The sequence below is a fragment of the Gossypium hirsutum genome, chromosome A03, assembly GCF_007990345.1.
Source record: "Gossypium hirsutum isolate 1008001.06 chromosome A03, Gossypium_hirsutum_v2.1, whole genome shotgun sequence".
Classification (NCBI taxonomy): domain Eukaryota; kingdom Viridiplantae; phylum Streptophyta; class Magnoliopsida; order Malvales; family Malvaceae; genus Gossypium; species Gossypium hirsutum.
The window spans coordinates 59386496-59458584 of NC_053426.1; the positions used below are offsets into that span (position 1 = coordinate 59386496).

The window sequence follows — 72089 nt, forward strand, 5'->3', positions numbered from 1 at the left end:
TGATAGTGTGGGCGACTTCGACTTCAAGATCCCGAGTCCGATAGCTGGAGAACCAAAAATCTATAAAACAGAGGAGCATTAACGATAAGCTTTGCTTATAATTGCAGATTCCAGCTGCAAAGATAACAATTAGCTAACGATATCATAATAGCAATTACATATCAACTGCTCAACATAAAACCTATACATACAATAAACTACTTGCGAGCCTTCGTTATCAACTGAGCGACATTTATTGTAAGGCTCGATTAAATCAACAATACTAACATATCCCAATATTGGGATGTTTTTCGAGTATTAGCTGGAATTTACAGCAAGCTCATTCATTTCCAATCAGTACCTTCGGATTTAACCGGATATAGCTCCTCGTTCAAGTGCCTCGGACTAGCCCGGTTTTATAACTCACACATGCCTTCGGAATACCGGATTTAACAACTCGCACGAATGCCTTCGGGACTTAACCCGGATTTAATAACTCGCACGAATGCCTTCGGGACTTAACCCGGATTTAGTATCTCGCACAAAGGCCTTCGGATCTTAGTCCGGATATATTCACTTAGCACAAAGCCTTCGGGACTTAGCCCGGACAGCATTCAATTATCTGCACATTCACATTTCATTTTCATTTGCGAAACTCAAACGCAAGACACATATCGTCCTTGCACATTCGGCTCAATAGCCACACATAGAGCATGATTTAATCCATTGTAATTTAAGCTCTCTTACTCAGAACTTACCTCGGGTGTTGTCGAACGATTCCGCTAGCTATTCAACCACTTTTTCCTTCCCTTTATCGGATTTATTTCCCCTTTGCTCTTGAGCTTAATCAAACAATAAATTGATTTCATCATTTAGGCATCAAAAATGAACACAAGGCACTTAGCCCATATTTATACATTAGACATTAAAGTCTCATACATGCAGAATCATGCATCAACACAACATATTAGCTATTTCTTTCCCCTTGGCCGAATATGCATGTCTATTTTTGGGGTCGATTTCAACACTAATACACACATATACACACTAGTAAAGCATCCTCCCCCTTTTCATCAATTTAACACATGCATTGCTCATTAACATGCAAAGTTACATTCGGCCTTAGCACATCTTGCTAGCCGATTCTTCTCCATTTAGCAACCAATGCACATATGTGCTCACACAAAAAAAATGCTAAAAGGAGGTTCAAGAATCATCAAGCCATCATCACATGCATCATTAACAAGCTTCATATTTTGCATGCATGGCATTAACACAACCTCCGCTAGGCCGAATCTTAACTCATCCTCTTGCCTCATCACCACAACATCAAACATCAACCAAGAAGGATGCATCCATGGTCAAGTGCCATTTCCATCACATAGCAAGATTTAGACCATGGGCTAGGTAGAACTCAAGCTAACAACTAAAACATGCATGCATCTCATGGAACATCATCAAACATACCTTAGCCTAGCTACATGCATGGCCGAATCTCTTCACCTTTCTTCTTCTTTCCTCCTTAAATTTTTGGCAGATGAACCAAGGATGAGATTTTTTTCTTTGTTTTTCTTTCTATTTAGGCTAAATGAAGGTGAGAAGGATGAACACAATTTTTTTCTTTTCTTCTCTTTAGCTCCGCAATGGGGGCAACCACATTTTTTTTCTTTGTTTCCATTTCTTTATTACCCATACTCCTTATTTTATTCTTCCATTAACAAAACATGTTTCATGACATGTTTTGCCCATCATTCCTTGTCATGGCCGGCCACTACTCATTAGGGGGGGGAAATTTGACATGCAAGTCCCCCCTTTGTCCACATGCACTAATAGGTCCTCACACATTGACCTATCACATTTTTGAATTTTCTCACATAAGTCCTATTAACTAAATTCACATGAAATCAACCAAATTGAAGCTTGAAATTTTCACACATTCATTATTACATATTCTAGACAATAAGTATCACATTCAAACATTTTAGTGACTCGGTTTAGCGGTCCCGAAACCACTTCCCGACTAGGGTCAACTTTGGGCTGTCACAACTCTCCCCCACTTAAGAATTTTCGTCCCCGAAAATCTTACCGGTAAATAGGTTTGGGTGTCGTTCTTTCATCGAGCTCTCGGTCTCCCAAGTTGCTTCCTCGATCCCGTGTTTGAGCCATAACACCTTTACTAGCGGAACTCTTTTGTTTCGCAACTCCTTCACTTCACGAGCTAGGATACGCATCGGTTCTTCTTCATAGCTCATGTCGACTTGAATTTCAACCTCTGATGGGCTAATTATATGCGATGGATCAGATCGATAGCGTCGAAGCATCGAAACATGAAAGACGTCATGAATCTTTTCAAGCTCCGGGGGCAAAATCAATCTATACGCAACCGGACCAACTCGTTCGGAGATTTCGTACGGCCCAATGAATCTTGGGCTCAACTTGCCCTTACGGCCGAACCTGAGTATCTTTTTCCAAGGTGAAACCTTAAGGAACACTTTGTCTCCCACCTGATACTCGATGTCTTTTCGTTTCAATATGCGTACGACTTCTGACGATCCGTGGCTACCTTAGACTTTCACGGATTACCTTTACTTTCTGTTCAGCATCTTTAATCAAATCAACTCCGAAAATTTTACTTTCACCGAGCTCGGTCCAAAACAATGGTGTACGGCATTTACGACCGTACAAAGCCTCGTAAGGTGCCATCTTAATACTTGATTGAAAACTATTGTTGTAAGCGAATTCAATCAAAGGTAAATACCGTTCCCATGAACTACCGAACTCGAGGATGCAACATCTCAACATATCCTCAAGTATCTGAATTATCCGCTCGGATTGACCATCGGTTTGGGGGTGAAAAGCAGTGCTAAAATGCAGCTTGGTACCCAGAGCTTCTTGCAATTTCTTCCAAATCGTGAGGTGAATCTCGGATCTCTATCCGACACGATAGAAACAGGTACCCTGTGTAATCTCACAATTTGATAAACGTACAATTCAGCTAGTTTCTCCAATGAAAAATCCGTACGTACGGGGATGAAATGAGCCGACTTAGTCAGTCTATCAACAATAACCCATATCACATCCTTCTTACTTGCTGACAAGGGCAGTCCGGACACAAAGTCCATTGTGACTCGATCCCATTTCCACTCGGGTATCATGATCGGCTGGAGTAATCCTGAAGGCACTTGATGTTCCGCTTTCACTTGTTGACATATCAAACATCTCGAAACAAAGTCGGAGATGTCCCGTTTCATACCATGCCACCAAAATTGACGTTTCAAATCGTTGTACATTTTCGTACTCCCCGGGTGAATTGACATTCGGCTACAATGGGCTTCGTTCAGAATCATCGAAATGAGTTCCGAATTCCTTGGAACACACAAACGATTTCTGAACCTCAAACAATCATCATCATCAATTTGAAACTCCGATTCCTCGTTCGGAAAACACTTAGCCCGTTTTACAACCAATTCATCATCGACTTTCTGAGCTTCACGAATTTGGTGAGTCAATAATGGTTTAGCTTTTAATTCAGCTACTAACACACTGTCTGGTAGAACAGACAAATGCACGTTCATCGCTCGTAAAGCAAACAATGACTTCCGGCTTAAGGCGTCCGCAACCACGTTAGCCTTTCCCGGGTGGTAATCAATGACAAGCTCGTAATCTTTCAACAACTCAAGCCAACGTCTTTGTCGCAGATTCAAGTCTCGTTGAGTCATCAAATATTTGAGACTTTTGTGATCCGAAATACATGGCACTTCTCACCAAACAGATAATGTCGCCATATTTTTAAAGCAAACACGATGGCAGCTAGTTCGAGATCATGGGTCGGATAATTCCTCTCGTGTGGCTTCAATTATCTCGACGCATAGGCCACGACTCGACCTTCTTGCATCAATACACAACCCAACCCAAGTAGGGATGCGTCACTATAGATGACAACTCTTTACCTGATTCGGGTTGCACCAAAATTGGAGCTTCAGTCAAAAGAGTTTTCAGTTGGTCGAAACTTTTCTGACAGTTCTCCGTCCACTCGAACTTAACATCCTTTTGAAGTAGCTTCGTCATTGGTGTGGCTATCATCGAGAAACCTTTCACAAATCGTCGGTAATAACCGGCGAGCCCCAAAAAGCTCTGAACTTCAGTAACATTTCTCGGAGGTTTCCAGTCAAGTATGGCTGAAATTTTGTTCGGGTCAACTCGAATACCCAACGCGGATACCACAGGACCCAAGAAGCTAACCTCTCTTAACCAGAACTCACACTTACTGAACTTAGCATATAACTGCTTATCCCGCAAAATTTGCAGCACTAGCCTCAGATGCTCAGCATGTTCGGTCTCGTCTCTTGAATAGACCAAAATGTCATCAATGAACACCACTACGAACCGATCCAAATACGGTCTGAAGATCCGATTCATCAAATCCATAAATACTGCAGGGGCATTAGTGAGCCCAAACGGCATTACTAAGAATTCGTAGTGACCATATCTCGTTCTGAAGGCAGTTTTGGGAATATCTGAATCTCGGATTCGCAACTGATAATAGCCCGATCTCAAATCTATTTTTGAGAACACTGAGGCTCCCTTCAGTTGGTCGAACAAATCATCGATGCGCGGCAACGGATATTTGTTCTTTATCGTCACTTTATTCAGCTGACGATAGTCAATGCACAACCTCATGGTTCCGTCCTTATTTTTCACGAACAATACTGGTGCACCCCAAGGTGAGAAACTTGATCGAGCGAAACCTCTATCCGTCAGTTCTTGCAACTGAGCTTTCAACTCCTTTAACTCGGTTGGTGCCATACGATACGGAGCTATCGAAATCGGCGTAGTCCCTGGTACAAGCTCAATACCAAACTCTACCTCCCGAACAGGTGGTAAACCCGGTAATTCTTCCGGAAAAACATCCGGGTATTCACAAACCACCGGCACAGATTCGGGTTTCTTTTCTAATTCTTTGTCACCAAGTACATACGCAAGGTATGCTTCGCACTCTTTTCTTACATATTTCTGTGCCAACATTGCTGATATTACAGCTGGCATCCCCTCCAAGTCCGCAGACTCAATTCGGACTACTTCGTTATTTGCGCACCTCAAATCAATAGTCTTGCTCTTGCAATTCACAATCGCATCATGCGCGGTCAACCAATCCAACCCAAGGATAACATCAAATTCATCAAACGGCAAAAGCATCAAGTCCGCCGGAAAACAGGAACCTCAAATTTCCAAGGGACATTTCTTACACACTTTGTCGACAAGCACGTAACGACCCAAGGGATTTGACACCCGAATTACGAACTCAGTAAACTCAATAGGTAAAGTCTTACTGGATGCTAAGGTTTCACATATGTAAGAATGAGTAGAACCGGGGTCAATCAAAGCAATTACATTAGTATCAATGAGAGTGAATGTACCGGTAATAACATCAGGCGAAGAAGCATCCTCGCGGGCACGTATAGCATAAGCTCTAGCAGGCGCACGGGCTTCGGATCTGGTTATATCATCTCTAGATCCTCTCTGACCACCACTAGCATTGCCCATATTTCCAGATGGTCTACCTCGAGCAGTGGTAGCACCCGGTCTCCCACTCTGACTTGCATTCTGTCCCGACAACCTCGGGCAATCTTTAATGAAGTGGTCAACTGATCCGCATTTGTAACAGGAGCGGTCAGGAAATCTACAACTCCCCGAATGCCATTTACCGCAATATCGGCATTTCGTCCTGTCTCGACGTTCATTCCCAACACTGGCGATCGAAGTGCCTCGTGTACCCACAGGGGGTCGATCACGATCTCGTCCAAAAAGGCCCGAAGTGCCTCTAAACTGGCCCGCATCATCTCGAAATCTCTTCGATGTCTGTTGAAGAGACCTTCCCGAGGATCTTTTACGAAACTCTCCAGTTCCCTCATCAACTCTTTGCTTTTCTTTTCTAAGCTCTTCGGCTTTACAAGCTCGTTCAACAAGTACCACGAACTCTCGTATTTCAAGAACGCCAACGAACATTTTTATATCTTCATTTAGCCCATCCTCGAAGCGTTTACACATAATAGCTTCGGACGAAACACATTCCCGAGCGTATTTGCTAAGTCTAACAAATTTTCGCTCGTAATCAGTAACCGACATGGAGCCTTGCTTAAGCTCAAGAAATTCCTTCCGTTTTTGATCAACAAATCTCTGACTGATATACTTTTTCCGAAACTCAGTTTGGAAAAACTCCCAAGTTACTTGCCCTCGGGGCACAATAGAAGTCAGAGTACTCCACCAATAGTAGGCAGAATCACGTAGCAAGGAGATAGCACACTTTAGGCATTCATCGGGTGTACAAGATAGCTCATCGAGTACCCGGATAGTGTTGTCCAGCCAAAATTCAGCTTGCTCGGCATCATCGCTATCCATAGCCTTAAATTCAGTAGCCCCATGTTTTCGGATTCTGTCAACTGGGGGCTTATTTGACCTTATTTGGTCCGTTACCGGTGGTATTGTAGGTGCGGGGGTAGTATTTGTCGGGAATGGAGGTTGTGGAACAGCCATGTTAGTTCGAATGTATTGGTTAAACCAATCATTCATCACGCTATAGAATGCTTGTCTAGCTTCATCATTCTGATTACTAGCATTAGTTTGAGAGTTTGCCGGCACTGTCCCTTGTGCGGGAGCAGGCGCTACACTCTCAAGATCATCAGCTACCTCTCGGTCACGATCGGGATCCATTACTATAAATAAACACATTTACAATTGTCAGAAATCACCACACTATCAAGTAATCGCATAAAATGGCATGTATAGCTAGACCCAAAACATTACGGTAGTCCTAGAATCGACTAAACCGTAGCTCTGATACCAATAAAATGTAACACCCAGAACCCGAGACCGACACCGGAGTCGGACACGAGATGTTAACAAACTTTGAAAATTTTTCCAGACACTGCCCAGTCTGAGTACTAGTCGCTTCAAAAATCATATCTTGAGTTTCACAACTCGAAAATCAGTTTTGTGATTTTTCCCTGAAACTAGACTCATGTCCCCACCTATGTATTTTTTTCTAGAATTTTTGGTCGGACCAATTAGTACAGTTTATTAGTCAAAGTCTCCCATGTTACAGGGGTCGACTACACTGACCTTTTCCCATTACGACTGGGATATCTCTCTGCACAGAGCTTCAATACTGATGCCGTTTGTTTCTATGGAAACTAGACTCAGAGAGGAATCCATACATATATGGTATGACCCCTAATTATCTCTGGTCAATTTATAGTGAATTTCCAAAGGCGGAACAGGGAATCCAGAAACTGTTCTGGCCCTGTTCCACAAGAACCCGAATATCTCTTACTGTACTGTTCCTATGATTGTTTCGTTACTTCCATATGAAAGTAGATTCATCAAGGTTCGATTACATAATTTATTCACTATTTAATTCCACTCCTACGAATTCTTGTGATTTTTCCAATCCACACCACTGCTGCTATCAGCTTCTGTTTTCAAAGTAAACCTTACCTAATTTGGGGTTTCATGGACCAACTAGGGCCTTGTCATACATAAGCCCACATATGATCATACTTAGCCATTCTAGTGGCTGATCATTTGCTCAACACTTCCATTCCAACTATAGTTACATCATGAAACCATCTATACATTCATAAATACGAATGGTCTAATGCCATACTCCACTTCTACAAGCCATTTTCGCATGGCTGTACACTTATACATTTCATAAAGTACTCGAAAGACAACAATGGGTAGTCCTATACATGCCATATCAAAATTCAACCAAAATAGTACCCAAAAGAGCCTTTGATAGTGTGGGCGACTTCGACTTCAAGATCCCGAGTCCGATAGCTGGAGAACCAAAAATCTATAAAACAGAGGAGCAATGTAACGAGTAAGCAATTTATGCTTAGTAAGTTTGAGCAAGGAATTCCAGCATGCACAAAGAATAGCACACATTTAGCTAAACGGAATATTTCATAATACGCAATTTACCGATATCAAACTTGCTTCACAACATTAACAACCCTTATGTACATACACAATAAACTAACTTGGCCGAAGGCCGGTAGCTCGTTTATCAACTGAGCGAACATTTATTTGTAAGGGCTCGATTAAATTCAACACATACGTAACATATCCCAATATTGGGATGTTTTTCGAGTATTAGCTGGAATTTTACAGCAAGCTCATTCATTTCCAAATCACGTACCTTCGGAATTTAACCGGATATAGCTCCTCGTTCAAGTGCCTTCGGGACATAGCCCGGTTTTAGTAACTCACACAATGCCTTCGGGACATAACCCGGATTTAACAACTCGCATGAATGCCTTCGGGACTTAACCTGGATTTAATAACTCGCACGAATGCCTTCGGGACTTAACCCGGATTTAGTATCTCGCACAAAGGCCTTCGGATCTTAGTCCGGATATATTCACTTAGCACAAAGCCTTCGGGACTTAGCCCGGACAGCATTCAATTAATCATGCACATTCACATTTCATTTTCATTTGCGAAACTCAAACACAAGACACATATCGTCCTTGCACATTCGGCTCAATAGCCACACATAGAGCATGATTTAATCACATTGTAATTTAAGCTCTCTTACTCAAGAACTTACCTCGGGTGTTGTCGAACGATTCCGCTAGCTATTCAACCACTTTTTCCTTCCCTTTATCGGATTTATTTCCCCTTTGCTCTTGAGCTTAATCAAACAAATAAATTGATTTCATCATTTAGGCATCAAAAAGATGAACACAAGGCACTTAGCCCATATTTATACATTAGACATTAAAGTCTCATACATGCAGAAATCATGCATCAACACAACATATTAGCTAATTTCTTTCCCCTTGGCCGAATATGCATGTCTATTTTTGGGGTCGATTTCAACACTTAATACACACATATACACACTAGTAAAGCATCCTCCCCCTTTTCATCAATTTAACACATGCATTGCTCATTAACATGCAAAGTTACATTCGGCCTTAGCACACATCTTGCTAGCCGATTCTTCTCCATTTAGCAACCAATGCACATATGTGCTCACACAAAAAAAAATGCTAAAAAGGAGGTTCAAGAATCATCAAGCCATCATCACATGCATCATTAACAAGCTTCATATTTTGCATGCAATGGCATTAACACAACCTCCACCTAGGCCGAATCTTAACTCATCCTCTTGCCTCATCACCACAACATCAAACATCAACCAAGAAGGATGCATCCATGGTCAAGTGCCATTTCCATCACATAGCAAGATTTAGACCATGGGCTAGGTAGAACTCAAGCTAACAACTAAAACATGCATGCATCTCATGGAACATCATCAAACATACCTTAGCCTAGCTACATGCATGGCCGAATCTCTTCACCTTTCTTCTTCTTTCCTCCTTAAAATTTTTGGCCAAGGATGAACCAAAGGATGAGAGATTTTTTTCTTTGTTTTTCTTTCTAATTTAGGCTAAATGAAGGTGAGAAAGGATGAACACAAATTTTTTTCTCTTTTCTTCTCTTTAGCTCACGGCAATGGGGGGGCAACCACACATTTTTTTTTCTTTTGTTTCCATTTATTTATTACCCATACTCCTTATTTTATTCTTCCATTAACAAAACATGTTTCATGACATGTTTTGCCCATCATTCCTTGTCATGGCCGGCCACTACTCATTAGGGGGGAAATTTGACATGCAAGTCCCCCCTTTGTCCACATGCACTAATAGGTCCTCACACATTGACCTATCACATTTTTGAATTTTCTCACATAAGTCCTATTAACTAAATTCACATGAAATCAACCAAATTGAAGCTTGAAATTTTCACACATTCATTATTACATATTCTAGACAATAAGTATCACATTCAAACATTTTAGTGACTCGGTTTAGCGGTCCCGAAACCACTTCCCGACTAGGGTCAACTTTGGGCTGTCACACTACAGATAGAGGAGCTAGACGAATGGCGAGAACACAAACCGAGAACACATGATAAACCGAAACTACACCAAAACAGGCCCGATACCTCTCCTAATCAGCTTAAGGTAGGCGATAAAGTCTTACTAGATGCCGTCGATCCTCACATTGTCACTAACACACTGAATGAGGAAATCCCTCTTACGGTACTCAATATTTTTCCATTCGGTACGGTGGAGGTGAGTTATCCCAAGTTCGGCACTTTTAAGGTAAACAACACCCGATTAAAACCTTATTTTAAGATTGGCAGCAGGAACGAGGAGTATGAACTCCTCAAACCACCATGATAAATCAACGGAGAGGTAAGTCGAGCTTAGACTATAAATAAGCGCTTCTCGGGAGGCAACCCAAGCACTAACATATTTTGATTTCTTTATTTTTAATTAATTTCTAACACTTCGAATCATTAATTTTATCTTTAAATTGCAAAGTTTTTCAGCACACACGGCGAGGCACACGGGCATGCCTGAAGCCGTGGCCAAACAAGGGAAGAGACACGACTGTGCGAGACGGCCGTGATGAAGAAGGACATGATTTCCCCAAAACACGGGGTGCGATAAATCCCCACGGCCGTGCGACATGGCTGTGGGTGAACTTGATAGGAAGAACACGGGCGTGGGATAGAAAACAACAAGCGTGCCAGGGACAAGGCTCGATTCTGTTTCTTTGACACGGGCGTGCAACACGCCCGTGCCATTCAGCCGTGTACAACAATACATAGGCATGGTACCATAACACATGGGCGCGGGAGAAGCGAACAACGTGAGGCACGGCCATGCGACATAGTCATGTGCCACACACGTCCAAGACACACGGGCGTGTGATAGTCGCCGGGCATGACCACATTTGAAAAATTCGAAAACACGGGCTACCCTCACAGCATATGAGCGTGGCCCTAGGCCGTATGCCCCTCCCTATATAAACAAACCACTGTTCATCTTCTTCCTCCTTTCAAAACCCTAGCCGAAATCCATCCTCCCCCAACCCCTACTCCGTATTCCTGCCACCATTCCCTAGAGTCTCACTTCCCCAACCCCCAAACCACCCTCAAAGTCACTCCACTTGCATTAATCCCCATTTTCCCCTCCCTATACCCACTATTTTTCCATCACACAATTTCCTTTCCTCGTCACACGCCCGTGCTCGCCATCACACGCCCATGCACCACCTTACAACAGCCCTTGGTTCACTTTCTTAACCTTGTTTTTTCCAATTTGTGTTGTTACATTAGTATTTTTCATGCTTTACATAGATATTGTTACTGTAACAAATATGTTTTAGACAAGTTAAGAATTTGCTTTAGAATTTTCTATATTTGACTTATTTAAAACACTAAATAGCATATACTAGTTTTAGGCCTATTGCTTAACTATTGCTATCTCTTGGATTCTATCAATGCTCATATATTTTCAGGTATATTATGTCATCATCGAGAGGAAACAAGGCCACGGTCCCATCCTTAAAGAGATGTAGGGGACCGGGTTCTTCCTTGATACGAGCTACAGCCAAAGTTCGGCACCCGTTCCTTGAATTCTCACAAGCTTCGCAGGAGGAGCTATTTCAAATACTACGCGCACAAACCATCACTACAGGTCGTTGCATCGACTGGGCTGCCGTAGAGCAAGTCAAGCTCGCTGATGCCATCCGTGCCCTCCTGTCTATAGACCCATAGGAACGATTTTTTCCTATTACCGAGCCCACTTATTTAGAGCTAACCTTAAAGTTATGCTCTACTTTTCAGTTACAGGTGGTGATGACGAACAATGACGACCCAGGCACTATTCACTTCCGGTTAGGCGGTCTAGTTTGTTCGATAAGTGTCCCAGAGTTTGGAGCTGCTCTGGGACTTTACACCGATGAGTTTATGGAGGAGGAGGACATGAATGCACTCCCACGCAATATCCACATCTCCCCCTCCTTGTGCTGGAAGGCTTTGGCACCACTCTCTTCCACCTACGACCCTAGTCGCTCGAAGGCCTCAGCTCTCCCCCCTTCCCTCCGCTATCTCCATGCCATATTGGCTCACACATTGACCGGGAGGACAGAGAGCACCTGCATCGTCAACACCCACGACGCCTACTATCTATGGTGCATGGCAAATGTACACGTGACTGGCTCGGCATATTTCATTGCTTTTGCCATTCGCCATCAGACCGAGCGGCATAGGAAGGGAGTGATCTCCATCGGCCCCTACGTGACGCGCCTTGCCAGACACTTCGCCCTCCTCAACACCGCGGCTCAGTCATCAGCGCTTACCCTGATAGGTCAGATGTCCCAACAGGGCATCACGACTATGTTACACATGCGGATAATCGAGCGCCAACGTGGGACTGATCCTCCTCAGTACTGTCTCTCGCATGCCATTGACGAGGAGGATCTTGAGGACATTCCTAGTGATGTTCCCCCACAGCACGAGGAGCCTTCGATCGCGCCACCTAGGGAACGACTAGTTCCTGCGGCTGCTTTAGTGGCACATCTTTTCGACCGACTCGTCCACTTCGAGCAGTACTGCACTGCGCAATTCGAGATGATCCACGAGCGAGATCAGCAACGGGACCGACAGATGGAGAATATGCAGACCATGATGCAGCAGCTATGCCAGCACTTCCACATTGCCACTCCAGCACCATCACCTAAGGGCCCCACCGACGAGATCATTAAATCCTCCTATTTTATTTTTATTTTTATTTAATCTTATTTTTATTTTATTTTATTTATTTTATTCTTATTTTTCTTTTGATTTTTATTTTTCAATTTTCATATTTTGAAAGACATATCTATATTAGTAAATTTTTATTTTCCATTTTCTGGTATTTCTAACATGTAATTCCACTACATTCTCTTCCACACCAACTCTTAATAAGCTCTTCATGATTCTACAGACTTCCAAGCAAAGCTGCTAGGAATATTTTATGCAATGAGGAAACAAATAAGGAACAATACCTAACAAGTGCCTGCTCAACGACCCAATTTCTTCATCTAGCCAAGAACAGTGGCCGCTACCATTTTCCTTAAACACTCCATCCTCAGAATCAAGCTCCGCATCCTTCCAACAAGGAGTTTCACCTCTTTCCCTCTTATGATTTTCTTTATGTTGAAGAGTCTATCTTTGTACATTGAGGGCAATGTACATCTTCAGTGTGGGGGGGGTGAACATGAAACCTAACAGCCAAATTACGTAATGATATCTCTTCTTTTATGCAGATGGATTTAGAAACACTCTACGATGCATGGGAGAGATACAATGACCTTTTGAGAAGGTGCCCTCACCATGGGTTACCACTCTGGCTACAGGTTCAAACGTTTCATAATGGCTTGAATCCTTCGACTTGACAAATGATTGACGCAGCTGCTAGTGGAACTATCAATAACAAGACACCTGAGGATGCATATGAATTTATAGAAGAGATGTCACTGAATAATTATCAATGGCAATTCATGAGGACAAAACCAACGAAAACAGCCGGTGTATTTAACGTTGTCTTGGTCACCATGCTTTCTAATCAGGTAGAACTTTTGAACAGAAAAATTAACGGTTTTCTCGATTCTTCACAAGTTTACCCAGTAATGCATACGAAGCAAGTGGAGGTGGATCAAGCAATTTAGAATTCCCACCCTATGGCCACAACATGGAGAATGAGCAGTTAAATTACATGGGTAATAATCCTCGATCTCAAAACAATCCTTATAGTAATACTTACAATGCAGGTTGGAGGAACCACCCAAATTTTTTATGGGGAGGCCAAGGAAATCAGAGACCACAACCACCTCCAGACTTCCAACAACCACCCTACCAACAAGAGAAAAAATTGAACCTTGAAGAGATGCTAACAAAATTCATCTTGATATCAGAAACTCATTTTTAGAATACTGAGACAGCATTTAAAAATCAACAAGCGTCGATCCAAGGGCTCAAAACTCAGATAGGTCAGCTCATTAAATTGATATCTGAACGACCACAAGGTAGCCTGCCAAGTAACACTGAACCTAACCGAAGGGAGCAAATCAATGCAATTACCATTCAAGATGAGGTTAGTTGCAGTTGAACCAGAACCAAGGCAAGAAACTGTGCTAAATAAAGGTAAAGGTGAGGTGGACCACAATGACCAGAAACCGGTAAGTAAAGAATACAAACCTCGTGTGCCATACCCAAACGCGACAAGGAAAGACTGCACAGAAGAACAATTCGGTAAATTCCTAAAATTATTAAAGAAGTTACATACTAACTTACTATTTATTAAAGCTCTTTTGCAGATGCCAAACGCAGTAAAATTCTTAAAGGAGCTTTTAACAAACAAGCAGAAGTTGGATGAGGCGTCACATGTGCAGCTAAATACGGTTTGCTCAACCATACTACAGAATAAGCTGGCTAACAAATTAAAAGATCTAGGGAGTTTTACGTTTCCCTGTTTAATTGGTAGCCTTGATGTTAATAATGGTTTGGCTGATTTAGGGGCTAGTATCAATGTCATGCCTGACAAAATGTTTAAGCAACTAGGTCTTGGGAAACCCAAACAAACTAGGATGAATATTCAATTAGCCGATAAAACAATCAGATTTCCTAGGGGGATTATTGAAGGTGTACTTGTTAAAATTGACAAATTTATATTCACAGTTGATTTCGTTGTTCTAGACATAGAAGAGGATAGTAACATTTCCTTAATTTTGGGGAGGCCCTTTTTAGCAACTGCTAGAACAATAATTGATGTTGGCACAGGTGAACTCACACTTCGTGTGGGAGACGAAACAATCACCCTTCAAGCTCGTAATTCGAATAACACATCAAAAATTGAAGGTAGTTGTATAAATCATACTATTAAAACTAACCATGTGGTTCAACCTACCTTACAGGAAATAGGTTCGAAGAACATATATGAGCTATGTTCAAGCAACATCAAAGGACCTATCTATAAAGAACGAAGGCTACAAATTGAGGAGCTAGATAAATGGCAGACATAGAAACTGAGAAAACCCGATAAACTAAAACCGAGCCAGGACGAGCTCAATACCTCACCAAATCAACTTAAGGTTGGAGACAAAGTACTAGTAGATGCAGCAAATCCTTGCATTGCCACTTCTGAACCTAATGAAGAAATTCCTCTCACGGTACTCAATATTTTCCCATATGGTATAGTCGAGGTAATTCATCCCAAATTTGGAACTTTTAAGGTAAACAATACTCATTTTAAACCTTATATTGATAAACTTGATAGCAGGGATGAAGAGTGTAAACTCCTCGAGCCACCATGATCACACACTAGAGAGGTAAGTCGATCTTAGACTATAAATAAGCACTTCTCGGGAGGCAACTCGAGCACTAACAGTATTGATTTCTTTAAATTCTATTTTTCCATATCTAACCTACTAACTGAGTCTTGGAACACAAGGTTTTCCCATCCACACGGCCAGGCACACGGGCGTGCATTAAGCCGTGCTCACACCAAAGGAGGATACACGGCCGTGCGATACGACCGTGTGAAAATAGAGCAAAATTTTTCCCAAACATGGGATGCAATAAGTTGCCAAAACAACACGGGCATGAGACACGCCCTTGCCTTGAAACCGTAGTTGAAATTGAGAATTTAACACGGGCGTACCACACACCCATGCCATTCACCAGTGGTCAACACTCTCAAACTAACACGGGCGTTGACCTATATACACAGGCGTGGGAGAAGCGAATGAAGCAAAACACGGCCATGCGATATGGTCGTGTGCACCAACACGCCCAAAGAACACGGGCGTGGGCCGAATGCCAAATGCTCCCAAATTTAAAATCACGAAACACACGGGCAAAAATAAGGGCACACGGGCTTGCCCCACAGCCGAGTGCCCCAAAATCTATATAAACCCCTCACTATTCATCATCCCCTCCCTAAAAATCCCTAACCCTAGCCGCTGCAACTCCGTACGCCCTACCTGCCACGCCCATGCGCCGCCTACAACACTGTTTTTGATGACCCAAGCTTCTCCCATTTGCATTTGTTTACTCTTTTCTCTCTATTTTCTTTAAATATTTTGACTATTTCATGATTTTTCTGATCCATTTGACTATCTTAAGTGAATATTCATAGTAGAATAATAGAAATACTCATACTTGTCATTAAAGAATATTGCCAGTTTTCATACTACATTCATCCATTTTTCATGTTTCCATGGATTTTATGCTTACCCACATGCATTCATGCATTAGTTATTACCATAGCATTATTCTCATAGTCCTATTTTAATAACTTGATATATTTGCTTTAGTTATTTTTAGTCTTGTTTTCTTCATCTAGTTCGTGAGTTTCATGAAATATTCCTATTGAGTTTTGTTTTTTTTTCATGTTATTTTTGGGGCGTATTGGTTCAACGTTGATTTTTTTCACTGCAGACATACCATGTCATCTTCACGAGGGAAGAAAACTGCCATCCCCACCTTAAAAAAGAGGAAAGGAGCAGCGTCATCCTCGGTTCCTACCGCCGAGATTAGGCACCTATTCCTCCAGGTTCCCTTGGGACCCCAGGAGGAATTATATTAGATATTAGGGCCCCGACCCCTAGGTGTAGGCCACTGCATTGACTGGGCCGTACTTGAATAGATTCAATTGGCTGACACGGTCCGAGCCCTCCTAATGACTGACCTGTGGGGGCTCTTCTTTGAGATCGTTGAGTCGACGTATGTCGAGTTCACATTGGAACTCTACTCAATGTTCGATCTTCAGACCGTCATGACCAACTTCGATGATCCTGGAATGGTCCAGTTCCGTCTAGGCGGTCTAGTCTGCCAATTGGGCGTCCCTAAGGCATCGGCTCTCCCTCTATCCTTGAGGTACCTACAGGCCATCTTGGCTCATACTTTGACAGGGACACGAGAGAGCACCGACATCGTCAACACTCACGACTCTTACTTTCTATGGTGCATGGCGAATGGACACGTTGTCGACCTTGCCTACTTCATCTCCCTCCCCATCCGCCATCAGACGGAGTGACATAGGAGAGGAGTCATCTTGATCAGGCCCTATTTAACTCGATTGGCTCAGCACTTCAGGCTTCTCAACACAGCGACACAATCATCCTCCCTCACTCCCATCGTGTAATACCCCTAACCCGTATCCATCGCCGGATTAGAGTTATAAATCATTACTAATCATATTACAAATCATACAATTATGCATTATATATTATAGCTCGACCCTAATATCACATCAATGGTATAATCAGTCCATATATCAAAACCTAAAAATTTTATCATTCATCACATAGTACAAATAAAATATACCTCAAAGTACATCAGCATAGCTTATACCTATACCAAACATATGACTCATCGATATCTTTATTGTTGAGTATTAAACATGTTCTTAAATAAGCCATGCACTTACATAAGTTACATATTAATGGAAAATAAATTTCATTATTAGCTTCTTTATTCCTAAGTGCAGCACCATACTATAAATTTATATGTGATTCATGTTTTGGTACATTAATAAAATTTAATGAATCCATTCGAACATATATATATATACATGCATAAATAAAAACTCCTAGCATAAGCTCATAATATAACTAATTGAAACTTATTTCACAGTTTAGCAAACTACTGCCTATACAATTTAAATTCAATATAACATAGCCGAATATACCTTAAGGTTTAATTCTAGTGCGCATTCACCCTAGGCACCAAAGCCACACTTTATTAATTAATTTCATACCAATTAAATGAAAAAAACAATCATGGAATATTTTTCCTTATTTAATGCCATGCAAAACCAAATTATATATTTAATTCACACATTTATCCAAGGTTTCTATTATCGAATTATCAAACCAATTTCATAAATCTTTATTACTAAAAACATATTAGATTAACACTAAATATAATAAACAACATCCACATGCATACTTTATCTTAGTATTATACACATCCAAGCTAATCACCTTCATACCACATCCAAGATTTATAATTAAATTCAATACTTAAAATGCATAACATAATTACTTCCAGCCCATGGCATATAGCAGAATAGTTGAAACAGGCTCCAACCATAGCCTAGCCAAACCAAACTCAAGCATAACACTTAAGCCATTTTTGCATGGCTAAATTATACACGACCCAAAAATCTAATATTTCAAAATAAAATCCAGCCTATACATGCCATAGTTCAAGTTTGACTAATTAAGTGCCAAAACAGTAGATAGTGTGATGGACTTTGCTGATGATCCCCGAGCTTGTAACTTAAATCGAAAATCTATAAAACAAAAACAAATATACACATAATAAGCTATTATAGCTTAGTAAGCCATAAGCAAATAAACAATCTAATAATATAACTATGTCATAATAAATTTAGCCGAAATATACTAATATGAGTATGCTTAGTCTCAACCTACCAAATTCTTTCATGATATTTCATTTTTATACAAAATTCTCACCTTGGCCGAAAGACTGTATAACCAACATAAGTAATTCATAATTTATTTACAAAGCCAAGATATCATTAATCAATCGAATACACATATACTTATAATTACTACTCTAGCATCATAATATGTCATCACGTACACATTAACCAAATGGTCGAATTCACTTAGTTACATCAATAAGCATATCACATATCATTTCGAAGACAAACACAGTACATATATATTTCCTTATCAACTTCGATTACTATCATATGATTTCATCTTCCACATTTATTTAATAAGTCATTTGTATCAACCATTAATTACTTACTTACCTTACTTTGACCTAGTAACAAATTAATCCATACATGTACATAGCTTGTTTTACATATTCAAATATAGCTTATCATTGCCCGATGAACCATTTGGAATCGGATAGGACACTCGGATAATCACATAAATCATACAATGCTAACGTCCCAGACGTGGTCTTACATGTAGCGACATATCGATGCAACTGTCCTAGACAGGGTCTTACTCGTAAACACATATCGGAACCACAAATCAATGCCATGGTCTTACTCGCACACATATATTGGAATCCTATGTCATGACATATGTATCCTAACTATTCCTAAGGTTCATATGGGGCTTTCGAACGTCGTAACCCGCTCGAATCGAACTCGGAAGTGTAGTAGTCAACTTTTAATCATTTTCGGCCATAGCATATTTAAATTCTAACATTTCATAACAGCATAAATATAACATTTAATTACCAAATAAACATGTCTATTTGCTTATAAACTTACCTCGGACAACGAAAAACCGGTACGGATCGACTAGTCGACAACTTTCGATTTTTCCCCGGTCCAAATCCGATTTCTTTAGTTCTTGATCTAAACATATTCAAATTAAGCTCATTCAAACATATTTTCATTCAATTTAATCCAAAAACACATAAATGGGCAAATTACCATTTTACCCCTGACATTTACAATTTTTACAATTTAATCCCTATTGCACAAAACACAAAATACACAAATTTTCAAAGTACCCATGTTAGGCCGAATTTTACCCATTACCGTGCAAGTCCATATATTTCATTAATTTCACATTTTAGTCCCTCAAATTATTATTTTTGCAATTAAGTCCTAATTACTCAAAATCATCAAAAACTCCAATATAAAACATGTTAATCTAAAACATATCTTTCATTTTTCATCATCAAACAACAAAAAATCACAAGCTGTCGACAATGGCACAACTCAAAATATTCATCAAAATAAAAAATTCATGCATGGGTTTTGTAGTACTCAAAGCAACGATCTCAAAAACGTAGAAATTATCAAAAATCGAACAAAAAACGAACCTTGATTGAGCTAAATAGATGGCCGAACCCTAGATTGTTGTTTTTCCCTTTTGTTTTGGCAATTAGGAAATAAAAATGATTAATATGGCTTTCTTTGTATGTTATAATATGACATATTATAACATTTTATTTCATTTCCTATTTTAACCTTATTTATTAAATTACAAAACCATTTTAACTATGGCCATTACCGTCCAACTAACATGAAAGTGGGCTATTTACCACATAAAGGTTCTCACTTAAAAAGCCATTAACAAGTAGGTCCCTTTTAGAAATAACCACCAAATTTTCATTTTACAAGATTAGGTCCTTTTATTTAGTCGAGTACCTAAACAACAAAATTAAATCACGAAAATTTCACAGATATAAATTCACACAAAATAAAAACAGAAAATAATTTTTAAAAATTTTTCTGACTCGGACTCATGGTCCCGAAACCACCATTCCGATTAGGGTCAAAATCGAGCTGTTACAGCTCTTCGCCCTTAGGGATTTTCATCTCCAAAAATCTTACCGGTGAATAGGTTCGGAACGTTCTCTCATTGAATCCTCTGGCTCCCAAGTTGCTTCCTTGACTCCATGCTTATGCCACAATACTTTAACTAACAAAATCTTCTTATTCTACAATTCTTTAATCTCATGAGCCAAAATGCGAATTGGTTCTTCTTCGTAGGTCATATCGGGCTAAATTTAGATCTCAGATGGACTAATCACATGTGAAGGATCAGATCGATACCTCCAAAGCATTGAAACATAGAATACATTGTGAATCTTTTCTAACTCAGGTGGCAACAATAGTCTTTAAGCAATTGGCCCAATACGCTCTATAACCTCATACAGCCCAATAAACCTCGAACTCAAATTGCCTTTACGACCGAATCTGAGTATTTTTTCCCACGGTGAGACTTTAAAGAAAACTTTATCTCCGATCTGAAACTCTATCTCTTTACGTTTCAAGTCCGCATAAGAACTCTAATGATCCGATGTTGCTTTCAAACTTTCACGGATCACTTTCACTTTCTGTTCAGTTTCTCTGATCAAGTCAACCCCATGTATCTTATTTTCACTGAGCTCAGTCCAGTACAATAGTGAATGGCATTTACAACCATATAAAGCCTCATAAGGTTCCATTTTGATACTCGATTGATAGCTGTTATTATACGCAAATTCAATCAGAGGTAGATATCGCTCCCACATACCTTCAAACTCGAGAATGCAACATCTATACATATCCTCAAGTATCTGAATGATTCACTCAGACTGGCCACCTATTTGCGGATGGAAAGCAGTACTGAATTGCAACTTTGTACCTAGTGCATCTCGTAGTTTCTTCTAAAACATCAATGTGAACCTCGAATCTCTATCCGAAACAATAGATATAGGCACACCATGTAATCTTACAATCTGAGAAACATACAATTCAGCTAGCTTATCAAGTGAGTAGTCTATAAGTATCGGAACAAAATGAGCTGATTTATTCAATCTATCAACAATAACCCAGATTGTATCTTTCTTGCCCGATGTCAACTGTAAACCAGATACAAAATCCATCGTGACTATATCCCATTTCCACTCAGGTATCATGATAGGCTGAAGTAGTTCTGAAGGCACCTGATGTTCAGCTTTTACTTGTTTACAGACTAAATATCTTGCAACAAAGTTAGAAATGTCTCATTTCATACCATGCCACTAGTAAAGCTATTTCAGATCATTATACATCTTTGTACTACCTGGGTGAACAGATAACCGACTACTATGTGCTTCATTCAAAATCATTTGAATCATCTCTGAATTCCTCGAAACGCATATCCAATCTCTGAATCTTAAACAGTTATCAACATCAACTCTGAACCTTAAATCAGCATCCGTCTCACACTGAGCTCGTTTTGCAATCAATTCATTATCAACCTTCTGGGTATCACATATTTGTTGAACGAATAACGGTCTAGCTTTCAATTCAGCTACTATCGAACCATCATCAGACATGGCCATATATGTATTCATTGCACGCAAAGCAAACAGTGACTTTCGGCTTTAAGCATCAGCAACAACGTTAGCCTTTCCTGGTGATAGTCAATCACAAGCTCGTAGTCTTTTAGCAAGTCTAACCATCGACGTTGTCTCAAATTTAAATCTTACTGAGTCATCAAGTATTTCAAGCTTTTGTGATCAGAATAAACATGACATTCCTCACCAAACAGATAGTGACGCCAAATTTTCAATGCAAAAACAATGGCTGTCAGTTCCAGGTCGTGTGTCGGATAATTCTTTTCATGTGGCTTCAACTGTCTCAAGGCATAAGCTATCACTCTGCCTTCCTGCATCAGAATACAACCCAAACCATTTAATGATGCATCACTATAAATAAAAAATTCTTTACCCGATTCTGGCTGAACTAACACTGGAGCTTCAGTCAACAGGGCTTTCAACTGATCAAAGCTTTTCTGGAACTTCTCTAACCACTCGAACTTAACATCTTTCTGCAATAGCTTTGTCATCGGGGCGGCAATCATAGAGAAAATTTCACGAACCGTTTATAATAACCAGCAAGTCCCAGAAAGCTTCGGACTTCAGAAACATTCTTCGGAGGTTTCCAATCCAGTATAGCTGAAATTTTGCTCGAGTCAACCCGAATACGTTATGCTGATACCACATGGCCCAGAAAACTGACTTCACTTAACCAGAACTCACATTTACTGAATTTTGCATACAACTACTTATCTCGTAAGGTCTGCAACACAAGTCTCAAATGTTCGGCATGTTCAGCTTCATCACGAGTGTGACAGCCCAAAATTGACCCTAGTCGGGAAGTGGTTTCGGGACCGCTAAATCGAGTCGTAAAAATAATTAACCGTCATAATTGATGCTCATTATATGTACATGTGCATGTGTGAAAATTTCGTGTTTGAATTTTGTTAATTGTAAGTGAATTTCATCAAATAGGACTTACGTGAGAAAATTTTAAAATGTGATAGGTCAATGCGTAAGGACCTATTAGTGCATGCGGAAAAAGGGGGGACTTGCATGTCAAATTCCCCCCCTAATGAGTAGTGGCCGGCCATGACAAGCATGGTAGACCAAGTGTGATGGGCAAAAACATGTCATAGACATGTTGTGTTAGTGCATCATGAGTGGAAACATGTCACAAACATGTTATGTTAGTGAGGTATGTTAGGAAAAATAAAATAAGGAGCATGGGCATAAAATAATGAAAGGGAATATGATGGAAACAAAAAAAAAATGTGTGTGGTTGTCTTCCCCCCCATTGCCGTGAGTTAAAGAAAAGAAAGGAGAAAATTTTGTTCATCCTTTTTCATCTTCATTTAGCCGAAACTAGAAAGAAAAACAAAAAAAAAGTGCTCATCCTTTGGTTCATCTTTGGCCAAAAATTTTAAGGAGGAAGGAAGAAGAAAGGTTGAAGAGGTTCGGCCATGCATGTGACTAGGCTAAGGTATGTTTGGTGATGTTCCATGAGATGCATGCATGTTTTAGTTGTTAGCTTGAGTTCTACCTAGCCCATGGTCTAAATCTTGCTATGTGATGGAAATGACACTCGGCCATGGATGCATCATTCTTGGTTGATGTTTGATGTTGTGGTGATGAGGCATGAAGATGAGTTAAGTTTCGGCTAAGGTGGATTTGTGTTGATGTCATTTGCATGCTAAGTGTAAAGCTTCGTAATGATGCATGTGATGGTGGATTGATGATTCTTGAATCTTCTTTTTAGCATTTTTGAGTGAGCACATATGTGCATTGGTTGCTAAATGGAGAAGAATCGGCTAGCAAGTTGTGTGCTAAGGCCGAGTATAATTTTTGTATATTAATGAGTAATGCATGTGTTAAATTGATGGAAAGGGAGAGGATGCTTTACTAGTGTATATATGTGTGTATTAGCCAAGTTTTGAACTTGAAACAAAAAGGGTGTTTAGTCAATACAAGTGACCATACTTGTAGAATGTATTAAGTGTTGAAATCGGCCCCAAAATAGACATGCATATTCGGCCAAAGGGGAAAAATTAGCTAAAATGTTGAGTTTGATTCATTATTCCGTACATATGTGACTTTAATGTCTAATGTATAAATATGGGCTAAGTGCCTTGTGTTCCTCTTTTCGATGATCAAATGATTAAATCAATTTATTTGTTTAATTAAGCTCAAGAGCAAAGGGGAAATAAATCCGATAAAGGGAAGGAAAAAGTGGTCGAATAGCTATCGGAATCGTTCGACAACACCCGAGGTAAGTTCTTGAGTAAAAGAGCTTAAATTATGATTTGCTTAGATCATGTTTTAAGCAAACCAAAATCATGCTCTTTGTGTGGCTATTGAGCCGAAATTGCAAGTATGATAAATGTCTTGTGTTTGAGTTTTACTAACGAAAACGAAATACGAATGTGCCATGATTTATTGTTAAATGTGCATGGTTATTTGAATGATGTCCAGGCTAAGTCCCGAAGGCTTTGTGCTAAGTGACCATATCCGGACTAAGATCCGAAGGCATTTGTGCGAGATACTAATTCCGGGCTAAGCCTGAAGGCATTTGTGCGAGTTACTAAATTCGGGTTAAGTCCCGAAGGCAATTGTGCGAGTTACTATAACCGGGCTATGTCCCGAAGGCATTTGAACGAGTAGCTATATCCGGTTAAATTCCGAAGGTACGTGATTTGGGAATGAATGATGTTGCTGTAAAAATTTCAGTAAATACTCTAGAAACATCCCAACATTGAGGTATGTTTCGTATGTGCTTGAATTTAGTTGAGCCCTTACAAATAAGTATTCGCTCAGTTGATAAACGAGCTACTGGCCTTTGGCTAAGTTGATCTTTTGTGTATGTACATAAGGGTTGGTAATGTGAAGCAAGTATGATATCGAAAATTTGTGCATATGAAATTATTCGTTTAGCTATATGAATGTTATACTTTTGCTGTGCTGGAATTCCTTGCTCAAAACTTACTAAGCATAAATTGCTTACTCCGTTTCTTTGATCCTCTATTTTATAGATTTTGGTTCTCCAGCTATCGGACTCGGGATCTTGAAGTCAAAGTCGCCCACACTATCAAAGCCCCCCCTTTTGGTACAATTTTGGTTGAACTTCGAAATGGCATGTATAGGACTACCCGTTTGTTGTGGGTCATGGACCCTTTGGACTTGTATAATTTTGGATAGCCATGCGAAAATGGCTTATATATGTTTGAGTGTAGTGTTATAATCATTTGGTATGGATATGGTTATTGAGAGGTGTGGATAGGCTTGACAAGGATTGGCCATGGGAATGGTTAATCACTATCATAAATTGTGCTACTTATGCAAAAAGGGCTAGTTGAATCATGAAAACTATGAAATAGGTAAAGTCTACCTTAAAGGCAGATGCTGATAGCAGCATTGATGTAGATTTGGAAATTCACTAAAAATAGTAGGAATGGAATTAAATAGTGAATAAATTATGTAAACGAACCTTGATGAATATATTTTCATAGGAAAGTAACGAAACAATCATACGGACAGTATGTTAGGAGATATTCAGGTTCTTGTGAGACAGGGCCAGAACGGTTTCTGGATTTCCTGTTCCGACTTTGGAAATTCATTATAAATTAACCAGAGACAATTAGGAGTCAATCCATATATGTATAAATTCCTCTCTGAGTCTATTTTCTATAGAAATAAATGGCATCAGTATTGAAGCCCTGTACAGGGAGATATCCAAGTCGTAATGCGCAAAGGTCAGGGTAGTCGATCCCTGTAACATGGGAGACTTTGACTAATAAACTGTACTAATTGGCCCATCCAAAAATTCTAGAAAAAAATATGTAGATGGTTATATGAGTCTAGTTTCAGGGAAAATTTACGGAACTGGATTCCGAGTTTCTGAACTCAAGATATGATTTTTAAAGCGACTATTATGCAGATTGGCAGTGTCTGGAAATTTTTTTAAAGTCTGTTAACACCTCGTGTTCGACTCCGGTGACGGTCTCGGGTTCGGGGTGTTACATTTGATTGGTATCAGAGCTACGGTTTAGTCGATTCTAGGACTACCGTAATGCGTTGGGTCTAGCTATACATGCCATTTTATGTGATTATTTGATAGTGTGGTGATTTCTGACATTTGCAAATGTGTTTATTTATAGTAATGGATCCCGATCCCGACCGAGAGGTAGCTGATGATCTTGAGAGTGTAGCGCCTACTCCCGCACAAGGGACAGCGCCGGTGAACTCTCAACCTAATGCTAGTAACCCAAATGATGAAGCTAGACAAGCTTTCTATAGCGTGATGGATGATTGGTTCAACCAATACATTCGAACTAATACGGCTGTTCCACAACCTCCCTTCCCGACTAATACAACCCCCGCACCTACAATACCTCCGGTAACTGACCAAATAAGGTCAAATAAGCCCCCAGTTGACAGAATCCGAAAACATGGGGCTACCGAATTTAAAGCTACGGATAGCGACGATGCCGAACAAGCTGAATTTTGGTTGGACAACACCATCCGGGTACTCGATGAGCTATCTTGTACACCCGATGAATGCTTAAAGTGTACTATCTCCTTGCTACGTGATTCTGCCTACTATTGGTGGAGTACTTTGACTTCTGTTGTGCCCCGAGAGCAAGTAACTTGGGAGTTTTTCCAAACTGAGTTTCGGAAAAAGTATATCAGTCAGAGATTTGTTGATCAAAAACGGAAGGAATTTCTTGAGCTTAAGCAAGGTTCCATGTCGGTTACTGATTACGAGCGAAAATTTGTTAGACTTAGCAAATACGCTCGGGAATGTGTTTCGTCTGAGGCTATCATGTGTAAACGCTTCGAGGATGGGCTGAATGAAGATATAAAAATGTTCGTTGGCGTTCTTGAAATACGAGAGTTCGTAGTACTTGTCGAGCGAGCTTGTAAAGCCGAAGAGCTTAGAAAAGAAAAACAAAAAGTTGATGTGGGAACTGGAGAGTTTCGTAAAAGATCTTCGGGAAAGTCTCTTCAACAGGCATCGAAGAAATTTCGAGATGATGTGGGCTGGTCGAGAGGCACTTCGGGCCTTTTTAGACGAGATCGTGATCGACCCCCTGTGGGTACACGAGGCACTTCGGTCGCCAGTGTTGGGAATGAACGTTGAGACAGAACGAAATGTCGATATTGCGGTAAATGGCATTCGGGGAGTTGTAGATTCCCTGACCGCTCCTGTTACAAGTGCGGATCAGTTGACCACTTCATTAAAGATTGCCCGAGGTTGTCTGAACAGAATGTAAATCAGAGTGGGAAACCGGGTGCTACCACTGCTCGAGGTAGACCATCTGGAAATACGGGCAATGCTAGTGGTGGTCAGAGAGGATCTAGAGATGCTACGACCAGATCCGAGGCTCGTGCGCCTGCTAGAGCTTATGCTATACGTGGCCGCGAGGATGCTTCTTCGCCTGATGTTATTACCGGTACTTTTACTCTCTTTGATACTAATGTAATTGCTTTGATTGACCCCGGTTCTACTCATTCTTACATATGTGAAACCTTAGCATCCAGTAAGACTTTACCTATTGAGTCTACTGAGTTCGTAATTCGGGTGTCAAATCCCTTGGGTCGTTACGTGCTTGTCGACAAAGTGTGTAAGAAATGTCCCCTAGAAATTTGAGGTTCCTGTTTTCCGGCGGACTTGATGCTTTTGCCGTTTGATAAATTTGTTGTTATTCTTGGTTTGGATTGGCTGACCGCGCATGATGCAGTTGTGAACTGCAAAAGCAAGACTTTTGATTTGAAGTGCGCAAATAACGAAGTAATCCGAGTCGAGTCTACGGACTTGGAGGGGATGCCAGCTGTAATATCAGCAATGTTGGCCCAAAAATATGTAAGAAAAGGGTGCGAAGCATACCTTGCGTATGTACTTGATGACAAAGAATTAGAAAAGAAACCCGAATCTGTGCCGGTGGTTTGTGAATACCCGGATGTTTTTCTTGAAGAATTACTGGGTTTACCACCTGTTCGGGAGATAGAGTTTGGTATTGAGCTTGTACCTAGGACTACGCCGATTTCGATGGCTCCGTATCGTATGGCACCAACCGAGTTAAAAGAGTTGAAAGCTCAGTTGCAAGAATTGACGGATAGAGGTTTTGCTCGACCAAGTTTCTCACATTGGGGTGCACCAGTATTGTTCGTGAAAAAGAAGGACGGAACCATGAGGTTGTGCATTGACTATCGTCAACTGAATAAAGTGACGATAAAGAACAAATATCCGTTACCGCGTATCGATGATTTGTTCGACCAACTGAAGGGAGCCTCAATGTTCTCAAAAATAGATTTGAGATCGGGCTATTATCAGTTGCGAATTCGAGAATCGGACATACCCAAAACTGCCTTCAGGACGAGATATGGTCACTACGAGTTCTTAGTGATGCCGTTTGGGCTCACTAATGCCCCTGCGGTATTTATGGATTTGATGAATCGGATCTTCAGACCATATTTGGATCGGTTCGTAGTTGTGTTCATTGATGACATCTTGGTCTATTCAAGAGATGAGACCGAACATGCTGAGCACCTGAGACTAGTGTTGCAAATTTTGCGGGAGAAGCAGTTATATGCTAAGTTCAGTAAGTGTGAGTTCTGGTTAAGAGAGGTTAGTTTCTTGGGTCATGTGGTATCCGCATCGGGTATTCGAGTTGACCCGAGCAAAATTTCAGCCATACTTAACTGGAAGCCTCCAAAAAATATTACCGAAGTTCGGAGCTTCATGGGGCTCGCCGGTTATTACCGACGATTTGTAAAAGGTTTCTCGATGATAGCCACACCAATGACGAAGCTACTTCAAAAGGATGTTAAGTTCGAATGGACGGAGAAATGTCAGAAAAGTTTTGATCAACTAAAAACTTATTTGACTGAAGCTCCAATTTTAGTGCAACCCGAATCAGGCAAAGAGTTTGTCATTTATAGTGACGCATCCCTACTTGGGTTGGGTTGCGTATTGATGCAAGAAGGTCGAGTGGTGGCCTATGCGTCGAGACAATTAAAGCCACATGAGAAAAATTATCCGACCCATGATCTTGAACTAGCTGCCATCGTATTTGCTTTAAAAATATGGCGACATTACTTATTTGGTGAAAAGTGCCATGTATTTTTGGATCACAAAAGTCTCAAATATTTTATGACTCAAAGAGACTTAAATCTGCGACAAAGACGTTGGCTTGAGTTGTTGAAAGATTACGAGCTTGTCATTGATTACCACCCAGGAAAGGCTAATGTGGTTGCAGACGCCTTAAGCCGGAAATCATTGTTTGCTTTACGAGCGATGAATGTGCACTTGTCTGTTCTACCCGACAATGGGTTAATAGCTGAATTAAAAGCCAAACCATTATTGATTCATCAAATTCGTGAAGGCCAGAAAGTTGATGATGAATTGGTTGCAAAACGGGCTGAGTGTGCTCCGAACAAGGAATCGGAGTTTCAAATTGATGATGATAATTGTTTGAGGTTCAGAAGTCGTTTATGTGTTCCAAGGAATTCGGAACTCATTTCGATGATTCTGAACGAAGCCCATTGTAGCCGAATGTCAATTCACCCGGGGAGTACGAAAATGTACAACGATTTGAAACGTTGGTTTTGGCGACATGGTATGAAACGAGACATCTCCGACTTTGTTTCGAGATGTTTAATATGTCAACAAGTGAAAGCGGAACATCAAGTGCCTTCAGGATTACTTCCGCCGATCATGATACCCGAGTGGAAATGGGATCGAGTCACAATGGACTTTGTGTCCGGACTGCCATTGTCAACAAGTTAGAAGGATGCGATTTGGGTTGTTGTTGATAGACTGACTAAGTCGGCTCACTTTATCCCCGTGCGTACGGATTTTTCATTGGATAAACTAGCCGAATTGTATGTTTCTCAGATTGTGAGATTACACGGGGTACCTATTTCTATCGTGTCGGATAGAGATCCGAGATTCACCTCGCGATTTTGGAGGAAATTGCAACAAGCTTTGGGTACCAAGCTGAATTTTAGCACTGCTTTTCATCCCCAAACCGATGGTCAATCTGAGCGGATAATTCAGATACTTGAGAATATGTTGAGATGTTGCATCCTCGAGTTCAGTAGTTCATGGGAACGGTATTTACCTTTGATTGAATTCGCTTACAACAATAATTTTCAATCAAGTATTAAGATGGCACCTTACGAGGCTTTGTACGATCGTAAATGCCGTACACCATTGTTTTGGACCGAGCTCGGTGAAAGTAAAATTTTCGGAGTTGATTTGATTAAGGATGCCGAACAGAAAGTAAAGGTAATCCATGAAAGTTTGAAAGCAGCCACAGATCGTCAAAAATCGTATGCGGATTTGAAACGAAAGGACATTGAATATCAGGTGGGAGATAAAGTGTTTCTTAAAGTTTCGCCTTGGAAGAAGGTATTCAGATTTGGCCTTAAGGGCAAGTTGAGCCCGAGATTCATTGGGCCGTACGAAATCTCTGAACGAGTTGGTCCGGTTGCGTATAGATTGATTTTGCCCCCTGAGCTTGAAAAGATTCACGACGTCTTTCATGTTTCGATGCTTCGACGCTATCGATCTGATCCATCACACATAATTAGCCCATCAGAGGTTGAAATTCAAGCCGATATGAGTTATGAAGAAGAACCGATGCGTATCCTAGCTCGTGAAGTAAAGGAGTTGCGGAACAAAAGGGTTCCGTTAGTGAAGGTGTTATGGCTCAAACACGGGATCGAGGAAACTACTTGGGAAACCAAGAGCTCGATGAAAGAACGATACCCAAACCTATTTACCGGTAAGCTTTTCGGGGACGAAAATTTCTTAAGTGGGGGAGAGTTGTGACAGCCCAAAATTGACCCTAGTCGGGAAGTGGTTTCGGGACCGCTAAACCGAGTCATAAAAATAATTAACCGTCATAATTGATGCTCATTATATGTACATGTGCATGTGTGAAAATTTCGTGTTTGAATTTTGTTAATTGTAAGTGAATTTCATCAAATAGGACTTACGTGAGAAAATTTTAAAATGTGATAGGTCAATGCGTAAGGACCTATTAGTGCATGTGGAAAAAGGGGGGACTTGCATGTCAAATTCCCCCCTAATGAGTAGTGGCCGGCCATGACAAGCATGGTAGACCAAGTGTGATGGGCAAAAACATGTCATAGACATGTTGTGTTAGTGCATCATGAGTGGAAACATGTCACAAACATGTTATGTTAGTGAGGTATGTTAGGAAAAATAAAATAAGGAGCATGGGCATAAAATAATGAAAGGGAATATGATGGAAACAAAAAAAAAATGTGTGTGGTTGTCTTCCCCCCCCATTGCCGTGAGTTAAAGAAAAGAAAGGAGAAAATTTTGTTCATCCTTTTTCATCTTCATTTAGCCGAAACTAGAAAGAAAAACAAAAAAAAAGTGCTCATCCTTTGGTTCATCTTTGGCCAAAAATTTTAAGGAGGAAGGAAGAAGAAAGGTTGAAGAGGTTCGGCCATGCATGTGACTAGGCTAAGGTATGTTTGGTGATGTTCCATGAGATGCATGCATGTTTTATTTGTTAGCTTGAGTTCTACCTAGCCCATGGTCTAAATCTTGCTATGTGATGGAAATGACACTCGGCCATGGATGCATCATTCTTGGTTGATGTTTGATGTTGTGGTGATGAGGCATGAAGATGAGTTAAGTTTCGGCTAAGGTGGATTTGTGTTGATGTCATTTGCATGCTAAGTGTAAAGCTTTGTAATGATGCATGTGATGGTGGATTGATGATTCTTGAATCTTCTTTTTAGCATTTTTGAGTGAGCACATATGTGCATTGGTTGCTAAATGGAGAAGAATCGGCTAGCAAGTTGTGTGCTAAGGCCGAATATAATTTTTGTATATTAATGAGTAATGCATGTGTTAAATTGATGGAAAGGGAGAGGATGCTTTACTAGTGTATATATGTGTGTATTAGCCAAGTTTTGAACTTGAAACAAAAAGGGTGTTTAGTCAATACAAGTGACCATACTTGTAGAATGTATTAAGTGTTGAAATCGGCCCCAAAATAGACATGCATATCCGGCCAAGGGGGAAAAATTAGCTAAAATGTTGAGTTTGATTCATGATTCCATACATATGTGACTTTAATGTCTAATGTATAAATATGGGCTAAGTGCCTTGTGTTCCTCTTTTCGATGATCAAATGATTAAATCAATTTATTTGTTTAATTAAGCTCAAGAGCAAAGGGGAAATAAATCCGATAAAGGGAAGGAAAAAGTGGTCGAATAGCTATCGGAATCGTTCGACAACACCCGAGGTAAGTTCTTGAGTAAAAGAGCTTAAATTATGATTTGATTAGATCATGTTTTAAGCAAACCAAAATCATGCTCTTTGTGTGGCTATTGAGCCGAAATTGCAGTAATGATAAATGTCTTGTGTTTGAGTTTTACTAACGAAAACGAAATACGAATGTGCCATGATTTATTGTTAAATGTGCATGGTTATTTGAATGATGTCCGGGCTAAGTCCCGAAGGCTTTGTGCTAAGTGACCATATCCGGACTAAGATCCGAAGGCATTTGTGCGAGATACTAATTCCGGGCTAAGCCCGAAGGCATTTGTGCGAGTTACTAAATCCGGGTTAAGTCCCGAAGGCAATTGTGCGAGTTACTATAACCGGGCTATGTCCCGAAGGCATTTGAACGAGTAGCTATATCCGGTTAAATTCCGAAGGTACGTGATTTGGGAATGAATGATGTTGCTGTAAAAATTTCAGTAAATACTCTAGAAACATCCCAACATTGAGGTATGTTTCGTATGTGCTTGAATTTAGTTGAGCCCTTACAAATAAGTATTCGCACAGTTGATAAACGAGCTACCGGCCTTTGGCTAAGTTGATCTTTTGTGTATGTACATAAGGGTTGGTAATGTGAAGCAAGTATGATATCGAAAATTTGTGCATATGAAATTATTCGTTTAGCTATATGAATGCTATACTTTTGCTGTGCTGGAATTCCTTGCTCAAAACTTACTAAGCATAAATTGCTTACTCCGTTTCTTTGATCCTCTATTTTATAGATTTTGGTTCTCCAGCTATCGGACTCGGATCTTGAAGTCAAAGTCGCCCACACTATCAAAGCCCCCCCTTTTAGTACAATTTTGGTTGAACTTCGAAATGGCATGTATAGGACTACCCGTTTGTTGTGGGTCATGGACCCTTTGGACTTTTATAATTTTGGATAGCCATGCGAAAATGGCTTATATATGTTTGAGTATAATGTTATAATCATTTGGTGTGGATATGCTTGACAAGGATTGGCCATGGGAATGGTTAATCACTATCATAAATTGTGCTACTTATGCAAAAAGGGCTAGTTGAATCATGGAAACTATGAAATAGGTAAAGTCTACCTTAAAGGCAGATGCTGACAGCAACATTGATGTAGATTTGGAAATTCACTAAAAATAGTAGGAATGGAATTAAATAGTGAATAAATTATGTAAACTAACCTTGATGAATCTATTTTCATAGGAAAGTAACGAAACAATCATACGGACAGTATGTTAGGAGATATTCAGGTTCTTGTGAGACAGGGCCAGAACGGTTTCTGGATTTCCTGTTCCGACTTTGGAAATTCATTATAAATTAACCAGAGACAATTAGGAGTCAAGACATATATGTATAGATTTCTCTCTGAGTCTATTTTCTATAGAAACAAATGGCATCAGTATTGAAGCCCTGTACAGGGAGATATCTAAGTTGTAATGCGCAAAGGTCAGGGTAGTCGATCCCTGTAACATGGGAGACTTTGACTAATAAACTGTACTAATTGGCCCGACCAAAAATTCTAGAAAAAAATATGTAGATGGGCATATGAGTCTAGTTTCAGGTAAAATTTACGGAATTGGATTCCGAGTTTCTGAACTCAAGATATGATTTTTAAAGCGACTATTATGCAGATTGGCAGTGTCTGGAAATTTTTTTAAAGTCTGTTAACACCTCGTGTTCGACTCCGGTGACGGTCTCGGGTTCGGGGTGTTACAACGAGAGTAGATCAAAATGTCATCTATAAACACAACCACAAATTGGTCCAGATACGGTCTGAAGATCTGATTCATTAAGTCCATGAAAATAGCAGGTGCATTAGTGAGTCCGAAGGGCATAACCAAAAACTCATAGTATCCGTACCTTGTTCTGAAGGCAGTCTTTGGCACATCTGAATCTTTAATTCGCAACTAATAGTAGCCTGATCTCAAATCTATCTTCGAAAATACTGGAACCCCTTTCAGTTGGTCAAATAGATCATCAATTCATGGCAACGGATACTTATTCTTTATAGTCACCTTGGTAAGCTATCTGTAATCAATGCACATTCTCATAGTTCCATCTTTCTTTTTCACAAACAACACAGGTGCACCCCACGGAGAGAAACTCAGTCGCACGAAGCCTCTATCTGTCAATTCTTACAATTGAGCTTTCAATTCTTTTAATTCTGTAGGTGTCATTCTGTATGAAGCTATGGATTCGGAGTGGTCCTAGGCATTAGCTCAATACCAAACTCTACTTCCCGAATAGGTGGAAAACTTGGTAATTCTTCTGGAAACACATCCGGGTACTCACATACAATAGGTACTGATTCAATATTTCTTTCAGCCGCTTCACTGTCGAGCACGTAGGCAAAAAAAGCTTCACACCCCTTTCTCACATATTTTTGAGCTAGCATCGATGAAATCACTGCTGGTAAACCATACAAATCACTAGATTCAATCCGAATAACTTCATTATTCTGACTCCTTAGATGAGTGGTCTTTCTTTTGCAGTTCGCAATAGCATCATGTACCGTTAACCAGTCCATACCCAAAATTATGTCGAACTCATCAAATGGCAACAACATCAAATCAGTCGAAAAGCACAGATCTCAAACCATCAGGGGACAATTCTTACACACTTTGTCAAACATAACACACCGACCCAAGGGGTTTGACACTCTAATCACAAACTCAGTGGACTTAACAGGCAGAGTCTTGCTGAATACTAATGTCTCATATACATAAGAATGAGTAGAACCAGAATCAATCAATGCAATTACATTAGTATCACAAAGAGTAAATGTACTAGTATTAACATCTGGGGATGAAGCCTCCTTTCGTGCACGTATAGCATAGGCTCTAGCAGGTGCACGAACCTCTAATCTAACTGTCGTATCTTTAGTCCCTCTCTGACTACCACTCGTATTACCAACATTTCTATGTGGTCTACCTCGAGCTGCGGTGTTACCTAATCTCGTATTTTGCACTGGATTTTCCACAGCTAACATTGGGCAGTCTCGAATATAATGATCTGTCGATCCACATTTAAAACAGGCCCAATCATGTAACCTGCAACTGTCGGGATGTCGTTCACCATAGTGCTTACACTCGGGTTGATTTGACCCGGCATTACCCACACTCGCTACTGAGATAGCTCTCGAGCTCACTGGTGGCCTATTCTGATCTTGTCTGGAGTAACCTAAAGTAGCTTTAGAATGGCTGAAATCATCTCAGAACTTCTTTGATGCCGACTGGAATGACTTACCGGATGTTCTTTTGCGTGTATCTCTAGCTTCATAGTTAGCTTTTCTTTTCTCTTTCCCGAGCTCTTTAGCTTTGCAGGCTCTCTTAACAAGTACCACAAACTCTTTTATCTCAAGTATGCCAACTAACAGTTTAATATCTTCATTCATCCCATCTTCAAATCTTTTACACATTATGACTTCCGTGGAAACACACTCTCGGGCATACCGACTGAGTCTCACAAATTTTCGCTCATACTCTGTCACTGTCATCTGACCTTGTTTTAGCTCCAGAAATTCTTTATACTTCTGATCGATAAATCTCTGACTGATATATTTCTTACGGAACTTAGTCTGAAAGAATTCCCAGGTTACTTGCTCTCTCGGGACTACTGATACTATGGTATTCCACCAGTGGTATGCTGTGTCTCAAAGTAAAGATATAGCATATTTCAAACATTCATCAAGAGTATAAGACAGCTCATCAAACAAACAGATGGTATTATCAAGCAGATCTCAGCCTGCTCAGCATCATCATCATCAGTGGCTTTAAACTCCTCAGCTCTATGTTTTTTGATTTTATCAACAGGAGGTCTATTCAATCACAACGGATCACTTACTTGGTGTACAGAAGGCATGGAAGATGGATTAATCAAGGCTGGAGGTTGTTGTGTACCCGGGTTAGTCCGGATATATTGGGTGAACCAGTCATTCATCATTTGATAGAAGGCTTGTTTAGCATCACTTTCTGGATTACTCGAAGTCGGTCGAGAATCAGCCTGCACTGCCCCTGGCGCAGGTGCAGGCGCTACACTCTCGACATCATCAGCTACAGCTCTGTCAGGATCGATTTACTATATGAAAACACATTTCAAATGTCAGAAGTCATCACACTATCACATTATATAATTATGGCATGTATAGCTAGACTCACAGGCGCTACCTTAGTCCTAGAACCGACTAAACTGTAGCTTTGATGCCAATAAAATGTAACACCCCTAACTCATATCCGTCACCGAATTAGAGTTATAAGGCATTGCTGATCATATTACAAATCATACAATTATGCATTATATATTACAGCTCGACCCTAATATCACATCAGTGGTATAATCATTTCATATATCAGAACCTAAAAATTTTATCATTCATCACATAGTATAAATAAAATATACCTCAAACTACATCAGCATAGCTTATACCTATACCGAACATATGACTCATCGATATCTTTATTGTTGAGTATTAAACATGTTCTTAAATAAGCCATGCACTTACATAAGTTATATATTGATGGAAAATAAATTTCATTATTAGCCTCTTTATTCCTACATGCAGCACCATATTGTAAATTTATATGTGATTTCTGTTTTGGTACATTAATAAAATTTAATGAATCTATTCGAACATATATATATACATGCATAAATAAAAACTCCTAGCATAAGCTCATAATATAACTAATTGAAACTTATTTCACAGTTTAGCAAACAACTGCATATACAATTTAAATTCAATATAACATAGTCAAATATACCTTAAGGTTTAATTCTAGTGCGCATTCACCCTAGGCACCAAAGCCACACTTTATTAATTAATTTCATACCAAGTAAATGAAAAAAACAATCATGGAATATTTTCCCTTATTTAATGCCATGCAAAACCAAATTATATATTTAATTCACACATCTATCCAAGGTTTCCATTACCGAATTATCAAACCAATTTCATAAATCTTTATTACTAAAAACATATTAGATTAACACTAAATATAATAAACAACATCCAGAAGCATACTTTATCTTAGTATTATACACATCCAAGCTAATCACCTTCATACCACATCCAAGATTTATAATTAAATTCAATACTCAAAACGCATAACATAATTACTTCTAGCCCATGGCATATAGCAAAATAATTGAAACGAGCTCCAACCATAGTCTAGCCAAACCAAACTCAAGCATAACACTTAAGCTATTTTCGTATGGCTAAATTATACACGACCCAAAAATCTAATATTTCAAAATAAAATCCAACCTATACATGCCATAGTTCAAGTTCGACTATTTAAGTGCCAAGACTATAGATAGTGTGATAGACTTTGTTGATGATCCCCGAGCTTGTAATGTTAATCCAGATCTATAAAACAGAAACAAATATACACATAATAAGCTAATATAGCTTAGTAAGCGTGATAAACCGTAATTTATACATATTTTAACGCATTTTATGGATGATTTCCCATTAGAATTGGTGAATTTGATGCTCCTAATGCCTTAATTTCATGTTTTATACTTAGGAGAGCATAGGAGAGCGAAAGGAACGAGAAATGGGCCAAAAACGGAGAAAATGAGCCAAAGTATGAAATCAACATGGCCTGGACTTCCTTGCATGGGCAAACCACACAGCCGTGTTAATTTGGCAGGCTCAAGCACAGCCTGAAGTAATCGCACATGGGTGTGTCACATGGGTGTGTCCTTACCGAGCCCAAGTTGAGTCCAATTCAGAAAATGCTAATTCTGAGGGCTCTTAGGCATTCCAAATCCTATAAATACACCCTAGAGGAGGAAGAAAAGGGGTAGACAGAAGAGGGAGTAAGGAATTACTCCAAGGAAGCCGATTGATCCATCTCAGCAGCTGGATTCACCATCAAGACTAAAGATCTCTCCTCGATTTCCCCTTTAGGAGTTTTGGGTTTTCTTTATGTTTTGTATTCTTTATTACTCTGAGATGCTCTCTTATTTAGTTATGAACTAAAACCCCTAAATACCTAAGGGATATGTAACCTAAGACGAATCTTGTTATTATTTTCTGAATTGTATGATAAATATTTAACTTGTTCTTAATTATGTGTTCTTAATTCTTGTTTTGTTATCTTAGGATATTGATTCAAGATAAGCTTTTATTCAGAGGAGGAATAGACCCTGTCTAAGAGTACATTTTTTATAATTAAGCGGAGTTGTTTGTGCACCTAGACATTGGGTGATAGGATTTTGCCGGATTAGGGTGAAACCTAATAAGGGATCCATAGATCGAGTTAATGCAACCCTAGGGTGTTAATTAGAGAAAGGTCTCAATTATTCAATCTAGGGATTAGACGTTATTAGTCTTGAATAGGGATAATAACATAACTTAGGGATCTCTACGAAACAAGTTAAATGAATAAATCGTCCGATTCGAAGCCAGAATAACAAGTACAGGCTAGGTGGATTTTTCCTTAGGTATTGTCTTAATTCAATCGATTTTTCCCAAAATCAATTCTCCAATTCTATTCTATGTGAATTCTTAGTTTAGATAATTAGTTAGTTAAAACAAAAACCTCTTTATTCTTAGGCTAGATAATAAAAAGACAGTCATTACTAGTATTTTTAGTTCCTTTGGGTTCGACAATCCGGTCTTCCTAAAATATACTACTATTTGATAGGTACACTTGCCTGCATCGCGATAATAGTTACTTTCAAGAACGATTAATTATAAATATTTAAAACCTATCACGAAATCACGCGATCAAGTTTTTGGCGCCGTTGTCGGGGAACTAAGATATTAGGAACGCTCAATTTTTATTACTTGAGCCATTTATTTTTCTTGCAATTTAAATTAATTTAATTTTTCTTATTATTATTATTTATTAGTTTTTTTCTTTCTCTGGACAGGTTTTTATAGTTTATGGGTAGAAGAAAACCGTCAGGACCACCACTGTTTGACGAAGAAATCGATCGCATAGTTCGTAGAAACCAAAGAGAAATAAGGCGAAGCTTCAGATACATAGAGAACGAGCAGGAGGACGATACTCAACCCCAAACCGAAGAGATGGCTGAAAACCAAGACAATCAGCTACCTCTTGTAATTGCGGTTAATCAAAACCCTGCTCCGCGCACTATGTATGATTATGCTAAACCTTCTTTAACAGGAACTAAATCAAGCAGAGTTAGACCTATTGTAGCTGCAAATACCTTTGAACTAAAACCTAACACAATTCAAATGATGCAGCAATTTGTTCAGTTTGATGGTTTGCAGGATGAGGATCCCAACGCTTACTTAGCAAACTTCTTAGAACTATGGGATACATTTAAAATTAATGGTGTTTCTGATGATGCCATTCATCTTCGGTTATTCCCTTTTTCATTGAGAAACAAAGCTAAATAGTGGTTGAACTCATTTCCACGAGGGTCAATCACTACTTGGGAACAAATGATCGAAAACTTTCTATTAAAATATTTTTCACTGGCTAAAACGGCTAAATTACGTAATGATATCTCTTCGTTTGTACAGATGGACTTAGAAACTCTTTACGATGCATGGGAGAGATACAAAGACTTACTGAGAAGGTGCCCTCACCATGGGTTACCGCTTTGGCTATAGGTTCAAACGTTCCATAATGGCCTGAATCCTTCGACTCGACAAATGGTTGACGCAGCTGCTGGCGGAACCATCAATAATAAAACACTTGAAGATACCTATGAGTTTATAGAGGATATGCCACTGAATAACTATCAGTGGCAAGTCATGAGGACTAAGCCAACGAAAACAGTAGGCGTTTATAATGTCGATTTGGTTACTATGCTATTAAATCAGGTAGAACTTCTAAATAAAAAGATTGATGGTTTACTTGGTTCTACTCAGGTACAACCAGGAATGAGGTGTGAAACAAATGGAGGAGGAGCATACACAAAGTATCAACCCTTCAACCCTATCATCGAGGAGGAACAAGTCCAATATATGGGTAACAATAACTCTCAATCCCAAAATAACCCATATAGTAACACTTACAATGCAGGCTGGAGGAACCACCCCAATTTCTCATGGGGCGGTCAAGGAAATCAACGACCACAACATCCTCTAGGTTTTCAACAACTACCCTGTCAACAGGAAAAGAAGCTGAACCTTGAAGAGATGCTCTCAAAGTTTATATCGGTGTTAGAAACCCGTTTTTAGAACACCGAGACAACACTTAAAAATAAACAAGCATCGATCCAAGGACTTGAAACTCAGAAAGGCCAGCTTTCCAAACTAATCTCCGAATGACCACAAGGTAGCTTGCCAAGTAATAATGAACCCAACCCAAGGGAACAGCTTAACGCGATTAATGTTCAAGATGAAGAAGGATTCATTGAGCCTGAGCCAGAACCGAGGCAAGAAACTGTGGTAAGCAGAAGTTAAGGTGATGTAGGTTATAATAAAAACAAATTAGTGAATGTCGAATATAAACCTCGTGTACCATACCCAAACACGACAAGGAAAGACTGCTCAGATAAACAATTTGATAAATTCGTTAAACTCTTAAAAAAATTACACATTAACTTACCGTTTATTGAAGATCTATCACAGATGTCAAACGCAATGAAATTTTTAAAAGAGCTTTTAGCAAATAAGCGGAAGTTGGACGAGGCGTCGCATGTGGAGCTAAACGCAGTGTGCTCAGCTATTCTGCAAAATAAGCTACCAAACAAATTAAACGATCTAGGGAGTTTTACGATTCCTTACTTAATTGGTAGTTTAGACGTTAATAATGCATTAGCTGATTTAGGGGCTAGTATCAACGTCATGCCTTACAAAATGTTTAAGCAACTAGGTCTCGGGAAACCCAAACAGACTAGGATGAGCGTTCAATTAGCAGATAAAACTATAAGATTCCCTAGGGGTATTATTGAAGATGTGCTAGCTAAAATCAATAAATTTATATTCCTCGTTGAGTTCATTGTTCTAGACATAGAGGTGGATAGCAACACTCCTTTAATTCTAGGAAGGCACTTTTTAGCAACTGCTAAAACAATTATTGATGTTGTAATAGGTGAACTCACACTTCGTGTGGGAGACGAAACTATCACCCTTCAAGCTCACAATTCCGGTAACATATTGGAAATTGAAGGTGATAGTCTAAACCATTCCACTAAAACTGACAGTATGGTGCAACCTTCTTTGCAGGAATTGAGTCTGAATGAAGTACATGAGCCATTCTCAAGCAATAGTAGAGGCCCTATTCATAAAGATTGAAGGCTACAAATTGAGGAGCTAGATGAATGGTGGACACATAAACCGAGAACACCCGACAAATCGAATCTACGATAGAACGATCTCAATACCTTTCCAAATCAACTTAAGGTTGGAGATAGAGTCTTATTAGATGCTGTTGATCCCCACATTGTTGCTACCACACCGAATGAAGAAATCCCTCTTACGGTACTCAGCATTTTCCCATTCGATATGGTCGGGTGAGTCATCCCAAGTTTGGCACTTTTAAGGTAAACAACACCCGTTTAAAACCTTACTTTGATGAGATTGATAGCAGGAATGAGGAGTATAAACTCCTCAAACCACCATGATCATTCAACGGAGAAGGTAAGTCAAGTTTAGACTATAAATAAGTGCTTCTTAGGAGGCAACCTGAGCAGTAACTGTATTAACTTCTTTAAAATTTAGTCTTCAACACCTAACATACTAACGGAGCTCTTAAATACAAGCTTTCCACAGAGACACGGCCAAGCACACGGGTGTGCTTAAGGCCGTGTGAAAACAGGGAAAAGATTTCCCCAAACACGGGCTATGATAAAATGCCACGACCATGTGACATGGTCGTGGTCGAGCCTGCCAAAACAACACAGGCGTGCGACACGCCCGTGTGGAAGAACCATGGGCGAACCTGTTAAAACAGCACGGGTGTGCGACACACCAGTGTCTAGCACCCGTGGTCGAACCTGTTAAATTGACACGGGCGTGGGTCTTCATACACGGGCGTGGGAGAAGCGAACAACGCCAGACATGGCTGTGTGCACCCACACACCCAAGGAACACGGGCATGTACTAAATGTCAGACGCGCCCAAATTCAAAATTTGCGAATCACACGGGCTAAAATTGGGGAACACGGGCATGTTACCTGGTCATGTGCCCCAAAAATCTATAAATACCCTGCACTATTCATTGTCTTCCCCATTCAAAAACCCTAACCCTAGCTGCTGCAATTCCACACGGCCTCCCCGCCACGCCTGTGCGCCGCCACCAACTCCATTTTTTATGCTCAATCCTCCCTTCCTAGCGTTTGTTTACTTCTTTCTTGTCTATTTTAATGATTTCTAATGCTTTTTATCATAATAATATACAAGTTTTTATGCTTTTAAATGTAATAATCTAGAATAATTTTCATTTTTTTTTCATGTTCAAGTTTTTTTTATTTAATTACAAGATTTCTTTACTTCATTTGATTAGTTAAAAGTAAAATATTCATTGTTAGGATAGGTGGAATACTCATGCCTTTTTCAAATATTCTAACTCAATCCTCATACTTTTCAAATGCTTCTTGATTATTTGCAAATATTTTTATTATATCTTTTATGATTATTCATGCTATTATCATGCAATGCCACAAAAGTATGCTATAAAATGGATTAGTTTGATTAGAATTGTTAAGTGATAATAGTTGTGGCTGAAGTATTAGTCATAATCTATGACTTTTTGAATTTAGATACATTTTTCCTTGTCCACTCATCAAAACAAAGTAATGGTTTTGATTGCAAGTTCAAAATGTCGTCTTCATGTGGTAAAAAGGCCGTTGTACCTACTTCAAAGAAAAGGAAGGGAGCATCATCTTCATCGGGTCCTACCACGGAAGTTCGTCACCCTTTCTTGAGGTTCTCTATCAGGCCCCAAGAAGAACTATTCCAAATACTCAGAGCCTGACCTTTAATTGTGGGCCGCTGCATCGAGTGGGCCGTGGTAGAACAAGTTCAGTTGGCTGAAGCGATTCAGGCCCTCCTAACCACCGACCCTTGGTAGATTTTCTTTGGGATCATCGAGCTAACGTATCTCGAGATCATGATGGAACTATGCTCAACGTTCCATCTTCAGACCATAATGACGAACTACGATAATCCCGGTACGGTCCAATTTTGCCTAGAGTGATTAATCCACCAGTTAAGCATCCTAGAGTTCAGTATTGCACTGGGCTTATATACGGAGGAGTTCAAGGAGGAGAATGAACTACATGCTCTCACCCGCCACATACACTTCTCTCCCTCGAAGTGCTGGCACACTTTGGCCCCTGGCCCTGCCTCCTACAATCCTAGCCGCTCCAAGGCATCAGTTCTCCCATCATCCCTGAGGTACCTACACGCCATTTTGGCTCACATGATTACAAGAAGGCGAGAGAGCACAGGCGTCGACAACATTCACAACTCTTACTTTTTATGGTGTATGTCGCACAGGCACGTCATCGACCTTGCCTATATCATCGCCCTCGCGATTCAGCACAAAACGAAGCGGCATAGGAAGGGGGTTATCTCCATTGGCCCCTACGTGACTCGGTTGGCTCGACACTTCGGGCTCCTTAACACCGCAGCACAAGAATCATCCTTAACCCTCATTGGCCAGATGTCTCCATAAGGCATCTCGAGCGTGCTTAGCATGAGGATGATGGAAAAGCGCCGAGGTACCTACCCTCGTCAATATTGTCTCACCCAATCTACAGAGGAGGAGGCCTATGAGGACATTCCTGATGATGTCTCTCCATAGCACGAGGACCCACTGACTCAGCCACCACCACCCTCTCGTCCAGTTCATGCGGCGACTTCATATACTGACATTCTGAGTGCCTCACTCGATTCGAGCACCAGTGTTTTCAATGATTTAACAACATTAATGCTACTGTACAACAGATTTGTCAGCACCTCCACATCTCATCGTCAGTCCCACCTCGCGAACCATCCAGCGATGAAGATGTTTAAAAACATTTATTTATTATTTTATGTTTTTAATTTTTATTAAAACTACTTTTTATTTTTATTATATTTTAGAATTTTATTTTTAATTATCAATTTCGATTATTTCTTTATGAGTAACTATTCTTCCTAATATCCCCTAAAAAGTTTCTGATCTTATCACAGTTATATAGAGCCCTTAAACTCATCATTGCATAGGAACTAAAAACTCCACCGGGAAAGGTTCTCTACGACTGCCATGTCCTGATCGACCACGACCAGAGCTACCACTAGATATAATATTCTTTTGGTGCAGGACTTATGGACTAATGAACCTCTACCACCGCCGGAGTATCCTCCTCCACTCTCGCACTGATTACTCTCTAAAATTCCAGTTCGAGGAATTCATTATACAGGAAGTTTCACTTCTCTCCCTATCTTAGTTTTATATTCTAATAGCTATCTTTGTACATTGAGGGCAATGTACATCTTAAGTGTGAGGGGTATTTATTTCATTATCAGAAAAATACCTGAATGACTGCCTTGTTCTCTTGGAAAGCTCTCATATTGTATTCAGGATAAATTTTGATTGATTTATGGCATTGATTGATATATCTTGAATTAAAACATAGGCATTTATGCATTGATTGTTTAAACCTCAAGACATTAGAGAATCAAGCATGATAAGTTGATTTTTAAGAATTTAAAATCTTAGGTTGTTTCCCCAAGGTTTAGGTATTACTTTGAGTTGGAATTCACAAGTTTTAAACATCAAAAATCCATAATTTTTGTGAGATTTTTGAGCCTTTTGAGCATCTATTAATTCTTTCATGCTCACTTTTGTTATTGCTTTGAGTGCGTCAATATTGAACTGTTATTCTAGAACTTGCTTGATTATGCATGTCAAGACCACACCATCTGATTTGATATGTCAAGATGATTAAGGCACTTAGGATTAACACACTCATGCCATGAAAAACCTACCTCCACGATTAACCCCTAGTAAACCCTCATGAGCCTAACAAGCCATTTCTTGTATTACCCTTAATATAACCCTTAACCCATTATTGTTGAAATCCCCTAAATTAATCCCTATTTTTATCGAGATTTGAGTTGAATAAATTGCTTAGCTATGTCTTGTTCTTAATAGTTATTCTATGTTATTTAACTTGTTCTTAAAATAAATGTATACATATCAGTAGTGATCTTCTGTTTGTAGGCTTCAGTATTTTAATGTCATAGTCAGATAAGGAGTAATGTTGTACGTAAGTGATGATTAAATATTTTTCTAGTTAAGTAATTTTTCAACTCAATCTCGATTCTAACCCTCTTTTTCAGCTTGTGACCACACCCCCTAACCAAGCCTTATTACAACCCTCTAAAGACCTTTTGATTGATGTATCATCTTAAATTATAGTGGTGGAGATTTAATTTTCATGCAAGCTTATGGTAATGACTTTTCATTATTGACTATTGAGTGCTTCATTTATTATCCTTAGTGAGGATGTGAAACTATGTGATATTCTGAATCAAAGGTAATTACTTAGATGAGGGGAGACACCTATATTTGCATGATTAAATACTCAACTTGGAATGCTTGAAATACCTATGGATTATTTTGAGATATTATCGATAGAAATTATAAGTTGAGAAGAATTTATTTTGATTATGAGTTGAGAATTTTGCTTGAGGATAATCAAATGCTTAAGTGTGAGGGTATTTGATAAACCGTAATTTATACATATTTTTACCCCATGTTTAACACATTTTATGGATGATTTCCCATTAGAATTGGTGAATTTGATGCTTCTAATGCCTTAATTTCATGTTTTATACTTAGTTGAGCATAGGAGAGAGAAAGGAATGAGAAACGGGCCAAAAACGGAGAAAATGGGCCAAAGTACAAAATCAACACGGCCTGGACTTCCTCACACGGGTAGACCACACGGTCGTGTCAATTTGGCAAGCTCGAGCACAGCCTGAAGTAATCGCACATAGGCGTGTCCTTTCCGAGCCCATGTTGAGTCCAATTCGAAAAAGGCTAATTTGATGGCTTTTAGTCATTCGAAAGCCTATAAATACACCCTAGAGGAGGAAGAAAAGGGGGAGACAGAAGAGGGAGTAAGGAATTACTCCAAGGAAGCTAATTGATCCATCTCAGAAGCCGGATTCACCATCAAGCTGAAGATCTCTCCTCAATTTCCCCTTCAGGAGTTTTGGGTTTTCTTTATGTTTTGTATTCTTTATTATTCTGAGATGCTTTCTTATTTAGTTATGAACTAAAACCCCTAAATACCTAAGGGGAATGAAACATAAGATGAATCTTGTATTATTTTTTGAATTGTATAATAAATATTTAACTTGTTCTTAATTATGTGTTCTTAATTCTTGTTTTGATATCCCAAGATATTGATTCAAGATAAGTTCTTATTCAGAAGAGGAATAGACCATGTCTAAGAGTACATTTGTCATAATTAAGCGGAGTTGTTTGCACGCCTAGACATAGGGTGACAAGATTTTGCCAGAGTAGGGTGAAACCTAATAAGGGGATCCACAGATTGAGTTAATGCAACCCTAGGGTGTTAATTAGAGAAAGGTCTCAATTATTCAATCTAGGGATTAGACGTTATTAGTCTTGAATAGGGATAATAACATAACTTAAGGATCTCTATGGAACAAGTTAAATGAATAAATCGTCTGATTCAGAGCCAGAATAACAAGTACAGTCTAGGTGGATTTTTCCTTAGGTATTGTCTTAATTCAATCAATTTTTCCCAAAAGCAATTCCCCAATTCTATTCTCTGTGAATTCTTAGTTTAGATAATTAGTTAGTTAAAACAAAAACCTCTTTATTCTTAGGCTAGATAATAAACAGACAGTCATTACTAGTACTTTTAGTTCCTTTGGGTTTGACAATCCGGTCTTGCTAAAACTATACTACTGTTCGATAGGTACACTTGCCTACATCGCGATAATAGTTAGTTCCAAGAACGATTAATTATAAATATTTAAAACCTATCACGAAATCATATGATCAAAGCCATAAGTAAATAAACAATCTAATAATATAACTATGTCATAATAAATTTAGCCAAATTATACTAATATAAGTATGCTTAGTCTCAACCTACCAAATTCTTTCATGATATTTCAATTTTATACAAAACTCCAATACAAAACATGTTAATTTAAAACATATCTTTCATTTTTCATCATCAAACAACAAAAATTACAAGCTATCGACAATGGCACAACTCAAAATATTCATCAAAATCGAAAATTCAAGCATGGGTTTTGTAGTACTCAAAGCAACGATCTCAAAAACGTAAAAATTATAAAAAAAAACGGAACAAAAAATGAACCTTGACTGAGCTAAATTGTAACACCCCGAACCCGAGACCGTCACCGGAGTCGAACACGAGGTGTTAACAGACTTTTAAAAATTTTCCAGACACTGCCAATCTGCGTAATAGTCTCTTTAAAAATCATATCTTGAGTTTCACAACTCGAAAATCAGTTTCGTTATTTTTCCCTGAAACTAGACTCATATGCCCATCTACATATTTTTTTCTAGAATTTTTGGTCAGGCCAATTAGTACAGTTTATTAGTCAAAGTCTCCCATGTTACAGGGATTGACTACCCTGACCTTTGCGCATTACGACTTGGATATCTCCTTGTACAGGGCTCCAATACTGATGCCGTTTGTTTCTATAGAAACTAGACTCAGAGAGGAATCTATAAATATATGGTATGACTCCTAATTATCTCTGGTTAATTTATGGTAAATTTTCAAAGTCGAAACAGGAGATCCAGAAACCGTTCTGGCCCTGTTTCACGAGAACTTTAATATCTCTTAATATACTGTTCATATGATTGTTTCGTTACGTTCATATGAAAATAGATTCATCAAGGTTCGATTACATAATTTATTCACTATTTAATTCCATTCCTACAAATTTTTGTGATTTTTCAAATCCACACCACTGCTGCTGTCAGCATCTGTTTTCAAGGTAAACTTTACCTATTTCGTGGTTACCATGGACCAACTAGGGTTTTGTCATACATAGGTCCACATATGATCATATTTAGCCATTCCAATGGCTGATCATTTGCCCAACACTTCCATTCCAAACCATAGTCACATCATGAAACCATATATACATACATAAACACAAATGGTCTAATGCCATACTCCACTTCTACAAGCCATTTTCGCATGGCTGTACACACATACATCACAAAAAGTGCTTAAAACAACAAGGGGTAGTCCTATACATGCCATATCCAGAGTTCAACTAAAAGAGTACCAAAAGAGCTTTGATAGTGTGGATGACTTCGACTTCGATGATCCCGAATCCGATAGCTAACGAACAAAATCTATAAAACAGAGAGCCAAAGCAACGGGGTAAGCATTTTAAAGCTTAGTAAGTTTCAAGTAATGAAATCGGCTTTGACTAAAGTATTACATTCACATAGCTAAATGAATCACTTTATTAATACACATTCTCATAATCATGCTTACTTCACAATTCGTCAACATATATACACACACAAGGTATCAACCCATATAAAAGCCCAAAAGTTCGTTAGTCGATTGAACGAATACTACTTAAAACGAATCGACTTTTCCGAATCACATGCAAACATACCTTATCGTTTGGGTTTGTTGAGCGTATTAATTGAATTTATTACAGCACAAAACGCTCACATTCATACCCAAGTTTTTTCGGAATTTAGCCGGATATTACCACAAGCACAATTGCCTTCGGGTCTTAACCCGGGTATAGCAACTCGCACGAATGCCTTCGGGTCTTAGCCCGGATATATCAACTTGCACAATTGCCTTCGGGTCTTAGCCCGGATATATCAACTCGCACAAATGCCTGCGGGTCTTAGCCTGGATATATGTCAACTCGCACAAATGCCTTCGGGTCTTAGCCCGGATATATCAACTCGCACAAATGCCTGTGGGTCTTAGCCCGGATATATCAACTTGCACAATTGCCTTCGGGTCTTAGCCCGGATATATCAACTTGCACAAATGCCTTCAGGTCTTAGCCCGGATGTATTCAAATGCTCATGCACACATATATCAATAATCATAACACATCCATATCTTATTTTCGTTACTAAGGCTCAAACACAAAACATTTATTAAACCTTTCCAATTTCGGCTCAATAGCCACACACAAAGAGCATGATTTCATTTGGCTTTATAACATAGTCTCTATGCACATTCGGCTATCCATCATAGTATGACTAATCATTTCAATATAATTCAAGTAGGGTCATTACTCGAAGACTTACCTCGGATGTTGTCGAACGACTTCAATGGCTATTCAATTACTTTTTCCTTCCCTTTATCGGATTTAGTTCCCCTTTGCTCTTGAGCTTAAGTTCAACAAATTTTAAAATAGTCATTAATCGACTATTCAAGTATTACTTTCAGAATAATATATAAATTGATTCGACTTTCACACACATAGATTATAGTAAGCTTTATAAAAATCAATAAATAATTCATTAGCAAATTTTCATTAATGTTTACAACAAAATCACATATTCACTACGAGCTGTTTTCCCTGAGCAGCAGTCACTAAATTATTTATAACTGGATCTACAAAACTCCAAATCACTTTCCGTTAATTTTCCCTAAATATAGACTCGTATATCTTCCATCCATAAAATTTTCAGAATTTTAGACTTGGCCAATCAATACCAGATTTTTCTTAAAGTTTCCCCTGTTTCACTGTTTGACTAATCTGACCACTCTTCACTACGAATCAAATTTCTCATTTTACAGAATTCCAAATGTGTTGTATTTGATTTCATTTGAAACTAGACTCATTAAGGAGTTTAAGCATATAAATTTTATCTTATAATCATTTTTGTACAATTTATAATGATTTCCTAAAAACAGAACAGGGAATCTAGTAGTCATTTTGACTCAGCCCCACAATACTTCAAATATCTCAAGATTGGTAACTCTTTAGTTCTTATAGTTTCTTTTGTAAGAAAATAGACTCTTCAAGCTTTAATGAAATAATTTACTCAACTTCTAATTCAACTCCTACAAATTATGGCGATTTTCCAAAATCACCTTACTGCTGCTGTCCCCAAGCAGATTATTACCAAATCAAATACTAACATTTGCATTTCACCTTAATAGCTAGCTTAGCAAACCTTAATTTAACATATAATTCACACATATCACATTCCAAGCATTCACTCTATTCTATCACTTAAGGTACAAACATTACTCAATAACTTCCTAATTCAAGTACACATTCGGCCTTGGTACATAATAAGGTAGTCGATTCCTTTCCCTTTAGCACCCATTGCTCACATATGATTATTTGTATAGCTCAAACACTCATCTATCTTTATCATGAAACAACAAAATTTACCATTGTCAAATACCATAGCCGAATGTCATTAAACCTAAACCACCATGAAAAATTTACTTATCACCTCATACCTTATTATCAAATTGAACTAATTATGCTTATAAAATTAATATCAAAACCGAAACCTTTTGATAATTAAGCCTCTAATTATTTATTACAATTACCCAAACAAAATTTTCTCACATTTAACACTTATATACCAATCAATTGTTGAAGACAAACAAAATCTCATTTCCTCCCTTGACAACCACAACCGAAAGCTCAAACCAACATCTAAAATTCCAAGTTTTCAAATGGGCTAATATGGAACTAGCTAATTGACTTAAACTAAACTTAAAATTTCAAAAACTAACAAAATTTTTACTAACCTTCTCAAGCTTCAAGTGGCCGAATGTTTCCCTCCTATCTTCCTCTTTACAATCGGCCAAGAAGAACCAAGGATACAAGCTTTGTTTTCATTACCTTTCTTTTTTTCTTTTATTCTTTCTTTTATTCATTATAACTCCAATAACCCAATTTCTTATTATAATATCAAATTCAACAAATATATTGCCCATCATCAATCCATCTTGGCCGGCCACTATAAGGGAATTGGGCAATTTGACATGCAAGTCCACCCTTGTGTTGACATGCACTAATAAGCCCTTTAAAATTAGCCTATCATATTTCACCATGTCTCATGTTGATCCCTATTTAATAATTCCTCATGCAATTGGCAAAATTAGGGAATGAAACTTCCACATATGCATGTACACACACATAATAAACATAGAACATAGCAATTAATTATTTTTATAACTCGGTTTTGTGGTCCCGAAACCACTTCCCGACTAGGGTCAATTTTGGGCTGTCACATAAATAGATGGCCGAACCCTAGCTTGTTGTTCTTCCCTTTTGTTTCGGCAATTAGGAAATAAAAATGATGAATATGGCTTATTTTTATGTTATAATATGATATATTATAACATTTTATTTCATTTCCTATTTTAACCTTATTTATTAAATTACAAAACCATTTTAACTATGGCCTTTACCGTCCAACTAACATGAAAGTGGGCTATTTACCACATAAAGGTTCTTATTTAAAAATCCATTAACAAATAGGTCCCTTTTAGAAATAACCACCAATTTTTCATTTTACGCGATTAAGTCCTTTTATTTAGCCGGGTACCTAAACGACAAAATTAAATCACGAAAATTTCACAGATATAAAATCACACAAAATAAACAAAAACAATAATTTTTAAAAAAATTTCTGACTTAAATTTGTGGTCCCGAAATCACCGTTCCGATTAGGGTCAAAATTCGACTGTTACATATTGGCCAGATGTCTCCACAGGGCAACTCGAGCATGCTACATATAAGGATGATCGAGAAACGACGTTGCACCTACCCTCCTTAGTACCGGCTTATCCAGTCCACCGAGGAGGAGGACCCAGAGGACATTACTGATGATGTCCCTCCACATCACGAGGACCCTCCGACTCAGCCACCACCCCCTCATCGTCCAGTTCATACGGTGGCTTCACTGTCTGACATCTCTGAATGCCTTACACGATTTGAGCAGTAATGTTTTTAGCGCTTTAATCACATTGATGCAACTCTACATCAGATTTGTTAGCACTTTCACATCTCATCGCCACCCCCACCTCGTGAACCATCTAGCGATGAAGATGTTTAAAAACTTTTATTTGTTATTATTTTTTATGTTTTTACTTTTATATTTTTAAGACTATTTTTTATTTTATTCCTCTTTAAGCTTATTTTTCTTATTTAGGTTTTATAATTTATATTGAAAAAATTATGCTTTCGGTAATTTCTTTACAAGTATTTCTGCCCCTATTTATCTCCTAAAAAAGTTCTTGATTTTATCACAGTTATTAAGAGCTCTAAAGCTCACCATCACTTAGGAACTTAGGTTCTCCACAACTGCCATGTCCTGCCCGACCACAACGATAACCTCTTCGATGGACACTGTGGTTGTGGAACCCAACCTCTACCACCACCGGAGTATCCTTCTCCAATCTTATCATTACCCTTAGCCGATTATTCTCTATAACTCTATTTCAAAGAGTCCATTCATCATTCAGGAAGTTTCACTTCTCTCCCTATGTTATGATCTTATATTAATATCGCCATGAATCTAACTTTGTACATTGAGGGCAATGTACATCTTCAGTGTAAGGGGTTTTTTTATATCATTATCAGAAATCCATGAATTTTGTCTCGTTCTCATGTGATCTTCTCATACCACTATTAGAATGAATTATGATTAAGTTATGATTTTTATTGAATGTCTTGAATTAAAACATAGGCATTTATGCATTGATCGTCTAAACTTTAAGACATTAGAGAATCAAGCATGATGAGTTGATTTTTGAGAATTTAAAACTTTTAGGTTATTTTCCCCAAGTTTAGGTATTACCTTGAGTTGAAATTCACAGATTTGAACATCAAAAAGCCATAATTTTTGTGAGATCTTGAGCCTTTAGAGCATCTATTTCTTTCATGCTCACTTTTATTATTGCTTTGAGTATGTCAGTATTGATTTGTTATTCTAGAACTTGCTTGATTATGCATGTCAAGACCACACCATTTGATTTGATATGTCGAGATGATAAAGGCACTTAGGTTTAACCCACTCACTCTACAAAAGCCTACCTTCATAATTAACACTTAGTAAACCCTTTTGAGCTTAACAAGCCATTAATTGATTTACCCTCAATATTAACCCATAACCCATTATTGTTGAAATCCCCTAATTTGATCCTTATTTTTGTCGAGATTAGATTTGAATTAATTGCTTAGCTATGTTTTATTCTTCAAGTTCTATGTTATTTATCTTGTGAAAAAAATACAATACTTACATACATTTTAGTCGTAATTCGTCATTTTTAAGCTTAAGTGTTAATTTTATATTCTGAGAAGAAGCTCACTTGTATTCAACTGATGACTAGTTATTTTTCTAGGTAGGTAATTTTTCAATTCAATCTCGATTCTAACCTTTTCTTTCAACTTGTGACCACACCCCCTAACCAAATCCACACTGCAACCCTCTAAAGACCTTTTTGATTGATGTGTCATCTCAAATATAGTGGTGGATATTTGATTTTCAAGCAAGCCTATGGTAATAAATTTTCATATTGACTAATGAGTGCTTTATTTGATGCCCTTAAACACCTCGAGTGATTTGAGTGAACCTTTAGTGAGGATGTTAAACTCTATGATATTTTGATCAAAGGTGATTACTTAGATGAAGGGGGACACCTATGTTTTCATGATAAAATGCTCAACTTGGAATGTTTGAAACTTTGATGTACTTTTAGTTGAATTTTCAATGTATGGTTACTTATGGATTATTTTGAGATATTATTGATTGTTCAATTACTTTAGGCCATGTTCGAGCTTGCCAAATTGACACGGCCATGTGGTCTGCCCGTGTGAGGAGGTCTAGTCCGTGTTGATTTCGTACTTTGGCCCATTTTCTCTGTTTTTTGGCCCGTTTCTTGTTCCTTTCGCTCTCCTATGCTCTTCTAAGTATAAAACATGGAAATAAAGCATTAGGAGCATCTAATTCACCAATTATAATGAGAAACCATCCATATAATGCATTAAACATGGGGTAAAAATATGTATAATTTACGGTTTATCAAATACCCCCACACTTAAGCATTTGCTTATCCTCAAGCAAAATCCTCAACTCATAATCAAAATAAATTCCCCTCAACTTATAATTCTTATCGATAATATCTCAAAATAATACATAGGTAATCATACATTGAGAATTCAACTAAATGAACATAAAAGTTTCAAGCATTCCAAGTTGAGTATTTAATCATGCAAACATAGGTGTCTCTCCGCATCTAAGTAATTACCTTTGGTTCAGAATATCATAGAGTTTCACATCCTCACTAAAGATTCACTCAAATCACTCAAGGTGTTTAAGGACAATAAATGAAGCACTCAATAGTTAATAATGAAAAGTCATTACCATAGGCTTGCATGAAAATCAAATCTCCACCACTATAATTTAAGATGATACATCAATCAAAAGGTCTTTAGAGGGTTGTAGTGCGGCTTGGTTAGGGGGTGTGGTCACAAGCTGAAAGAAAGGGTTAAAATCGAGATTGAATTGAAAAATTGCCTAACTACAAAAAGAGTTAATCTTTATTTTCGTACAACAGAGCTTCTTCTCAGAATATGAAATTACAGATATGTATACATAATTTTTTTTAAGAACAAGTTAAATACATAGGCTAACTTATTACAGACAAGACATAGCTAAGCAATTTCTTCAACTCAAATCTCGACAAAAATAGGAATCAAATTAATTTAGGTGATTTCAACAATAATGGGTTAAGAGTCAATATTAAGGGCAATACAAGAAATGGCTTGTTAGGCTCAAGGGGGTTTACTAGGGGTTAATCGTGGAGGTAGGCTTTTCATGGCATGAGTGGGTTAATCCTAAGTGCCTTAATCATTTTGATATATCAAATCAAATGGTGTGGTCTCGACATGCATAATCAAGCAAGTTCTAGAATAACAGTTCAATAATGACGCACTCAAAGCAATAATAAAAGTGAGCATGAAAGGATTAATAGATGCTCAAAAGGCTCAAAAATCTCACAAAAAATTATGGCTTTTTTGATGTTTAGACTCGTGAATTCCAATTCAAAGTAATGCCTAGACTTGGGAAAACAACCTATAATTTTAAATTCTTAAAAATCAACTTATCATGCTTGATTCTCAAATGTCTTAAAGTTTAAACAATTAATGCATAAATCCTTATGTTTTAATTCAAGATATATCAATCAAAATCATAAATCAATTAAAATTTATCCTAAATATGATATGAGAGTTTTTCAAGAGAACAAGGTAATCATTTAGGGATTTTTCTGATAATGAAATAAATGCCCCCCTCACACTTAAGATGTACATTGCCCTCAATGTACAAAGATAGGTATTATAGAATATAAAAAATAAGATAGGGAGAGAAGCGAAACTTCTTGTATGATGAATTCCTCGAACTGGAACTTTGGAGAGTAATTGGTTCGAGAGTGGAAGAGGATACTCCGGCAGTCATAGAGGTTTATTATGCCATAAGTCTTGTGCCAAAAGAATATTATATCTAGTGGTAGTTATGGTCTTGGTCGATCGGGACATGGCAGTCGTGGAGAACCTTTCCTGGTGGAGTTTTAGTTCCTGTGTGACGATGAGCTTAAGAGCTCTATATAGTTGTGATAAAATTGGGAACTTTTTAGGGGATATTAGGAAGAATAATTACTCAAAAAGAAATAACCAAACTTAATTATTAAAAATAAAATTTCTAAAATCTAATAAAAATAAAAATTATGGAGTTGCTGACAAATCTGCTGGAGGATAGCATCAATGTTGTCAAATCATTGAAAACACTACTAATCGAATCAGGTGAGGTGTTCAAAGATGCCAGCATATGAAGCCGCCGCATAAACTGGACAAGAGGGTGGTGGTGGCTGAGTCGGTGGGCCCTCGTGCTGTGGGGGGACATCATCAGGAATGTCCTTGAGGCCTACTCCTCGGTAGATTGGGCTAGGCGATACTGGGGAGGGTAAGTTCCTTGGCGCCTCTCGATCATCCTCATGCTAAGCATGCTCGAGATGACTTGTGGAGACATCTGACCAATGAGGGTGAGGGATGATTCTTGGGCCGCGGTGTTGAGGAGCCCAAAGTGTCGCGCCAACCGAGTCACGCAAGAGCCAATGGAGATGACCCCCTTCATATGCCGCTCTCTCTAGTGCTGAATTGCAAGAGAGATGAAATAGGCAAGGTCGATGACGTACCTTTGTGACATGCACCATAAGAAGTAGACATCGTGGGTATTGATGACCCCAGTGCTCTCTCGCCTCCCTGTAATTGTGTGAGCGAAAATAGCATGTAAGTACCTCAGGGATGGTGGGAGAACTGATGCCTTGGAGCGACTAGGATTGTAGGAGGCCGTGCAAGGGGCCAAAGTGTGCCAACATTTTGAGCGAGAGAAATGTATGTGGCGACTGAGAGCATGTAGTTTATTCTCCTCCTTGAACTCCTCCGTATATAAGCCTAGTGCAGCACCAAACTCTAGGACGCTTAGCTGGTAGACTAACCCACCTAAGTGAAACTGGACCGTGCCGGAATCATCGTACCTTGTCATTACAGTCAGAAGATGGAACGTTGAGCAGAGTTCCATTGTGAGCTCGAGGTATGTTGGCTCGATAATCCCAAAGAATATCTCCTAAGGGTCGGTGGTTAGGAGAGCCCGATTCGTGTCAACCATCTGAAATTATTCTATGGCACCCTAGTCGATGCAGCTAACCCCAATTAAAGGTCAGGCCCAAAGTATTTGGAAAACCTCTTCTTGGGGCCCTCGGGGGAACTGTAGGAGAGGGTGACGAATTTTCACGATTGGACCTGCGGAAGAGGACGCTCACTTCCTCTTCTTCGAGGCTAGTACGGCATTTTTCTTTCCTCTTGAAGACAACATGGTACGCCCGTGTGAAGAGGTCCAGGCCGTGTTGATTTCGTACCTTGGCCCATTTTCTCTATTTTTGGCTACTTTCTCGTTTCTTTTGCTCTCCTATGCTCTCCTAAGTATAAAATATGAAATTAAAGATTAAAAGCATTGAATTCACCAATTCTAATGAGAATTCATCCATAAAATGCATTAAACATGGGGTAAAAATATGTATAATTTATGGTTTATTAGCATCTAAAACTCATATTTATCAACTTTTGCAATTAAGCCCTAGTAGGCAAATTAGGCATGCTACCTATTAAATTTTCCATCGATACTCTAACACATGCATCTAATCACTCGGTAAATTATAAAAATTAATCGGAATAAACTTTTCTATCTCGAATTCGTGGTTTCGCAACCACTGTTCTGTTTAGGCCCTATTTTGAGATGTTACATAATTCATTTTGTAGATGGCCATTTGTAAGTGGCTAATATTGGTCTAAGTAAATATACATATGATAATGTTTTCATGGATGTGGAAATTTGTATGGTATAAGTTGTTAAGTATGTGATGTATGTATGTGGTAAATGTTAGCATGTGAATAATGTGTGGATGTCTTGATTGTGGCTGAATTGGTTAAATGTAATTACTTGGATTGGTGTTATGTTTTGTTGTGTAGGTGTGTGCATAAAAGGGTGATAAAATGGCTTGGTAAATAGCCTTTTTTTTGTCCATACGAGTAGACACACGAGCGTGTGTCTAGGCCGTGTGTGACACACGGCTTGCTCCATGGGCGTGTGATACAGCAGTGTGTCTCCTGCACCTTAATTGTTACAAAACAGAATGCTCAGTATTGCACACACAGGTAGAGACACGGGAGTGCGTCTCAGCCGTGTGGATGACACGGCCTCAGGCACGGGCGCGTGCCCTGGGCATGTGAAGTTTCCACCTATTTTATGAAAAATTATGAAAATTAAATCATCCACACGACCTAAGCACATAGGCATGTGCCTTGGCTGTGTGACTTCAATTTGTTCTTGGATGACAAACAGAGAGTTACACGGGTTAGGGACACAGGTGTGTGTGACCACACGGCCTACCGACACTGGTGTGTGGCTCTTAAAACATGAAAAAATTCTCCAAGTGTTGTGAAATTTTCCAAAGTTCTTGGTTTAGTCCTGAACTGCTTCCAATGTATGTTTCGGCCTCGTAGGCTTGTTTTAGGGATAATGAGAATGTAAATGAAAAGTTTTAAATTTGGATGAAAATTTACTTCTCGATTTTGTATGTTTGCTTATGTTTAAGTCCTGTAATGCCTCGTACCCTGTTCCAGTGTTAAATACGGGTAAGAGGTGTTACACTTAATCTGGAACTCCAAATTTTTTTTGTGAAATTTCAAAAATTTTCCAAGTTACAGGGTTCACACACCCATGTGGTCCAAGGGACACGCCTATGTGACCTTAGAACACACCCGTGCTGCAGGCCGTCTTCAAAACTAGGTAGCTCTTTGACTTGTGCCACACGGCCAGCCACACTTCCGTGTGCTAGGCTGTGTGGTTAATTAAATTTTTGGAAATTGCGTGCAAGTTTCACACGTCCAAGACACACTCCTGTGTTCAAGATCATGTAGCACACACGGTTGAGACACATGCCCGTGTCTCTGTCCATGTGCTCAATTCTGAGCATTCTGTTTCTGGAATTTAATATGTAGGGGACACACAGCCTAACTATACACCTATGTACCAAGCCGTGTGTCACACACGGTCTAGAAACACGCTCGTGTGTCTGCCTGTGTGGACAAAATAAAACCATTTCTAGCTTCATTTCTCAGCCAAAATTTTATCATTATCCTACACCAAAACTTACATCCAAATACCAACCAATCCAAGCATTGATTTTAAACAAATTTTAACATCTAATATGATATAACATAGCATCCATACATGTTTAAATTATTACCTTTGTTTAACCTAAACATTGAACATCATTTGGTCATTTATACTTAACACATAAGTGTTTGTCATGACATTATGCTTTATAAATACCAAAACATACCATTACTAGCCATTCCAATGGCTAGATTACAAATAACATATTTACGTCATCTATGGCCAAGTTAGCCTATACATGCCATTATACCAAAATAAGTGTACTATTTATACCAAAATAAGTTTGTCGATAGTGTGATGATGCTCCAACTGATCTCCAACCTTCGCGAGCTTCCGAGCACAATAAAACAGGGAAAATAAAACTAAATAAGCATTACATGCTTGCACTATAAAATAGGGAAAATAAAAATAAAATAAGCATTACATGCTTAGTAAGTTCGTATAACAGGAATTAAAACTTACCAATTAACATTTATTAACATTAAGCATTCAATATCATGCTTTTTCATCAATTTGGCAAATTTACCTATACACATACACTCAATCAAACAAGTTAGTTACATAAATGTTCACATATGCATCAAGTAAGCATAAATGAGCTCATCATACTATATTCTTTCAAGGCACATTCATTTCGTCTCATAATTCTCATATCATGTCAAGTATTTTATCCGTTGAATCATTGAAATTCCTATGGATATTCAAATAATACACTCAAGGTGTACAATTGAATATCCTTCCAATTCATATTCAGGAGTACTCATTAGGGCACTTAATCGAAAAGCACACTCTCGAGCCTCATAACATATAACAAAATTACTAGTCTAGGCTAAATCCTTTTCGTAATATATGCTCAGAAGAGCTCAATTTGGATTACCGGTCCAGGGTAAATCCTAATTGTAACATATGCTCTAGAGGGATTATGTTAGGATTACCAGTCCAGGGTAGATCCCGTCAGCAACAATGCAGGACCTCATTCAGTAAGGAAATTTCGTTTATCCATCAAAATCCAATATTCAAATAGAATTTAACCCTTCTAAAAAAAATCTCAAGCATGTAATCATTTCTTATGTTATAATAATCAAATTAACTCATATAAATATAACACACATTCCATACAACACAACATTCAATTTATCATATTTACAAACTCAATTAAGTTACACGAACTTACCTCGACGCTTGTTCGCGTATATATATCTACTAATCTAAAACTTTCTCTTTTCCTCGATCTAGCTCCGAATTTGTGTTATTCAGATCTATATAAATTAATTTATTCATCAATTTATCACATTTCACATTCAAGTGGACTCAATTTACATTCTATAAAAAAAAGACCATTTTACCCCCAACTTTTCAATAAATTCTAATTTTGTTCCTAGGCTCAGAAAATGAAATTTATGCAATTTACTTGATCGCGTGATTCGTAACAAGTAATTAATATTTATAATGAAGATCAAACCTAGACTAACTATTATCACGACGAAAAGGCAAGCGCACCTATCGAACAATACTATAATAATGGCAAGACCGGGATATCATACCCAAGGGAACCAGAAGTACTAGTAATAACTATCTTTTTATTATTTAACCTAGAAATAAAAAGGGGTTGTTTATTAAACTAATTAACAAAACCAATTAACTAATTAAAGTAAAGTGAAGACAAAATTTGGAAAAAGACTTGAAGAAAAGTAATTGATAAAGACGACACCCAAGGAGGAATCCACTTAGATTTCACTTGTTATCTGACTCTAAACCAGACGATTTATTCACTTGACTTGATTCGTGAGACTCCCTAACCTATATTATTATCTCTTTCGAGACTAATAATGTCTAACCCTCCGTTGAATTAATTGAAATCTCTTTCTTAATTAAAACCCCTAGGGAAGCAGTAAATCGATCTATGGACTCCCATATTAGGTTTCACCCTAATCCGACAAAATCTCATAACCCTATTTCTAGGCGTTCGATCAACTCCGCTTAATTATGCCAAATCTACTCTTAGACAGGGACTTTTGCTCCTCTGCATAAGCATATCAAATCATGAATCAATACCCGGAATATTAACTCAAGCATTAAGAACACATAATTAAGAACAAATCAAGTATTTATCATACAGTTGAGATAATAATAACAAGATCCATCATAGGTTTCATCCCCCTTAGGTATCTAAGGGGTTTAGTTCATAATAAAATAAGAGTACATCTCAAAAGTATGAAAATAACAAAACATAAAGAAAACTTTAAAACCCCTGAAGGAGTTCTGAGAGAGATCTTCAGTCTTGGAGTAGCTCTGGCTTTTGGGATGGATTATTTGGCTTCCTTCAAATAATTCCCGACATGTGGTTCTATACTCTAGAAAAGTTCTGGAGGAGAGGCCCCCATCTAAGTCATACGTAGGGTGTTTATATAAGCTTTGGATTGGCTTTCTTCCTCCCTAAGTATCCTTTTCCGTGTAAAATACAACTCCTTGAAAATGGGACATGCCCGTGTGCCATGGCCGTGTGACGTGATTGCCAGGTCGTGTTCGATCCGTTAAATTGCACACGGCTGTGTGGGTCAATGTCCAGGCCGTGCGAATCGTGAAAGCCTTGGTCAACACCCTCGAAAGACACAGGCGTGTGAGCTGCCCGTGTGGCAAGGCTTAGGCCGTGTCATCTTCTTGATTTGGTCCGTTTTGTCATTTTTTTGCTCGTTTTTTGCTCCTTTTGAATCTTGGTGCTCTCCTGAGTACAAAGCATGAAATAACCAGATTAAGAGTACCAAAATCCACAAATCTAGTAATAAACATCCATAAATATGCTAAGTATTTGGGGTAAAAATATGTATAATTTGGTGTTTACCATTACTCCCTATTCCAAGTCTAGCCAAAATTTCACTATAAAATTTACAGCACATACATTCTATAAAATTCAGATTTTTTCTTCAATTTTCACAACTTTACATTTAGTCCCTAAATCATGTTTTCATCAAAAATTACTTTGTAAAAGTTGTTTATCTATCAACAACCTTTCATTTTCTACCATAAATTTCAAATTTTCAGCATACTCATCAATGAAATAATTTCCATACTTTGATAACTTTTCAAATTGATCCCTCAAATAGATAGATTAAGCTATCTCGATTTCAAAAATATCAAAATTACTAAAAACGAGACTAGAAAACTTACCCAATTAAGCCAAGAATGTAACACCCCAAACCCGGCCCAAACGTTACGGTCGAATTTAGTATGTCACATGGAGATGTTTCAAAACATGTGTTTATCTAAATTCTTTATTTAGTGTTTAAAAAATATATATTCTTGTTTTAAGTTAAAGTGAATGGAAGCTGTGCACCAGGTAGGAAGCCAGAAAAGAGGAGGTGAGTCTTATAGGACCGCTTAAGTACCAAGCTCTTCCCGGATCCAATCCTAGACATGCACACATCCATTGCCACACTTTCAGCAAGTTACGTGTCTACGAACATTAAAACAAGTTTAAGTCTGCTTAAAATATTTATTTTTTTTGGAAAAACATTTACGTTGCGGAAACTTTGTGCGTCATCGTGATCTTTTAAAAACAAGTAGTTTTTATAAAACGAACCCTAGTGCTAACCAGTTTAATAATCCCCAAAATCAAATTAACTAAAAGGAGCGGCCTTATTACAACTTTAAGCATAAAAAAATAATCTAAAATAAATGCTAAACTTATTTAAAACCGGCAATCAATCTTCATGGCCACTCTAAATCCCGCCCAGCTCCAAGTCCACCAACTAGGGCTCACCTGCAAGGATGGAAGAGAAATGGGTGAGTTTAGGAAACTCAGTGCATACAGAAACCCATCCAAAGCCCAAATCAGCTCGAGCCCATTGGGCCTAAGCCCTATTCAGATAACAGTACACAGTGGACCGAAGCCCTTTCCAGAATACAGTAGCAAGGCCTTAGCCCCTTTTAACATAACAATGTGGCCCATAGGCCCAGTTCAGTAACATAAGTAACAACAGTAGTAATGGATGCAAGCCCATCTGGGGAGACTACTCAACCCACCAACCGCTACACTGCACCCGTACCAGCCCTACGCTCCATGTGGGGAATATCTCAACCCACCCTGCCCTACACTCCACAGTTGCAGCAACGCTGCTCAAATATCAGTAAGTTGAGGCAAAGCCTCCAGTACGTGGATGAACCACTTTCAACACTTCCTCCATCAATATCCCAATCTTATGCAATAGATATTAATAAAAGCATATCATGTAAAATACAATATTAAACAATCATGCAGTTTAGTCAATTTTAAACCCTAGGGGTATATCGGTAATTTTGCTCTTTAGGGGTAATTTCGTAACTTACGCAACTACCCAATCTATTTTAGTAATTTTTAACAGTTTTAAGCAATTTGGTTCCACCATCTTACTAACAGGCTAATTTGCCCATCTCTTACCCATATTGGTCCGTAAGCCCATTGGGCCCAGTTTTAGCCCATCGAGGCCCTCTTTTTCTGAAGTACGTTAAGACGTCACACAAACTTACTTACCACCTTGCGGTGCTAGACCTAACAATTACTCCACGTCTTGAGAGCATTCGCATACTCACAAGCCCATGAAATGCCAGAATTTCGGCATTTCGGCTTTTGCCGAATTGAACTAAGAAAGGGTGTTCGGTACACACCTGTTTCGCGACGACTGCTACCGAGCTCCCTTTCGATGTCTTACAATAGATTAGCACAGTTCTTATTTACAAACCATAATCACTAAACCCACAACCTACTTATCCACGATCGAACCATGTCCCTAAAAGCCTTTGAAACCTTACCTTTTTGCCAAAATCGATAGCTAGCTCCGAATCCGATTGCTCCAACAACCCACGCCTTCAATCCAACACTTAAGAAGACACTAATCATTGATAGAAAACATCAGTTAAAAACCCTTAGAGCCACATGCCCAAATCGACAGCCTCCCTAGATTTTAGGGACTTCGGCTTTTCCTAACTTTGTAAAATAGGACCGGATCTGAGATGATGAACACTTACCCCTTACTCCTTTTTGATCTCCACGCAATCTGGTGTAGATTTATCTTTCAAACGACGGTAGAACTCGACTCCCGGAGTTTTGAAGTTTCAGTTATAAGCCTCCAAATCTATGGTTTTTCGGCTTTTGGGTGATGAAGGAGATGACAATGTGAAACTATAACCTGGATGTAGAATTGCCGACAGGTCTCTAGAGTTTAGAAAGAATAATCGTTGATTAATGGGAACACAATGTTAAAGGGTTTGGCTTTGAAGAAATCGGTACCAGTAATGTGTGTTCAAGATTTCGGCTTTTATGGATTCGGCAAAAGTATCGATGAACAGCAGAATTGATGAATGGTTTTGAAGAAGAAAAACAGAAAAAGAAGAATAGGGGAAGTGGTAGTTTCGGCTAGAGAGGAAGAAGAGAGAAAAGAAAAACCTTGTGATGTCTGAGCAGAAAAGAACGACACCACTCAATACCCTAGGTGCCGAAATACTAACCTCATAACCCTCTGCTGATTTTTCCCTCTTCAATTCCCAAAATTCGGCCAACTCCTAGCCTCTCTCCCAATCCCTTAAATCTCTCCCCTTATCACTCCTTAATCCAAGCGTTTAGACTGATTCAAACTCTCCTCTAGCAGAATCCACCTGGACTCCAACACTTACCCCTCCAGCACTTAAAAATAAATGCATCTATTTGTCAACACAAGGAATCGATCCCATGCTTTCCCCAATGCTCCACACGCCATCTTTTTAGGAGCCTAGTGGCGTCACCCTTGCCACTCTACTAAGGCTCTTTTTGTGATGCAATTTGCCCATATCTCTATACAAGGGCCACCTAGCCAGAACCCCTAACTCCTAAGACCAAAATTCAAAAAAAATCAACCGGGTTTTGGCCAACACATGGGCCTTCTATAAGCCCATTTACCTACTCAAAATATTAATTTCACATCCAAATACAAAATTTTTAAAATCTTTACAAAATATTGAAAACCGCGAATAAATCCGAAAATTAGGATGTTACAAAGAAAGCTTCTTCTCTCTCTCCTAGGGTTTCCATGTATTTTGGGGATGAAGATGACATAAAATAAGATGATATTTCTTTTATCATCTTTTAATTAATTAAATTAATTCAATTTCCAATTTAGTCCTTATCCTTTTTCTAAATTTCCATGGATGAGTCACCAAAAAAATATCTACATACTTTTCTTTAATGGTATAATTACCATATAAGGACCTCAAGTTTTGAATTCCATAGCTATTTAATCCTTTTAGCTACTAGAATTTAACTTTTACATTTTATGCGGTTTGGTCCTTCCCGTAATTAAACACATAATCGGTAAAATTTTCTTATCAAAAATTTCACATGACATTTCTAACATAATATGGACCATGTAATAAAATTAAAATAGATATTATTTTTGGCTCAGATTTGTGGTCCCGAAACCACTGTTCTGATTTCACTGAAATTGTGTTGTGACAACTCTTCCCTATTAAGGATTTTCATTCTCGAAAATCTTACCAGTAAAAAGATTCGGTTATTGCTTCCTCATAGTATCCTCCGGTTACCAGGTAGCCTCTTCTATACCGTGTCACTGCCAAAGAGCTTTTACTAATGCTACCTTTTTATTCCTTAACTCTTTTGTTTCACGTGACAAAATTTTGATCGGTTCTTCACTGTAAGTCATATAAGGCTGAATCTCAACTTTTGTTGGAGAAAAAACATGTGAAGGCTCCGATCGATACCTTCGTAACATAGACACATGAAAAACATTTTGAATACAAGAAAGTTCTGGTGGTAAGCTAGCCAATATGCAATAGGTCTAATTCTTTTTGTAATCTCATATGGCCCAATGAGCTGTGGAATTAGTTTTCCTTTACGACCAAATAGAAGAACTTTCTTCCAAGGCGATACTTTCAAGAATACTTTGTCACCGACTTGAAATCCTATTTTTTTCGTTTAAGATTAGGATAGGACTTTTGATGATCAGAGGTTGCTTTCAAACTGTCCCGAATTACTTTCACTTTTTCTTCAGTTTCATGAACTAAATCAACTCCGTGTAACTTTTTCCCACTGAATTCTGTCCAATACAATGAATTTTTACATTTGCGACCATACAGAGCTTCATATGGTTCCATTTTAATACTTGACTGATAATTGTTATTATAAGCAAATTCAACCAAAGGCAAATATTTTTTCCAGTTACCTTCAAATTTAAGTACACAACATCGAAGAATATCTTCCAAGATCTGTATTACACAATCAAATTGACCATCTGTCTAGGGATGAAACATAGTGCTAAGGTGTAACTGAGTACCCAGAGCTTCTTGCAATTTGCTCCAGAATCGAGATGTAAACCGAAGGTCTCTATCTGAAATAATAGAGACAGGTACTCTGTAACAGCCCAATTTAGACCCTAATTAGAATGGTGGTTTCAAAACCATGAATCTGAGTCAGAAAAATATTTTAAAATTATTTTCTATGTTTATTATGTATGAATTTGTGTGTGTGAAATTTTCGTGATTTAATTTTATCGTTTAAGTGCCTGATTAAATAAAATGACTTAATCGCGTAAAATGAAAATTTGATGGTTGATTATAAAAGGGAAAAAATGAATGTGTCTTTATAAGAGGGAGTGCTTATGTTGCAATTATTCCATTGATTTTATGCATGGATGGCATTAGACATATAATATATGGTTTTATTATAAAATTCATTTCGGTTAAATATGTAAATTAAATATTAAGTTAATATATGTTATATTATAACATAAAAACAAAAGCCATTATATGTGTTCATATTTTTGTTCTTGCCGAAACAAAAGAAAAGAAAAAGAAAACTAGGGTTCGACCATTCTCAAGCTTGATTCAAGGTAAGTTCTAGCTCGATTTTTGATAATTTTTACTTTTTTGAGATCGTTGCTAAGCTATCTACAAGACCCATGCTTGAATTTTTTATTTTGGTGAATATTTTGAGTTATGCCATTGTTGAAAGCTTGTGATTTTTTTTGTTTGATGATGAAATATGAAAGATTTGTTTTGGATTAACATGTTTTGTATTGGAGTTTTTGATGATTTTGAGTAATTAAGACTAAATTGAAAAAATAATAAATTGAGGGACTAAAATGTGAAATAAATGAAATATATGGACTTGCAGGAACATGGGTAAGATTTGGCCTAACATGGGTGTATTCAACTTTTGAATATTTTGTGTTTTGTGAAATAAGGACTAAATTGTGAAAAATGTGAAATGTCAGGGACAAAAGTGTAATTTTCTCATTTGTGTGTTTTTGGACCAATTTGAATGAAAATATGTTTGAATGAGTTTAATTTGAAAATGTTTAGATCAAGAAACAAAGAAATCATATTTGAATCGGGGGAAAACTAAAGTTGTCGACTAGCCGTCCCGTTCTGTTTTTCATCCTCCAAGGTAAGTTTATAAGCAAATAGATGTTGTTAATTTTAATTAAATGCAAACTATATATGTTGAATTGAAAAATGTGAATATATATACATAATAATCGAATGTGTACAAGTTTGGCACCTATGTTTATGAATTCTTTTCGACTGAGTTATGACGTCTGAAAGTCCCGTATGATACTTAGGAATAACTAGGATACATATTTCATGACATAGGATTTCGATATATGATGTGCGAGTAAGACCACATTTTATACATTGGCATCGATATGTGACTCCGATATGTGTGTGCAAGTAAGACCCTGTCTAGGACAGTGGCATCGATATGTGATCACGTGTAAGACCACGTCTGGGACGTTGGCATTGTGTGATATATGTGATTATCCGAGTGTCCTATCCAATTTCGAATGGCTCATCGGGCAATGTTAAGTTGTGATCGAATGTGTAAAACAAGCTAAGATAACCAAGTATGAGTTAGCTTATTACCTTCTTGAAATAAGGTAAGTAAGTTACTTAATGTTTGCTACAAATCATGTATGATGCAAATGAAGAATGTATGTGAACATGGAAAGTATATTCGGCCTTGCTATTATATAATGTGAATATTTTTGAAATGATTCTTTAATATATGTATATAAGATTATGTATATTCAGCCAATGTGAAATTGTATATGGAAGCATATGTTATACATGAAATTATTATCTTGAAAATAAATGTGAACCTAATAGCATAAATTAGTTTGGTTGAATTGACTTGGTGTTAACACTAAGTTATTAATTTGCTTATAACTTACTAAGCTTAAATAGCTTACTGTGTGTGTTCCTGTTTATCTCTGTTTTATAGATTTTGGAAGTTGGTTACGAGCTCGAGGATCTTCAAGGAAGTTCATTACACTATCAATCGTTATTTTGGTATTTTAAAAGTTTAAACTTTGAATATATGGCATGTATAGGCTAGTATTTGCTTTGGTTGGTTTTGAAACTTGTATATATTTAGCCATGCGAAAATGGCTTGATATTAATGCTAATTCTCTAATGCTTAAGTCCTTTTGATCATGGTATAAGCGTGTGAGTGCTTGGTATAAGAATTTGATATGAAGTAATGATATATATATTGTAACACCCCGAACCCGAGACCGACACCGGAGTCGAACACAAGGTGTTAACAGACTTTAAACCCCTTATAAAAAAAAATTTCCCAGACACTGCCAATCTGCATAATAGTCGCTTTAAAAATTATATCTTGAGTTAAGAAACTCAGAATCCAGTTCCGTAAATTTTCCCTGAAACTAGACTCATATGCCCATCTACATATTTTTTTCTAGAATTTTTGGTTGTGCCAATTAGTACATTTTATTAGTCAAAGTCTCCCATGTTACAGGGATCGACTACACTGACCTTTGCGCATTACAACTTGGATATCTCCCTGTACAGGGCTTCAATACTGATTCTGTTTGTTTCTATAGAAACTAGACTCAAAGAGGAATCTATACATATATGGATTGACTCCTAATTGTCTCTGGTTAATTTGTAATGAATTTCCAAAGTCGGAACAGGAAATCCAGAAACCGTTCTGGCCCTGTCTCACGAGAACCTGAATATCTCTTAACATAATGTCCGTATGATTGTTTTGTTACTTTCCTATGAAAATAGATTCATCAAGGTTCGTTTACATAATTTATTCACTATTTAATTCCATTCCTACTATTTTTAGTGATTTTCCAAATCTACATCACTGCTGCTGTCAGCATCTGCCTTTAAGGTAGACTTTACCTATTTCATGGTTTCCATGATTCAACTAGCCCTTTTTGCATAAATAGCACAATTTATGATAGTGATTAACCATTCCCATGGCCAATCCTTGTCAAGCATATCCACACCAAATGATTATAACATTATACTCAAACACATATAAGCCATTTTCGCATGGCTATCCAAAATTATACAAGTCCAAAGGGTCCACGACCCACAACAAACGGGTAGTCCTATACATGCCATTTCGAAGTTCAACCAAAATTGTACCAAAAGGGGGGGCTTTGATAGTGTGGGCGACTTCGACTTCAAAATCCTGAGTCCGATAGCTAGAGAACCAAATCTATAAAACAGAGGAGCAATGAAACGGAGTAAGCAATTTATGCTTAGTAAGTTTTGAGCAAGGAATTCCAGCACAACAAAAGTATAGCATTCATATAGCTAAACGGATAATTTCATATGCACAAATTTTCGATATCATACTTGCTTCACATTACCAACCCTTATGTACATACACAAAAGATCAACTTAGCCAAAGGCCGGTAGCTCGTTTATCAACTGAGCGAATACTTATTTGTAAGGGCTCAACTAAATTCAAGCACATACGAAACATACCTCAATGTTGGGATGTTTCTAGAGTATTAACTGAAATTTTTACAGCAAGATCATTCATTCCCAAATCACGTACCTTCGGAATTTAACCGGATATTGCTCCTCGTTCAAATGCCTTCGGGACATAGCCCGGTTATAGTAACTCGCACAAATGCCTTCGGGACTTAACCCGGATTTAGTAACTCGCACAAATGCCTTCAGGACTTAACCCGGATTTAGTAACTCGCACCAATGCCTTCGGGCTTAGCCCGGAATTAGTATCTCGCACAAATGCCTTCGGATCTTAGTCCGGATATGGTCACTTAGCACAAAGCCTTCGGGACTTAGCCCGGACATCATTCAAATACCCATGCACATTTAACAATAAATCATGGCACATTCGTATTTCATTTTCGTTAGCAAAACTCAAACACAAGACACTTATCATTTTTGCAATTTCGGCTCAATAGCCACACTCAAAGAGCATGATTTTGATTTGCTTAAAACATGATCTAATCAAATCTTAATTTAAGCTCTCTTACTCAAGAACTTACCTCGGGTGTTGTCAAACGATTCCGATAGCTATTCGACCACTTTTTCCTTCCCTTTATCGGATTTAGTTCCCCTTTGCTCTTGAGCTTAATTAAACAAATAAATTGATTTAATCATTTGAGAATCGAAAAGAGGAACACGAGGCACTTAGCCCATATTTATACATTAGACATTAAGGTCACATATGTACGGAATCATGAATCAAACTCAACATTTTAGCTAATTTTTCCCCCTTGGCCGAATATGCATGTCTATTTTGGGGCCGATTTCAACACTTAATACATTCTACAAGTATGGTCACTTGTATTGACTAAACACCCTTTTGTTTCAAGTTCAAAACTTGGCTAATACACACATATATACACTAGTAAAGCATCCTCTCCCTTTCCATCAATTTAACACATGCATTACTCATTAATCTACAAAAATTATATTCGGCCTTAGCACACAACTTGCTAGCCGATTCTTCTCTATCTAGCAACCAATGCACATATGTGCTCACTCAAAATGCTAAAAAGAAGATTCAAGAATCATCAATCCACCATCACATGCATCATTACAAAGCTTTACACTTTGTATGCAAATGACATCAACACAAATCCACCTTAGCCGAAACTTAACTCATCTTCATGCCTCATCACCACAACATCAAACATCAACCAAGAATGATGCATCCATGGCCGAGTGTTATTTCCATCACATAGCAAGATTTAGACCATGGGCTAGGTAGAACTCAAGCTAACAACTAAAATATGCATGCATCTCATGGAACATCACCAAACATACCTTAGCCTAGTCACATGCATGGCCGAACCTCTTCAACCTTTCTTCTTCCTTCCTCCTTAAAATTTTTGGCCAAAGATGAACCAAAGGATGAACACTTTTTTTTTGTTTTTCTTTCTAGTTTCGGCTAAATGGGGGGGGGGGAAGAAACAACCACACACTTTTTTTTGTTTTCATCATATTCCCTTTCATTATTTAATTTCCATGCTCATTATTTTATTTTTTTCCACCCATGATGCACCAACACAACATGTCTATGACATGTCTTGCCCATCACACTTGGTCTACCATGCTTGTCATGGCCGGCCACTACTAATAGGGGGAATTTGACATGCAAGTCCCCCTTTTTTATTTCATGCACTAATAGGTCCTTATGCTTCAACCTATCACATTTCAAAAATGTCGCACATAAGTCCTATTGACTAAATTCACATGCAATCGACTAAATCGAAGCTTGAAATTTTCACACATTCATAATTACATATTCTAGACAATAAATATCACATTCAAACATTTCGGTGACTCGGTTTAGTGGTCCCGAAACCACTTCCCGACTAGGGTCAATTTTGGGCTGTCACAACTCTCTCCCACTTAAGAAATTTTCGTCCCCGAAAATCTTACTGGTAAATAGGTTTGGGTATCGTTCTTTCATCGAGCTCTCGGTTTCCCAAGTAGCTTCCTCGATCCCGTGTTTGAGCCATAACACCTTAACTAACGGAACCCTTTTGTTTCGCAACTCTTTCACTTCACGAACTAGGATACGAATCGGTTCTTCTTCATAACTCAAGTCAGATTGAATTTCAACTTCTGAGGGATTAATCACATGTGACGGATTGGATCTATAACGTCAAAGCATCGAAACATGAAAGACATCGTGAATCTTTTCAAGTTCAGGGGGCAAAATCAATCTATACGCAACCGGACCAACTCGTTCGGAGATTTCGTACGGCCCAATGAATCTCGGGCTCAACTTGCCCTTACGGCCAAATCTGAGTACCCTTTTTCCAAGGCGAAACTTTAAGAAACACTTTATCTCCCACCTGATATTCAATGTCTTTTCGTTTCAAATCCGCATACGATTTTTGACGATCTGTGGCTGCTTTCAGACTTTCACGGATTACCTTTACTTTCTGTTCGGCATCCTTAATCAAATCAACTCTGAAAATTTTACTTTCACCGAGATCGGTCCAAAACAATGGTGTACGGCATTTACGACCGTACAAAGCCTCGTAAGGTGCCATCTTAATACTTGATTGAAAACTATTGTTGTAAGCGAATTCAATCAAAGGTAAATACCGTTCCCATGAACTACTGAACTCGAGGATGCAAGATCTCAACATATCCTCAAGTATCTGAA

General features: G+C 38.4%; 2 non-coding genes across 2 annotated transcripts; both read right to left on the reverse strand.

Annotated features, from left to right (window-relative positions):
* Positions 1-13112: 13112 nt before the first annotated feature.
* On the reverse strand, positions 13113-13219 carry LOC121226849 (small nucleolar RNA R71). The gene has a single exon (XR_005924538.1). It is a non-coding gene; the product is annotated as a small nucleolar RNA R71 (small nucleolar RNA).
* A 26210-nt stretch (positions 13220-39429) lies between these two features.
* On the reverse strand, positions 39430-39536 carry LOC121226754 (small nucleolar RNA R71). The gene has a single exon (XR_005924435.1). It is a non-coding gene; the product is annotated as a small nucleolar RNA R71 (small nucleolar RNA).
* Positions 39537-72089: the final 32553 nt, after the last annotated feature.